Genomic DNA, 65,352 nt, shown 5'->3' with positions numbered 1-65,352 from the left:
AGGTCCCAGGGGCGGCGCTGCAAGGGGTATTGCGGTCGGGGTCGGTCCCGAGTCCCAGGGTCGGGAATTACAGTACCTGGAGTACGCCTCGAGGTCCCGATGGGCCACTTCTAGGGAGCGAGCGAGGGCTGCAGCTGTGTTCAGGTCGAGGTCCTTTGCTTCAAGCAGTCTTTGCCGTGAGTAGTCGGACCGCAGGCCTTTCACGAAGGCATCGCGGATATTATCTTCAGTATTTTCTGCCGCCGTTACCGCTTTAAAGTCACAGTCCCTGCCGAGTGTTTGTAGCGCCCATAAAAATTCATCTACAGACTCTCCTGGCTGTTGCGGGCGGGATCTTAGGAGATGTCTGGCATACATGGAATTTACCGGGCTCTGGTACTGTTGTTTCAGCAGGTTGATGGCGGCCTCGTATGTAGTAAGGTCCCGGATGAGTGCAAATACTTTAGGGCTCACTTGGGTGGTCAGAACTCTTAGCTTGGATCTCTGAGGCACGCCGGATTCTCCCAGGTAGGATTCGAAACAGCTCAGCCAGTGTTCGAAGTCGAGGGCTGAGTTTGCTGCCTGTGGGTTTAGATCCAGGTACGGTGGTCGGAGGGCTCGCAGCCAGGCCGGCTGCTGTGGCTGTTGTAGCTGGGCGTCTGGCTGGTCGTTTGGCTGGTCATTTGGCTGCTCAAGTAACGACATTTTAAAATTTAGCCAATAAAATTGATATACATATCAATTCATCCAATGAAAAGCGACGAGTTAAGAAAGTAACTATAGGTTTTTATTGGCTAAATAACAGAGCCCACCCTCGTGGGTGATCGGATCCAACAAGGAGGAATGCCAGCCAGTCGACCACCTTTATACCTGGGCAGGTAGGTGGAGCCATGGGCGGAGTCAGCAGTGGTCAGCCCAGGTATAACAGCGTGACAAGAGGCGACCTCGTATAGTGATACAACAGTGGGAACAGTGATAACCATAGAGTAATGATATAACAGTGATAACTATAGTGTAACGATAGTGAACGATAAAAGTGGTTTACCACATGTAGTTTAAAAAAAAATGTTTTATTCATTGATGGGATGTGGGAGTCGCTGGCTAGGCCTGCATTTAGTGCCCATCCCTAATTGCCCTTGAGAAGATGGTGGTGAGCCGCCTTCTTGAACCGCTGCAGTCCATATGGTGTAGGTACACCCACAATGCTGTTAGGAAGGGAATTCCAGGATTTTGGCCCGGTGACAGTGAAGGAACGGCGATACAGGTCCAAGTCAGGATGGTGTGTGGCTTGGAGGGGAACTTGTAGGTGGTGATGTTCCCATGCGTCTGCTGCCCTTGTCCTTCTAAGTGGTAGAGGTCATGGGTTTGGAAGGTGCTGTTGAAGGAGCTTTGGCGAGTTGCTGCAGTGCATCTTGTAGATGGTACACACTGCAGCCACAGTGCGCCGGTGGTGGAGGGAGTGAATGTTGAAGGTGGTGGATGGAGTGCCAATCAAGCGGGCTGCTTTATCCTGAATGGTGTCGAGCTTCTTGAGTGTTGTTGGAGCTGCACTCATCCAGGCAAGTGGAGAGTATTCCATCACACTCCTGACTTGTGCCTTGTAGATGGTGGAAAGGCTTTGGGGAGTCAGGAGGTGAGACACTCGCCACAGAATTCCCAGCCTCTGGCCTGCTCTTGTAGCCACAGTATTTATATGGCTGGTCCAGTTCAGTTTCTGATCAATGGTAACCCCCAGGATGTTAATAGTGGGGGATTCAGCGATGGTAATGCCATTGAATGTCAAGGGGAGATGGTTAGAGTCTCGCTTGTTGGAGATGGTCATTGCCTGGCACTTATGTGGTGCGAATGTTACTTGCCACTTGTCAGCCCAAGTCTGAATGTTGTCCAGGTCTTGCTGCATATGGACACGGACTGCGTCAGTATCTGACGAGTCTCGAATGGTGCTGAACAGTGTGCAATCATCAGCGAACATCCCCACTTCTGACCTTATGGTGGAGGGAAGGTCATTGATGAAACAGCTGAAGATGGTTGGACCTAGGACACTGCCCTGAGGAACTCCTGCAGTGATGTCACGCGATTGAGATGAATGAGCTCCAACAACCACAGCCAACTTCCTTTGTGCTAGGTATGATTCCAACCAATGGAGAGTTTTCCCCTTGATTCCCATTGAGTTGTTTTGCTAGGGCTCCTTGATGCCACACTCGATCAAATGCTGCCTTGATGTCAAGGGCAGTCACTCTCACCTCACCTCTTGAGTTCAGCTCTTTTGTCCATCTATGGACCAAGGCTGTAATGAGGTCAGGAGCTGAGTGGCCCTGGCGGAACCCAAACTGGGTGTCAGTTAGCAGGTTATTGCTGAGTAAGTGCCGCTTGATAGCACTGTCGACGACACCTTCCATCACTTTGCTGATGATTGAGAGTAGACTGATGGGACGGTAATTGGCCGGGTCGGATTTGTCCTGCTTTTTTATGACAGGACATACTTGGGCAATTTTCCACATTGCCGGGTAGATGCCAGTGTTGTAGCTGTACTGGAACAGCTTGGCTAGGGGCGCAGCTAGTTCTGGAGCACAAGTCTTCAGCACTATTGCCGGAATGTTGTCAGGGCCCATAGCCTTTGCAGTATCCAGTGTCTTCAGCTGTTTCTTGACATCACGTGGAGTGAATTGAATGGGCTGAAGACTGGCATCTGTGATGCTGGGGACCTCAGGAGGAGGCCGAGATGGATCATCCACTCGGCACTTCTGGCTGTAGTTGCAAATGCTTCAGCCTTGTCTTTTGCACTCACGTGCTGGGCTCCACCATCATTGAGGATGGGGATATTTTTGGAGCCTCCTCCTCCTGTCCACCACCACTCACGCCTGGATGTGGCAGGACTGCAGAGCTTTGATTTGATCCGATGGTTATGAGATCGCTTAGCTCTGTCTATTGCATGTTGCTTCCGTTGTTTGGCATGTAAGTAGTCCTGTGTTGTAGCCTCACCAGGTTGACACCTCATTTTTCGGTATGCCTGGTGCTGTTCCCGGCATGCTCTCCTGCACTCTTCGTTAAACCAGGGTTGATCTCCCAGCTTGATGGTAATGGTAGAGTGAGGGATATGCCGGGCCATGAGGTTACAGATTGTGGTTGAATACAATTCTGCTGCTGCTGATGGCCCACAGCGCCTCATGGATGCCCAGTTTTGAGTTGCCAGATCTGTTCGAAATCTGTCCCATTTAGCACAGTGGTAGTGCCACACAACACGGTGGAGGGTATCCTCAACATGAAGACGGGACTTCGTCTCCACAAGGACTGTGCGGTGGTCACTTCCACCAATGCTGTCATGGACAGATGCATCTGCAACAGGTAGATTGGTGAGGACGAGATCAAGTAGGTTTTTCCCTCTTGTTGGTTCCCTCACCACCTGTCGCAGACCCAGTCTGGCAGCTATGTCCTTTAGGACTCGGCCAGCTCTTGGTGATGGACATTGAAGTCCCCCACCCAGAGGACATTTTGTGCCCTTGCTACGCTCAGTGCTTCTTCCAATTGGTATTCAACATGAAGGAGTACTGATTCATCAGCTGAGGGAGGGCAGTAGGTGGTAATTAGCAGGTTTCCTTGCCCATGTTTGACTTGATGCCATGAGACCTCATGGGGTCCTGAGTCAATGTTGAGGACTCCCAGGGCTACTCCCTCCCGACTGTATACCACGGTGCCACCACCTCTGGTGGGTCTGTCATGCCCGTGGGACACGACATACCCAGGGATGGCGATGTCTGGGACATTGGTTGTAAGGTATGATTCAGTAATTATGACTGTCAGGCTGTTGCTTGACTAGTCTGTGGGACAGCTCTCCCAATTTTGGCACAAGCCCCCAGATGTTGGTAAGGAGGACTTTGCAGGGTCGACAGGGCTGGGTTTGCCGTTTCCGGTGCAGAGGTCGATGCTGGGTGGTCCGTCCGCTTTTATTCTTATTGTTTTTCGTAGCGGTCGTTTACAACTGAGTGGCTTGCTAGGCCATTTCAGAGGGCATTAAGAGTCAACCACATTGCTGTGGGTCTGGAGTCACATGTAGGCTTGATTTAGTGCTCAAATCACCACCAGGGGCAAAGTTTGTAGTCGGAGACAATAATTAGCATTGGGCGCTAAACTTCGCGCCCGGCCGATATTGGTGTCCTAAAATGGGCGCTACCCAATTCACCCCCCCCCCCCAAAAGTCTATTAAAGACTGCATAAGCCAGCAAACTCAATTTGCAGTAGTTTTCACTATTGCATTCCTGGCTATATAGTTTTGTCAGCTGGGAATAAAGCAACGTTAAATTAACATTTAGGGTCCTTTATAATAGTCAAATAGCTATAAGCACATAAGCAGTGATTGGAAGCAGAGATAGGCTATTGCAATTCTCTGCTCCTGCTTCAATATGCAAGTGATGTAAATTAAGATTTATAGATCTTTAAAATAGTGAAGCGGAGTGACAAACGTTGTACTGAGCCAGGGTGAGAGATGTATGCTAAAGCTGAAACCGGGGCTGGAAAGTGGAAGCGGGCTGAAATGTGTATTTAGGTGGAACAGGATTAACTTTGCTCTCACTCTCACATTTTGGGTATTGCAATCATAGGTGTAGTTGATGAATGGGCTTAAATCCATGGGAACAGGCTAGAAGCAAACTAGGGATTGAGCAGTTGGTACAAGGGTTAGATCAGTTGAACCAGGAACCTGCAAACTACAAATTATATACTACAGCACTGAGACCGAATGATCAGGAGCGATCCCTTGTCCTCATCTAGCCCAAAGACACACAGGCCATTTGTTGTTTAATCATAGAAATCCTGGCTTAACATCTGCTAACTGAACACAGACCAGGAATTGAACTCGAGAATTCCTAGTATGCATGGCTAGCCACTACAAAGTGGTCTACCCACTGAGCTATTGGAATTGTGGATTTTTTCATATTTTACGTGTTGGCCACAACCAAAGGAGCTTGAGGGAAATGCATAAGCAATCAAAAGTTCTGCCCGAGGTAGATGCGATGTATAGGGTTCGTATGCTCTGACTGAATTCCTGCATTCAATCTCCTGCTGCTGCTGATACAGCAGTAGTGTATAGCACTTGCCTTTAACCTGGTAATAAAGCCACCAAAGTTTGAAATCATATTTTTGGGGGTCCAAACCCTCAGTTAGGTATGTGGAACAAATCAGGTATTTTTGTTGGGGTAAATTCAGTTGTCAAAGGATAGTTTACCCTCATTAATTTTTCCTATGGGGAAGGTGGAAGAGAGGAAAGTACAATTTTCAGACTGAGGTAAAGTCCAACAGTGTAGCATACTCAAGTTTCTTCCCCCTCCGTATTGCTAACAGGAATAATGATTCAAAGAAAAGACAGGACACGAACTTAAATGCAAGATGCTGCACCATTTTAATTCCAACACTACAGGTTAATACTCAGAATTTTAAATACACCCCAAATCAAAGTACTGTGTCTACATAGTAACTATACATCCTGTTCTCAATTTTATTTGTACATTAAATACAACCGTGTATTGAGACATGATTCTCATTTTATTAGCAGACAAAGATAAACAGGTTCAAATAATTTCTTTTAAAGTCACAATATTTTATCATACAACACATATGTCATTGTATTCACTATGAAACAAGATTAGTTACATGCATGACAGGCCCTCCCTAGTTAAGTGGCTTGATACTTGTGTGAATACATATCCCCTTCAGGAGATAGCAGAAAATCAAGTATAAAAGTATAAAAGAAAATGACTGCCATCCCTCAATATATCTGAGGAAATCAGGTAGGAAAAACCTCGAGGCACAGGAAGGCTGGCGCAGTTTGGTTTAAAAAACACCTTCAGTAATGTTCCTATTACCACTTCTTCATTAAGCTGGCAGAAACATTGCCCCCCAAATTCTTACCCACATAAAATGGCCAAGCCCTTTCCTTGCCACATTCATTCTTTTTTTTTTTTGGGGGGGGGGGGGGGGGGGGAGGGGGGGAGAGAAGAGAAGGTGTAAGAAAGGTGAAGAGAGTTGTGTGTGGAGATTTACACCATTCCTTTTTATAAACTGATTTTGGGATGTGTAATGATAAGACAAATCTACATCCCTAACAACATTTAAGTAACCTCATACAAGGCCAGTAATATTTAAATTAGAAATACTGGAACAAATGTTTTTGGAGTTTGGCAGTTCATCGTGAAATCAAATCAGACTGCTATTGTTTGTTTTATCAGCACATAGCTTACACTGAGCTGTACTGCTCTTAAGGGTAACGATGTTAAAATGACATTCAAATCAATTGAAAAAGAGAGAAAAAACACAGTTTAGTATTATAATGTGGCTTTCTATCGCAACATATAACTGGCTAATCTGTATTCGAACAGGAGATTCTGTGTCTTCATTTAAGTTTGGTTTAGGAGAACACTTGCATTGCCACAAATTAATTACAGCATGCCAAAGCCCTTTGAGTATGTGATTGCCTTAAGGAGCCTTTCCTTGAGCTTGTCCTTGCTGGAGTAGTCTGGAAGCAGGAGTACATTGAAGCAAGTATGTGTTGTTGGTAGCCTGTCAGGAAAAGAAACATACCATGAACATTGAAAATGATTAATTCCAAGTTATTATACATGTACAATTTCAGTATTTTTGCAATGGGGTTTTTTGTAATGAGTCAAAATGTTGTAAGTGGAAAATATAAACCCAAAGTGAAACATTACTTGTTACCTTACTCACTCTCCTCTCCTTATCAATACTCTAATCCAGTAGTTCACACAAAAGAACTTGCATCTATATAAGCACCTTTCACAACCTCACAATGTCTCAAAGCGCTTACAGCCAATGAATTACTTTTCAAGTGCAGTCATTGATGTTATATAGGGAAATATGGCAGCCAATTTGTACACATCTAGGTCCCACAAACACCAATGAGATAAATGAACAAATAATCTGTTTTAGTGTTGGTTGAGGGATAAATGTTGGCCAGAATACACTGTGAAGCACACTCCATTGGTGTGACACAAGGCCTGTCCAGGAAGGCACAATGAGGGTTGAGAAGATAAAAACAAAATCACTTGAAGAAATCCACCATCCAGTAGTAAATACAAGACTGCACATTTCTTGAAAAAAGCTAGACAAAAATCAAATGCTGCATTGAAATAGAAAAATGTAGTCATCTTTGTTATATTACCACATAAGTCATTAAATATGCGGTCATAAGTTCAGACTGCAAGCAAGACAAGACAAGCCTGAGTGGAGGAAACCAATTCAGTTTTTCAGTCCTATTTGATGTGTGCATTGCTTTCTTGTTACAAATTTAAAATAAATATACCTTTTTTGGCAGTAGCATTTGAGGAACAGGGACCTTGGAGGCATGTCCACAGATCCTTGAAGGTAGGACAGGTAGATATAAGGTGATTAAGAACGCATACGGGATACTTTCCTTTATTAGCTGAGGCATAGCATACAAGAGCAGGGAGGTTATGCTTCAACTGTATAAGACACAAGTTAGGCCACAGCTAGAGTACTGCATACAGTTCTGGCCACCCCATTACAAGAGGTGATTGCACTAGAGGGTACAGAGGAGATTTGAGGACGTTGCCAGGATTGGAGAATTTTAGCTATGAGTAAAGATTGGATAGGCTGGGGTTGTTTTCTTTGGAACAGAGGTGGCTCAGGAGAGACTTAATTAAAGGTGTATAAAATTATGAGGGGCCTAGATAGAGTGGATAGGAAGGACCTATTTCCCTTAGCAGAGAAGTCAATATCCACAGAACATAGATTTAAAGTAATTGGTAGAAGGATAAGAGGGGAGTTGAGGAGAACTTTTTTCACCCAGAAGGTGGTTGGGGGTCTGGAACTCTGCCTGAAAGAGTGGTAGAGGCAGAAACAATCGCATTTAAAAAGCACTTGAATATGCACTTGAAGTGCTGTAACCTACAGGACTATGGACTGTAACCTACAGGACTATGGACTGTAACCTACAGGACTATGGACTGTAACCTACAGGACTATGGACTGTAACCTACAGGACTATGGACTGTAACCTACAGGACTATGGACTGTAACCTACAGGACTATGGACTGTAACCTACAGGACTATGGACTGTAACCTACAGGACTATGGACTGTAACCTACAGGACTATGGACTGTAACCTACAGGACTATGGACTGTAACCTACAGGACTATGGACTGTAACCTACAGGACTATGGACTGTAACCTACAGGACTATGGACTAAGAGCTGGAAAGTGGGATTAGGCTGGATAGCTCTTTTCAGGCCGGCACAACGGCCTCCTTCTGTGCTGTAAATTTCTATGATTCTGAGTCCAATATGACTTTTGCAGAATATAAAGCAGCATCCTAGAGCATTAAGCAGCAGCACCACCAATCATTAGATTGTGCATGGCATCATCAATTGGCATATGCTCCATGGCTGGTTAGAAAATGTGGGAGGATTGGCTTTATTAAATCTTATTTTTGTTCAGTGAATTTAGGTCAATAGTGAAGCTAAGAATGTCAATAAGTGGAGAACCAGGGCAAGAACTGGTAGCTGGCTAGATTTACAATACACAAAAGAAACAGTCTTTGAAAATTTAAATGAAACAAGACTTTCGATAAGGTATGGAGGAGATTAAGATTTAATCATTGCACTGGAAGATAAATGACCTGAGGAGAGCTAATGAATATACCGTGGAATGGGATTGTGAACTTGTCCCTGCATTATGCTGTCCACTACACTCATTCCACCTTCATTTTCTGTCCATTGGGTTTCCTAGTTCATTGCCATCCCAGGGTCCTTTTCCATTGAGACATAGATGCCCTGATCCTGGGATCTGCTGCATTGTCAGTCTGCACAGGGCGAGGCAGCTGCTGTGGGGGGAAATTAATGTCCCGCAGACCCCTGTCCGGGACCCCCTCCCTCCGTGTACTGTAGCTGCTACTGTTTGAAGTGCTGGGGGAGGTGTAGGGGGCTGTTACCAGCTCATTGGTACCTGATGTATACTGGTGCAGTAGGGTTGCCAACTCCGGTTGGAGGCATTCCTGGAGGTTTGATCACGTGATGTTCTGACCTCATCTAACCATGTGATGTTGGATCATGTGACATCAGGTCACATGACTTCTACAAATGTTATTGAATTTACCTTGAAGGTTGGGTCCCCCGTAGTTGAGAATCTTTATTTGTGGTTTGCGCCAGCAGCTGTTGTGCGAGAAGCTGCACAAACCAGGAGGCCACCTGAGAACAGGTGAAGTGGGAAAACAGAGGGCGGGGCAAAATGGAAACCATTCTCTCCCCCCCACCCCCGAGCCCTACCTCACCCATTCCCCAGTCTCACTCTGCCCCAAACTCTTGACCCTCACCCCCGCGATATCAGGGCCCCCAATTCCAACTCACCGCCTGACCGGCAGGTCCCGACACTTGTGTGATGGAGATCTTTTTACCCAGCATCCACAGTGGCAGTGAAACCCCTCTATCCCTGTGATCGAGCCATGCAAGCATTCAATCCCAGAGATAGAACGGTTTCTCTGCCACTGTATATGCTGGGTAGAGAGATCTCCATTACACAAAACCGTATTTTTCACCCACTGCTGCCTAACACTGCATGACTGGTGTTTTAAATTGTAAATGGACTTGGTGCCACAAAGGCTGTCTGTAGTTCGTAATTTGCGAGTGTCCGTGGTTTCAAGATGCAGTTTGTATCTATTACAACGCAAGTTATTTGGGACTGTCAATAACTGTCCATTTTTTGGGGGTGTCCATTTGTACAGTTTCACTGTACTAAGTGTCGATACTTGATAGGTCCAGTCAGTATGGAGCAGGAATCAGTCAACAGTGCACCAAACTATACTGCCAAATCAGTGGAGTAAAAGTCTGGGGCTGCATTTACACGCGATCTTCAGTGATGCAGCAAAGTGCTTTGTTCCCCTTTGCTGCAACGCTAAAGATGGTGTGTAAAGAGGGTCAAGAGTCAATGTTGGATCGAATCGCTCTGCAGGTCAGACTCTGGTGGTTTGAGACCCAAACTGCAGATCTTAGACCACATTGTAAACATAGTCTTCTGCGGCTCAGATTCCAAAGGGCAGAGTACAGCAGGGCAAGATTAGAACTTTACCAGGAAGAGAGGAAGAAATTGAAACACTATGAAAAACCCTTGCCAAATTGGTTGTCCCTTCTGGGGATAATGGTAAAAAGCATTTTAATCTTCTGAATTTACCAAACTGTCCAATGCACAGTAATGTCATGATGCAACAACAGCAATAGCCAGTCAAACTCAAAGTACAACCTGGTTCTGGGGGTGCCAGTTTGAACTTGGCTCTGTAAACCCAAAACAAACTTGGGAGTTATTTGCTCGCATTTCACTTGCTGGAGTGTGAATGCATTATGAGGCCATCATGATGAAACATTATTGTGCTCTGGTAAGGCTCGATCTTGAGTACAGAGTTCAGTTCTGGTCATAGAAATATGCACATTGCAAAATTTTCATAGAAACATAGAAGATAGGAGCAGGAGTAGGCCATTCGAGCCTGCTCCGCCATTCAATGAGATCATGGCTGATCATCCAAATTCAGTACCCTGTCCCTGCCTTCTCCCCATATCCCTTGATCCCTTTAGCCTTTAGAAATATATCCAACTCCTTCTTGAATATATTTAATGAACTGGCCTCCACCGCCCTCTGTGGCAGAGAATTCCACAGGTTCACCACTCTCTGGGTGAAGAAATTCCTCCTCATTTCAGTCTTAAATGGCTTACCCCTTATCCTTAGACTATGACCCCTGGTTCTGGACTCCCAGCCATCAGAAACATCCTTCCTGCATCCAGTCTGTCCAGGCCTGACAGAATTTTATATGTTTCGATGAGATCCCCTCTCAATCTTCTAAACTCCAGTGAGTATAAGCCCAATCGACACACTCTCTCCTCATACATCATTCCTGCCATCCCAGGTATCAGCCTGGTGAATCTTTGCTGCACTCCTTCCATGGCAAGAACGTCCTTCCTCAGATAAGGCGACCAAAACTGCACACAATACTCAAGGTGCGGTCTCACCAAGGCCCTGTACAACTGCAGCAAGACATCCTTGTTCCTGTACTCGAACCCTCTTGCTACGAAGGCCAACATACCATTTGCCTTCTTAACCACCTGCTGCACCTGCATGCTTACCTTCAGCGACTGGTGCACAAGAACACCCAGGTCTCTTTGCACTTCCCCTTCTCCCAATCTATTGCCATTCAAAAAATAATCTGCCTTCCTGTTTTTGCCACCAAAGTGGATAACCTCACATTTATCCACATTATAGTGCATTTGCCATGTTTCTGCCCAATCACCCAACCTGTCCAAGTCGTACTGGAGTTTCACGACATCCTCCTCACAGCATACCCTCCCACCCAGCTTTGTGTCGTCTGCAAATTTGGAGATATTACATCCAATTCCCTCGTCCAGATCATTAATATATATTGTGAACAGTTGGGGTCCTAGGACCGATCCTTGCGGTACCCCACTAGTCACTGCCTGCCACTCGGAAAATGACCCGTTTATTCCAACTCTGCTTTCTATCCGCCAACCAGTTCTCTATCCAAGTCAATACCTTGCCCCCAATCCCATGTGCCTTAATTTTGCACGCTAATCTCTTATGCGGGACCTTATCGAAAACCTTCTGAAAGTCCAAATACACCACATCCACTGGTTCTCCCTTATCTATTTTACCAGTTACATCCTCAAAAAATTCCAATAGATTAGTCAAGCATGATTTACCTTTTGTAAATCCATGTTGACTTTGTCCGATCCTGTCACTGCTTTCCAAGTGTTCTGCTATCACATCTTTTATAATGGACTCTAGCATTTTCCCCACTACCGATTTCAGGCTTACCGGTTCCCCACTTTTTCTCTACCACCTTTTTTGAATAGTGGGGTAACATTAGCTACCCTCCAATCCATGGGTACTGTTCCAGAGTCTATCGAGTTCTGGAAGATGACCAGCAATGCATCTACTATTTCTAGGGCCACTTCCTTAGGTACCCTGGGATGTAGATTATCAGGCCCTGGGGATTTATCGGCCTTCAGTCCCATCAATTTTCCTAACACCATTTCCCTACAAATACTGATTTATTTCAGTTCCACCCTTTCATCAGACCTTATGTTCCCCAGCATCTCTGGGAGGTTATTTGTGTCCTCCTTTGTGAAGACAGAACCAAAATATGTATTTAGTTGGTCTGCCATTTCTTTGTTCCCCATTATAAATTCCCGATTCTGACTGCAAGGGACCTATGCTTGACTTCACCAATCTTTTTCTCTTCACATATCTATAAAAGTTTTTACAGTCAGTTTTTATGTTCCCTGCAAGCTTACTCTCAATCTATTTTCCCTTTCTTAATTAATCCCTTTGTCCTCTTACTGCAGAGGGTCATTTCAAATGGCCACACCTACTCTGTTCCCCAGATACAAGCACTGACTAAGAACCTTACTTGCAAGGTATGAGAATGTCCTTACCAATTTTTACCCAAATATAAACAATTCAGCGACATCACTACGTAGAAACTGCAATAGACCTCAGTCCTCAGATCAAATGGTCCATGACCTGGTTTTGACTTATCCTAGTTGTGATGTATGTGCCTTTAAGAGCAATTGTGGTGTATGTGCCTTTAAGAGCCCCAGGTGTGCGTAATGCCGGTAATTGCCACTTGGGCTATATAAGCCTGTGTATTGTGTATATCCTTTAGAACCCCCCCCCAGACTTGCTTAGTAAATACCTATGAACCAACTCCTGTCTTCAGTGTCTTTATCTACACACGGACACTACAGTGGCGACGAAGTGGAAACGGACTTACCTGCAATTCGGCAGCACCTCAAGGACATCGATTCCTCCAGCGTCCAGAAGACTCAAGGAAGTAATAGAAACTGTGGTTTCACCAGCTGGCCAAGCTGGTGGCAGGTACTGCGCTAATCCTTCCTGGGCGTCAGGCTGGGGCTCCAGCGGCGGGCTCTACAGCTGAGACAGGCAGCGAAATCGGAGGCAAGCAATAACGGACTGGGAGGGTGCACTCGGGAGACGGCCGGCGCGGCAAGCAGGTCAGCGTTTAGACCTCCGTCGGGAACGAGTCTCCAACAGTGAATAAACGGAAACCACAGTAAAACAGCGTTGTTATCGGTAGCAGCGGTGGGAAAGCGCAGGAAGCGCCATATCGTTGCTACAGAGAGAAAAAAAAAGCGCGGGAAGCGCCATATCTTTTTTTTGAAATGCCTAAGTCTGGCAATATTGATGCTTTTGATAACAAAACAGAGCCTAACTTTGGCAATATTGATGTTTTTGATAAGATAGAAGATTGGACCACATATGTAGAAAGAGTGGAGGTGTTTTGCACCGCAAATGGAATAGAAGATGAAAAAAAAGCTTCAGTGCTTCTGGATCTAATGGGCGCAGAAACATACAAGCTGTTACACAACTTAATCACTCCAGCCGAACCGATGGACAAGAATTTTGAGGAGATTGTTGATACCCTACACTGCCAATTCGAGGCAGGACTGGCAGATTCTCTGCAAGACAAATTCATCTGCAATCCCCTAAGTGTAGAAACACAAAAAAAGGTATCTTCTGGAAAAGATTTAACACTGGACAAGGCTTTCAGTGCAATAAGAGCGGCAAAGATACAGCAAAGGCCACAGGACTTCGGCACCCATGAAATGACACAGGGTTTCGAGAGATGTTATCGCTGCGGCAGATCCAACCATGACCAGAGGGATTGCTGGTTCAAAGAAAAAGCATGCAGGCGATGCGGAAAGATGGGACACATTCCACGTGAATGCCGATCTGAAAATAAAAAATCCACTAACAGGAAAAGAATCAATAAGGAAAAGCACAGAAAGGTACAAATGATGACGGACAGTAGCTCCAAAGACCAGAAGAGCGATAGCGACTCCGGGAACAAGAGACTAAGCTCTCTCAAATTACATAATGTAATTGCCAATGAAGATTACCAGACCATTTGGGTTACCCTCATAATAGCAGGGTCCCCAGTTAAAATGGAGCTAGATACAGGATCAGCTCTAACCGTAATAAATCGACGAGATTACGAGAGGCTATTTTCGCATATACCTCTAAAAGACACATCCATTATCTTAAAAACATATACGGGGCAGAAAGTATACCCCAAAGGAAAAATAAAGGTGCCTGTGGTATACAACGGCAAAGAAATACAAAAGTTGTATTTATACATTCTACAAGATGGTGGTCCACCGTTGTTGGGACGTGAATGGATAAGGAAGATACGTTTAGACTGGCACTCCATTCAGGCACTGACGGTGACCAGTAAGGAAAAAAACAATGATGACATCATACCTGAACGATTAAAAGACATCTTGGCCAACGCCAAAGAAGTGTTTCAAGAGAAACTAGGAACCTTGAAAGGCATCACCGCCTCAATAAAAGTGGAAGATGCAGCAATTCCAAAATGTTTTAAGGCAAGACCGGTGCCATACGCAATACGTCCAGCAGTCGAGGCAGAGCTGGAGAATTTGGAAAAGGCAGGCGTATTATCCAAAATAGATTGGAGCGAATGGGCAACACCCATCGTTCCAGTCATGAAAAAAGCATTGAAAAATAACTCTGAGGAACAGAGAAAAATTCGCATCTGTGGGGACTTTAAGGTGACTGTAAACCCGGTCCTTCACACGGTACAGTATCCTCTTCCGAGGATAGAAGATATTTTTGCCTCACTATCCGGAGGAAAACGTTTCACAAAAATTGACTTGGCACAGGCATATCTACAGATGGAGGTTGAGGAGACCTCTAAAAAGTATCTCACAATAAACACACACAAAGGCCTGTACCAGTACAATCGACTGGTTTTTGGAGTAGCATCAGCTCCAGCTATCTGGCAAAGAGCTATGGAGCAAGTCCTGCAAGGGATTCCGGGGACTCAGTGTTACCTAGACGACATCCTTATAACAGGAGAAAACGACAACGAGCACCTTGCCAATTTGGAGCAGGTGCTCACTAGGCTGAAAGAACGGGGCCTACGAGCAAATCGCCCCAAGTGCGAATTTTTCCAAAATCAGATATCATATTGTGGCCACATAATTAATAAGGAAGGGTTGCATAAGTCACCTGAAAAAATTGAAGCAGTTATAAAAGCCCCAGCACCTGAAAATGTTTCACAATTGAGGTCATTCCTGGGATTAATAAATTACTATCATAAATTTTTACCGAACTTATCAACTATTCTACACCCTCTTAATGATCTTCTACACACAGGAGTGATTTGGAAATGGAACGAAGACTGTAAACGTGCCTTCCATAAATGTAAAGACTTAATCACATCCAAGAAAGTTTTGGCTCATTACAACCCATCACTACCAATCAGACTGGCGTGCGATGCATCCCCTTACGCCATAGGAGCGGTATTGTCCCATAGATTCCCTGATGGCTCGGAACGGCCGATAGCTTTTGCGTCATGCTCATTGAACTCAGCTGAGCGTAACTATTCCCAGATAGACAGGGAAGCACTCAGCCTGGTATGGGGAGTGAAGAAATTCAACCATTACCTACACGGACAAAAATTTACCTTGCTGACTGACCATCAACCCCTCATCTCCATATTCAACCCTAAGAAAGGTGTCCCCATTATGACGGCACAAAGACTACAGAGGTGGTCCCTTTTTCTAGGGGCACACCAATTCAACATTGAATACAAAGGGTCAAAACAGCATGGGAATGCTGACGGTTTATCGCGCCTGCCGTTGCCAACGATAGAAGAGGCACCTACAGTAGACCCAGTAGAGATATTCCACTCTACCATAGTGGAATGTCTACCGGTGACAAATTCTGCCATTGAAAGGGAGAGCAGAAATGACCCTACTCTCTCACGGGTCTACGATTTAACAATGAAGGGATGGCCAGCACATGGCGAACCACTGTTGCCAGCATTCTCGCAAAGAAGAGAACAGCTGTCAGTGTGCTGAGGAACCTTGATGTGTGGATCCAGAGTGGTGATTCCACCCAAACTCCAGGATAAAGTGCTAAAGAAGCTTCACGAGGGGCATCTGGGTGGAGTGAAAATGAAGAACCTAGCTAGGGCGTTTGTATGGTGGCCAGGTATCGATGGAGACATCGAAGACATGACCAAGAGCTGCCTAGGATGCCAGAAGGTCCAAAATGCTCCGCCACAGGCCCCTCTACATCCATGGGAGTGGCCCTCATCTCCCTGGCAAAGGGTGCACATCAACTTTGCTGGTCCATTTATGGACTCAATGTTCTTAATCGCAGTTGATGCACACTCCAAGTGGCCGGAGGTAATAAAGATGTCCTCCACCACCACGGAAAAAACCATCACAGTATTAAAGGACCATATTTGCCAGGAATGGGCTGCCGGAACAGATATGTTCTGATAATGGACCGCAATTTGTGTCCGAAGAATTCAGAAAGTTCTTAAAGAACAATGGGGTAAAGCACTACACGTCCGCCCCATACCATCCCGCCACCAATGGATTGGCTGAAAGGTTTGTCCAGACCTTTAAGAAGGCCATAAAGGCCATGGGTAATGAAGACATAGAACTTCAGCACAAGGTGGATAACTTCTTATTTGCATATAGGAATGCAACACATATGGTTACAAACCAAACTCCCGCCATGATGTTCTACAATAGAAACCTAAGATGCCGGCTGGATTTGGTCAAGCCCAACATCCGAAGGGACGTGGAGAACCGGCAGTTTCAGGGCATGAATGAAAGGCCAACTAGGGCCTTCCAGATAGGCCAACCGGTTTTGGCCCGGGACTACCGTACCGAGAAATGGCAGCCTGGAACTATCTGCACACGACTAGGACCACTGATGTATACCGTGGACATCGGAGAAAGCATAATAAGGCGCCATGCTGACCAAATCATCAAGTCATCCGAAAAGGGACAACCTACACCACCACGCTATACATCTAACGATGAAGTAGAGATACCCATATCTACCTCCGATCCGGTGATACTGGAACCCGATACTGGCCTTCAAGCCGAATCAGCCTTACCAGAAGAACCTACTACACCCCCGAGGCGTTATCCGGACCGAGTCAGGAAGCCTCCTGAGAGACTAACTTATAATTAATTAATACAGCAATATATATTATTTTGCATATAACATGTAATTAATAATTACTTAAAATATGATGTACTAGTTAGCTAGAAGGGGAGGAATTGTGATGTATGTGCCTTTAAGAGCAATTGTGGTGTATGTGCCTTTAAGAGCCCCAGGTGTGCGTAATGCCGGTAATTGCCACTTGGGCTATATAAGCCTGTGTATTGTGTATATCCTTTAGAACCCCCCCCAGACTTGCTTAGTAAATATCTATGAACCAACTCCTGTCTTCAGTGTCTTTATCTACACACGGACACTACACTAGTCAGTCTTGAGCTCCACCCGCCCAATGTTCTCCTCTCCTGAAAGTGATGATACATGCTGGCACATGGCTCATTGGGCACTAGCAGCTCGTCACTGTCTTGCCAAAGGCAACAATCTTTATGCATGGGGCTAGACTGTGAATGTGTTTCCATGGGGGACATCACAGCTCATCATCTTCTAACTGGCACAGGTATTCAACTTGTAGCAGGCATCATGAGCGTGCTTTTGGAAGTGGTAAACATGGAGGGCAATGTTAATGCTCCCAGTCAATCCAGCAAAGAACAAGCCAGGACTTTACTGTACTATGTGGTTCACCACCATACCAACTTAGCCATATGTATATATTGATATTTACATCTTGGCTTGTATAATCTTACCAAGTTTTTTTTTTAAATAGTCAACATTTTTTTTAAAAGGATGTCAGGACAAGCTGCAATTTAGTGAGAGTCTTGGGTATAACTGATGACAGGAAAAATATTTCCTGCTACTGATAGTAAAGCAGAAAAAAAATTGTAGAAATTACTTTATTTCTAGCACTGGAGTTCCATTCTCTGCCACTGAATGTAGCAGTTCAAAGAAAGAAAACTGAAGATTGCAGCCTCAGTGCACATAGATGATCACAAGTAAACAGCTGTTGAAAGCACCGGCAGCAGTGTCAGGAATGCACAAATAACAAGCTCATTAAAAACTAAGTTACAGTACTTCAGCATGTTAGTAAGATGTTCTTGATGTTTTAAATGCATTCCATCAAATCTGATCTGCAATGACAGTGAGATGATGGATGGTGCTTGTTCAGATTAATAGAGCCCCCTGCCAGCTCCGATCAGCACCAATGGCACTGCATAATATTTAAGGATTGCAACTAGATATAGGTAAATGTCTCCTCGATTGCAAGCAATTAAAACCCATCAGTGCAAAATATGCTCTATGAATAGTGTTACTGAATGTCCTGGGGCTGCTTATTGATTTCCAACTAGTTTCTGACAAGTAACTACTGTATCTGAAATAGCATTCAATTGTGCCATTTGGTTGAGAATTTTACTAACCAAAGTTAGTTACAAGGAATCTGCTTTGCTTTCTAACGTTTAAAAAAAAAAAATTAAAATATTGAGCTCCTGTGCTAATCAGAGGGGTTAGAATTGTAATTTTAACCGGCTTTCAAGCTTAAGTGTCCCTAGTAACCAAAGTTTTTCCAGTCAGGCCACTAGATGGTAGCAGAGCACTCAACCTTTGGATGGACAGCCATCTTACAAAGTACATGTCCAGCCAGTCAATACAAGACGTTCTTAATTGATGTATAAGAGGAGGCTTGGAGTCTAGAGAAGAGCATTGTGCCTATCAGAATGCAGAGCCTGGTGTGTGTGCAGAGTAAAGGACGTGAGACATTTTTATTTAGGATATCTCAGCTACGTTTGTGTTCACAGGAGAAACTTCTTTACCCAAAGTGTGGTAAAAATGTGGAACTCACTACAACGTGGAACAGTTGAGGTGAATAGCATAGATGCATTTAAGGGGAAGCTAGATAAGCATGAGGGAGAAAGGAATATATATATGCTGATAGGGTTAGACAAAGAGGGGTGGGAGGAGGCTCGTGTGGAGCATAAATGCTGGCATAGACCAGTTAGGCTGATGGCCTGTTTCGGTCTGTAGATTCTATGTAAATCTATACAAGTATCCCAGTTGAAAAGACGAAATGGCAGAGAAATTAAATAAATACTTGTTTCTGTCTTCACGGAGGAAGACACAAAAAACCTCCCAGAAATACGAGAAAACCAAGGGTGTGGCGAGAATGAGGAACTTAAAGAAATTATTAGTAAAAAAACAGTACTAGCAAAATTAATGGGACTAAAAGTTGATAAACCCCAAGGACCGGATGACCTACATCCTAGGGTTTTGAAAGAGGTGGCCATTGGGATAATGGACGCATTGGTTGTCATCTTCCAAAATACTATAGATTCTAGAATGGTCCCTGCAGATTGGAGGATAGCAAATGTAACCCTGCTATTTAAGAAAGGAGGGAGAGAGAAAATGGGGAACTGCAGACCTGTTAGCCTCACATCAGTAGTTGGGAAAATGCTGGAACCTGTTATAAAGGATGCAATAACTGGGCACTTAGAAACTAATAGTAAGATTGGGCAGAGTCAACATGGATTTATGAAAGGGAAATCCTGTTTGACAAAGCTATTGGAGTTCTTTGAGGATGTAACTAGTGGAGTAGACAAAGGGGAACAAGTAGATAGATGTGGTGTATCTGGATTTTCAGAAGGCCTTCGATAAGGTCCCACACAAAAGAGGTTGGTGAACAAAATTAGGGCACATGGAATTGGGGGCAATATACTAGCATGGATTGAGAATTGGTTAACAGACAGAAAACAGAGTAGGGATAAACGAGTCTTTTTCAGGATGGCAGGCTGTGACTAGTGGGGTACCGCAAGGATTGGTGCTTGGGCCCCAGCTATTCACAATCTATATCAATGATTTGGATGAGGGGAGTAAATGTAACATTTCCAAATTTGCTGATGATACAAAGCTAGGTGGCAGTGTCAGTTGTGAAGAGGATGTGAAGAGGCTTCAAGGGGATCTCGACAGGCTCAGTGAGTGGGCGAGAACATGGCAGATGGAATATAATGTGGATAAATGTGAAGTTATCCACTTTGGTAGAAAAAACAGAAAGGCAGAGTATTTCCTAAATGGTGAAAGATTGGGGAATGCAGATGCTCAAAAGGGACCTGGGTGTCCTTGTACATGAGTCACTGAAAGTGAATGTGCAGGTGCAGCACGCCATTAGGAAGGCAAATGGTATGCTGCCCTTCATTACAAGAGGATTTGAGTACAGGAGTAAAGAAGTCTTACTCCAATTATATAGGGCCTTGGCGAGACCACACCTGGTGTACTGTGTACAATTTTGGTCTCCTTACCTAAGGAAGGATATACTTGCCATAGAGGGAGTGCAACGAAGGTTCACGAGATTGATTCCTGGGATGGCGGGACTGTCGTATGAGAAGAGATTGAGTAAACTAGGCCTCTATTCTCTTGAATTCAGAAGAATGAGGGGGGATCTCATTGAAGCATACAAAATTATTACAGGGCTTGATAGGGTGGATGCTGGGAGAATGTTTCCCTTGGCTGGAAAGTTTATAACCAGGGGCCACAGCCTCAGGATAAAGGGTAAGCCATTCAGGACCAAGATGAGAAGAAATTTCTTCACACAGAGGGTGGTGCATCTTTGGAATTCTCTACCCCAGAGGGCTGTGGAGGCTCAGTCATTGGGTATATTCAAAAAAGTCAATAGATTTCTGACTAGTAAGGACATCAAGGGATATGGCGATTGGGCCGGTGAATGGAGTTGAGGCAGATCAGCCACGATCTCATTGAATGGCGGAGCAGGCTCGAAGGGCCGAATGGCCTACTCCTGCTCCTATTTCTTATGTTCTTAAAATGAAATTTGCATCCCTCCAACTAGCTTATTTGCATAGCTTATCATATAGCAAGTTCAATAAGTTATTAGATGAACAAAATATTCGCCTAAAGCAATACCTGTCTGAATCTGGTCCGTTCTTGGTTATGATCAACTTAATTTTGCCAAGACCGCCTACAGGAGCCCGGTCAGAGCCTGTGGTGAACTGCAGAAACTGTCGCTTCTGTTCTTCTGGGAGACTGTGGGTTATGCCCCAGAAATCTCTAGAACAGTGTTCAGGAGGGAAGGAGATCAGAGAGAAAAAGAACATTTGTAATATTAAGTTGAAATCAGGTAATTTTAATCAAACTTCTGTGCTGTCCTAGTTCTGGGATATTTTGTGTGCTAATTGCCAGGATTCATTATACTCATGGCACACTTTCTATATGAAGTTGCGGTCAGTCATTCACTATTCCGAGACAGGCTGTGCTGTACAGCTCTCCCCCCCACCACCACCACGACACATGAAAACTTTGGCTCTTCCACGGTACAGGTAGACTATCCTTTATCCGAACTTCCGAAAACCTCTAAAAACCGAAAGTTTTTTCGTTCAGCGTAAGTCGTGCGCACGACGCCGCCCCCGACCCCCCGCCGACCCTCACCCCCGACCGACCCCCCCGCCGACGCCGACCCCCACCCCCGACAAATTTCCCAGTCTTATAAAATACCTTCTGAAATCCGAAATTTTCCGAAAACCGAAACACGGCTGGTCCCGAGGTTTTCGGATAAAGGATAGTCTACCTGTAATACTGCTGTTAAATACCCCATTAAAAGTTAGACCATTTTGGATTAGGTGTAACTGGGGTTTGAACAGTGTATTGACTGCTAAACAAAGGTAATGACCCTGCAAAAATAATTTAAATTTTGTGGAGTGTCAAACTTATACATTTTAATAAAAATAATGAAATTTTAAAATTAAAAAAATTAAACATTTGCTCATCTTTACATCAGGTTTGCCTTTTCCTCATGAGAACCCCAACCTTTGTTTTGCTCTCTAACATTTAAAAAAAGTTAGAATCAAAGGAGCTTACCCACTTCCTGGTTCGCGGAGACAGCTTGTTGACATTACAGCAGCTCTTTGCTGGAAATCCCTATTAACTTACGTTGATTAACCCCAAATTCTCGCCACAGAGATCGCAAGATCTTTGTGCTAAGCTTACTTCAGGGCCAGCGGCGAAGGCCTTTGCTTCGCTGCTCATCGCAAATTACGGGCCATTAAAGTGCTGATTCTATCTTACTCCGTAATTTTAATATTGAAAAGAACTTTAAAAGAAAAACAAGCAAAATAAAATGCTGTTGGTTCACTTCAATTCAAAATAAAAGTAGATATTTCAGAAACTGATGATTTCTCTAGGGAGCGCGTTACATGGTCTCCCTGCTGTTCTGGTAATGCAAGACAAAGTAATCTGCCTAATGGAAGTCTGTGGCTACCACAACAGATTACTTCTGACTGAGCACCATCTTTCCTTTCAAAACAGTCCTGCTGAGAATGCAACAAACACCAGGGTCTAGTCTAAAAATGCATTACTGCTCCAGGTTATGTCAACTATGTGTATAGACTCGTATTTGAGATCAGCAAAGAGCATGCATTTCCATTAAATATTAGCTTGCTGCATTTCTTCAGAGGATGGGTTTAAAAGGCAATGTAGAAAGAGCCTTAGATATTGGATATAGGAGGTGCAGAGAGTGTCCAGTGAGTACAAAGACAAAACAAATACCTTACTATCCTAGATTCCTTTGTGAATCCTCCATCATACTCTGTGGCCTCTTCAAGTGCATGGAAATCCAGATTCTGGAAAGTAATGAAGCTGTAGATTATAAGCAGCAACTAAACTGCCATGTAAATCTGCTGCAGGAAATAGAAGCAGAATGTCTGACAGTGCTTTACAAGGAAGAAAGGACAATTAACAGGTGATAGGAAGGATTAAGAAGGGAAGAAACTAAAGGCACCAAGAGATAGATTTTTGAAAGGGTTTTGAAGGTAGGGACAGAAGTAGCAAGGGAATGTGTTTTGGAGTGAAACATCTACCGAGCATGCTGAACAGATTCTGACGGTAGAAGGAAAATGAGCAGTAATCCAGAGTTGGAGAACAGAGGGTGGGGGCTAGGACATATGGCTGGAGAAGATTGCTGAGATAAAACAGAATGAAAGAGTGGAAGAATTTGAAAACGAGGATAAGGACCGTAGAATATGTTGAGGCACAGTGAACCAGTGCAGCTTGGCAACAATGAGGTAATGGATGTGTGACACTTTGAGAGAGGGGCATGGCTCAGAGTTCCAGATTAACTGAAGTTTATGAATAGGATGATTAGTAATTGTAACATAACTGCCAGTTAAGCATTTTGTATGCAAGGACTCTGTTAGTACCAATACAATCTCACTTCTACATTAAATAATCAGATTTTAGAGTTGAGGATGGCAGGAATCAGCAAATTTTATATAATAAAAATTAATGTTCCTTGGCACAGTTCCCACTAAGGCAGAGGATGTGCTTTTTAAAAAATATATAAAAGATAGGAACATTATACTACGTAAAATAGAACGTAGGTCCATATCCCTTGAAGGTTAGGTGTAATTGCTCTGCATTCTTGGTGAATGGTAGGCTCACTTAGAAGTCAGGTTGCAGACGAGTCTGCTGGCTTTGTCTGATTGACCAAACAATTAAAAAGTTTTAGACTTTGTGGAACTGTTATGTTCTTGGAGAGAAGATGCTAAAAACACAGTACTTTAAGATTGTTTGCATTTGTGAGAAAGTAGGCTGCTTGCAGGAGGTAAAACGTGCAAGTTATCCCAATTCTAAATAGCATTTTTTTAAGTTTTAACTTTTCTATATTTATATCTGGCTAGGAGCTGTTCAATTGTTTTTATTTCAGTTACATCTCTGTGGTTTGTTAAAAAGTGCTTGGGAGGATCAGGGCTGGGAGTCAATCACATGGGAAGAATGAAGCAGATGAATAAATTTGTCTATTAAATCCAGCTAGGTTAGAATAAAATTTGCCTATGATTAAGTGCGATTATTTTTTTATTAATTAAATCTCTTCATAAGTTGCACACAGACTGTCTTTAAAGACTCCAAATAAAACTCACTGATTTGAAAAGAGGCAGACATTTAAACCCTTCTGAAACAGTAACTGGAGCTTTGTGTATTTAAATAACTCAATTCAAAAAGCCCATCAGACACATATCTGAACAAATCACACAGCATGCTTATAGTTGAACTGAGTCGCTTTGTTTTCCCTCAAGTAAACTGCTCAGAAACCAACCAAACATCCTCGTCACAGGTAGTTTCCACCCCCACCCACCCACAAGCAATTTGGGTGTCAGAAATTTTAAGTTACTAGATATATTCAGCCAGAGCTTCCCATCTTATCCAAGGACAAATATAAATACCAGACCCATTTCTATATTAAGATACTCAAATTGGGATAAGCTTGATTCTTAAACTATCACTTAGTCTTTTCTGTTAAAGTTCTTGGGAAGATCAGGGCTGGGAGTCAAGCACATGGGAAGAATGATGCAGATGAATAGTCTTACTAAGGTTTTAGTACCATAGCACTATACCACCAACAGATAGATAATAGTAAAATAAAATATCCTCCCATTAGTGAATCTGGGTTTGTAACTAACTAAACAATACTTACCCTGCTGCCACAGATTAGCTGTTCAATTTCTTCTGGTCTGAAAAGGTATTTTAAGGGAGACTCATTTGTGACCATATGGAAACCTCGATTGAATGCCCGGAATTGTTTTTCCACCGATTGGTTCAAAATATAGTTGGTATATAGTTGAACAAATTCCTGCATCAGAAGAGACATGTTAGAAGCCTAAATGAGACAGTTAACTTAAAAATGTTCAAAATAGGATAACACTTTCTGCCATTACAGAACCATTTGTCATATTAAAATAATAATGTTTATGTAGCAAGCAAATAATCCCCGTGTCTTGGCTTAACACGTTTCTAGGTTTACAGGGGGAAAGAAATCCCCTTCCATTCTATAGTTAGATAAAGTATAGCAAGCCTTTGCAATATGCAATAAACACTCAAATTAGACAATAATAATTGCTCTTACTCGCAAAATAATTTAATATGACAATTCATTGCACTACTGAGGCATTGTTGCAGGTGCCATCTTTTAGAGAAGACTCTGTTCAGGTGGATGTAAAAGATCCAGTGCCACCTTTTTAATGCACAGCAGGGAGTTCTCAGAGTATTTTGGCCAAAATTCATTCCTCAACCAATATAACTTTAAAAATATATATCTAATCATCATCTCACTGCTGCTTGTGGGACCTTGCCATATACAAATTGACTGCTGTGTTTGCCCACAAAAGCAATGACTACACTGCAAAAATAATTCATTGAAGCATTTTGGGATGCTTTTGGGTCTTTTTAAAAATTATATCTCTGCTACAGATTGTTTGGAGCAAACAGTTTCACACAATGCCAAGTGAAGGTTTGGAGAGCTAAAACAAAAGAGGAAATCTAGGCTGTATCTCTCCACCTGCACTATTTTTTTTTTTTTTTTTTAAACTCAGTAATGTGGCACCACAATGATACAGCAGGTTAGTGCTGTAAAAACACACAGAACTACAAGTAGTTAAGATACAAAATAACTTAGAGATTTCCAATATACTGTCAGGAAACTACTAAGCCAAAGAGTTTCTTCAGTACACAAAAGACAGGAAGAATCAACCTATGTATCTTGAAAAATTACATTATGGATAGCTCGAGTTGTACACACATAGGTCTAAAAACAGATAGTTTGTAAAACTTCTCAGCTAAGTAATATAAATGATATAACTGAAGGGTGAGGGAAGGTTAATAAATTAACAGGTTTAATAAATTAGACAAAAAAAAAATCTAAAAAAACTTTTTAAACTGCGCCTTTTTCTTTTGGCACGAGAGACATCATCAAGCATATGGGAAGCAAACAACTCTCAACAACTTTCAACTGTCTATAAAGCCCAAATCTGTCCAACAGTACAGTGTTTCGCCAGTACATAGTAAGGCTCTAACACATATCTATGCCTGTCCTAAATAGGATTTACTTTGTGAAAATAACGATAGAAAAAGTTTGAATTTGGAATGCCTATATCAGAACATATCAGGACGGAAGATTACAAAGGGTTTCAGAGAAGGCAGATGACTTAAATAATTTTGTAAAGGAAATATTTGAAGAATGATCTCCAAACTAAGGAACTGGTAAGACTGAAAGGTAGAAAGTTAAGAGTTTAATCTGACAGTAGAATTGAAAAGGATATCACAACTATATTTAGTGTGAAGGAGTAAACTGGCAATATAATACAGGGAATCACTTAGCGCAAGGTTAGTTAAGTGAGAAGACAGCTGAAGAAAGATGATGAGTTGCTGCAGGTGTCCCCAGGGGTGAAGATGCACATTCAAGGGAAATCAAACAGCCAGTGTCACAAAGATAATCTACCAGAAGGTCAAGGTAATATGTTTGCCCTCATAGCAAAGGGGATTAGCCTGTGTATTCAAATCTGTTATGTATTAGCGATATGATGAACTCTTTGCTAAGGCATACGAGAATCTCAAAACATTAAACGTAACTTTGTTGCACTGTAATTAAGAGAATTCAGCTACTTCTGAGATACTGTGATACACTCAAGTTACATTTGTGCCTGTAATGGTTTAAACTTGGTCAGTTTTAATAACATCTACTCAAGTAACTTCCGTAATTCTCAAGGCTTAACTATGTGACTGTATTAATTTTATTAACTTAGATGTTGTGAATAAAAGACTTGCATTTATATAGCACCTTTCACGACCACCGGACGTCTCAAAGTGCTTTATAGCCAATGAAGTACTTTTGGAGTGTAGTCACTGTTGTAATGTGGGAAATGCGGCAGCCAATTTGCGCACAGCAAGCTCCCACAAACAGCAATGTGATAATGACCAGATAATCTGTGTTATGTTGAGGGATAAATATTGGTCAGGACACCGGGGATAACGCCCCTGCTCTTCTTCAAAATAGTGCCATGGGATCTCTTACATCCACCTGAGAGCGCAGATGGGGCCTCGGTTTAACATCTCATCTGAAAGACGGCACCTCAGACAGTACAGCACTCCCTCAGCACTGCACTGGAGTGTCGGCCTACATTTATGTGCTCAAGAATAAAATAGTAATATACATCTCTGACTTTGTCTTTGATGACTCGGGCAAGTTAACTTTGGGTTGTATTATAATTCCACGATCAATGGATTGATGCACAGCTATTAAGATACTTTAAACTTGGTATGCAAGATGGTTCAGAGGTGAGCTAAATTAGGCATCTTATAAATCTTTAGCATGTGTGGTAGAAATCCAGCCCAGTTGCTATGTTTTTTCTCTCTTAAGACATATACAAAGATTGATCTGACAGCTACAACGTACATTGAAAATTGGGATGATATATTCCTTACATGCTTGATGTGATGTAGCATCTCCGACTTCTAAGCCCCAATTATACTGTCCCAATATTTATCCCACAACCAACATAACAAAAACAGATATACAATAGCAAAATACTGCGGATGCTGGAAATCTGAAACAGAAAACGCTGGAAAAACTCAGGTCAGGCAGCATCCGTGGAGAGAGAAACAGAGTTAACGTTTCAGGTCGAAGACCTTTCGTCAGAACTGGAAAAAAGCAGGAAATGGAACAGATTTTAAAGCAAGTTTAGGGGCTGGGAAATGGGGGAGGGGATGAAAGAACAAAAGGGATGTTCTGTGATAGGATGGAAGGCAGGAGAAGTAAAGAGGCATTAAGAGATATTCAAGGCAAGAGGAGATGGTAATGGGACAAGTTAAGAAACAAAGGATGGCTCTAGATGAAGTGTGAATTGCGCTGGCAGAATGAAAGACAGCTACCATGTGGGAGAGAAGGAAAAAAGGCCAAACATAAGTGTGGATAAAAAATATATATGATAGGGGCTGAGGTTATGATCTGAAATCCTACAATTTTAATGCTCGTTAACCCCAAGCTTGGTGTGATATAATTATAACTTCTTGATTTACTTAGTCTTTTCTTGCCAACCTTACAGGTCCTGCACCATGGCTTCATACGTGAAAAGTCATAAAATCTTGTGTTTTTATGCTTAGTTGCAGTTTCAAATAAAACCATCAACTTTGAAGTAGAGTTTTCAAAAATAAGAGCAACATAGCCAAATTACATTTAAAGGTACTGCAATATTAATTAGAAGGGGACAAAAACAAAATTTTCTGCTATTTTACTCCTCACAGTCTGTTCCATACCAATAAATAATTGCAGTCTACAAACAGATAATGGCCCAGATTTTTGCACAGAGAATAATGATGAGGCTAACAGCACTCAACATTATTGTGGAGTAAATCGGACAGAATCTTCCGGAGTACGCACGTGCAGTTAAACGCGGAGATTCGGAAGTTGCGGTCCGAGTTACCCTGGTCCTCCACAGGCTGTGCTATAACAGTACCTCACCGACAGACTCTGCACTGAAATCAATGCAAGGACGTTAAGTTGCTGAAGTACTTACTCACTAGTTATCCACTAAACACACCAGAAAAAGTTAGGGCTGGTGCATTTTTTTCCTTTATCTGTCTGTCTCTTATCTGTTTATCCCATTTTTCTTTCCCAATTTTGCTTTCTGTACATGACTTAAATCTAATTTATACTGCCTGGTTTAGACGCTGCGTGTCTCAGTGAGGATTCTTCAATCTGGTTGGTTGAAGAGCCACGCTGTTGCTTTCCCTGCTCACAGACCCCCTGTAGGGGCACTGCCACACTGGATCAGTTGACCGATGACAGCAAATCTACGCTCAAAAGCCCGCAAAAACTCTGGGCAGCTGTCAGTGTAGTCAACGGCGAGCGCTGTTCCTTTGCCACTGACTGCAAAATCCAGGCCAATAAATTAATACACATCAATCCTCTTAATATTTTTAATTCAATGAAATCCTTTGCAAAAAGTCACAATATGTTAGGGCTCTGAATTTACAACCATGTACATTAAAATTTAATTCTGCATACTCGATAACTGATCTGTATTCAGAATCCAACAATTTTACTCCAGAAGTATAATTACTTGCAGCTATTTCACCGCGATGGGAGGAATCACATAACATATTGAATGATTGACGTGTTATCTCCTGTCCTAACTACACTGAGTAAAAGGTAGAAATCAAATTATTAAAAGAAAAAGTGGGTTTCACTACAGAAATCAGCAAATTATTTCTTGCTGCGCTGTGCCCCCCTGCACTATTCACTCTTTCCAAGTCAACCTACTTCCAGAGCTCTACCAATACCTCGTGATCAGGCTGCGAGATAACGTGCAAGAACATCCTGGGATAAATTACTCAGCGTCTGTCTCGCCACTTACTCACAGCAGATAATTTTTTTTCTCTTTAAATTACAAGAAACCACAGGAATTGAACCTCTTCCCATCATTCCAAGACATACTGCTAGAACATATTACATCAGCTTAATTCTGTCCATTTTAAAATGATTATAGGCCTACTCACTAAATATAGGCAAGGCCAATGTAATGCTAACCTTTTTATTTTGGTTTGTTACTGGAATCTCATCACTGTTTTCTTTCAGATTATGGATAATTGGCACCCCAAACAGGTCGCTATATGATACTTGAAAGGTGATCATCATGTCTTCTTCTATATTCCCTTCATATTCCAGAACTTCTTTCAAACTTCGATATAGTATCTGCAAAGAATTGGTTTCAAATAGTCAATATGTACAGCATTTCAAAGATTGACCCTTAAATGCAGACACGAAGGGTGTTGCCTAACTCTATCCAGAGTCCCATAAATGGTAACAATTGGTGATGTTAAATTGTTTCATTACACCACTTCTGAAATTTAATTCAGTTCTCTACTGAATAGGTGTCTATTTTTTTCTAATTATCACACACGAGAGATCATATGTATGTCTTATCTACATTTTAAAAGGTTAATTACATCTAGGTTAACTTATAAAGCTTCTTTCAATTTGTAAATACAGATATTCCATAATAAAACTTTCTGTGCAAGTTCTCTCTCCACCTCCTTCTGAAGTTGCAGACCTTTTGTCAGAGCAGTCTGAACAGTTGACATTGGCTGCCTATTAGGCCATGGGAGGGGGGGTGGGCGCAGCATCATTATATCAAGCCTGATCCTGTCTTCACCTATAATTCCAGTAGGGATTACAGGATTGTGATCAGGAGCCCTGGCCTGTTTTCCCCATCCTACCTGAAGCGAACTGCAGTGCCTCAATCCGCCTAACTCAGTATAGACCAAGCCACTGCAAGAAATGAGTGGTATTGTTCAGCAGTTCAAACTCCGCACAATACATTTCACAACAAAACTGTACTGAAAACTTCCATGGTCGACAGGCCCTTTGAATAATAAAGCCATTTTTTGGTAGTTTATGAACACAGAAATTGACTGGAGATGGTCATAATTTTTTCTCCTTTTTTTCCAGTTATACAGGGCCCTAGTGCTATAATCCAAATACTGCATAAACAGAATGCTGTACATATGATTAGTGCTGGGTTTGAAATTACAACTACAGAACCAGCAGCTGACAAGGGACTAACTTGTGGATACCATAATTCGGTGAGATTTAAGGTGGTCATGGAAAAAGACAAAGACGGCCCGAAAATAAGGGTTCTAAATTGGGGGAAGGCCGATTTTAATATGATAAGGCAGGATCTGGCAAAAGTGGACTGGGAGCAGATACTTATAGGAAAATCCACATCAAAGCAGTGGGAGACTTTCAGAAGGGAAATAGAGAGAGTACAACGCCAACATGTTCCCATAAAGGTCAAGGGTGGGACCAACAAGCAAAGGGAACCTTGGATGACAAGGGATATACAAAAATGCATTAGGAAAAAAAGGGAGGCTTTTGGCAGTTACAAAAGACTAAAGACGGAGGAAGCCCTAGAGGAGTATAAAAAGTGCAGGGGCATACTTAAAAAAGAAATTAGGAGAGCGAGGAGGGGCCATGAAATAACACTGGCAAGCAAAATAAAGGAAAATCCTAAGATGTTTTATAAGTATATTAAGGGCAAGAGGCTTACCAGGGAAAGGGTAGGGCCCATTAGGGACCAAAGTGGCAATCTGTGTGTAGAGCCAGATAATGTAGGCGGGGTTTTAAATGAATTTTTTGCATCTGTGTTCACTATGAAGAAAAACGATGTAGACATAGAAATCGGGCAAGGGGACTGTGATATACTTGAACATATTAGCATCGAGAGGGAAGAGGTACTCGAGGTTTTAGCAGGCCAAAAAGTGGATAAATCCCCAGGCCCGGACGAGATGTATCCCAGGCTGTTGTGTGAGGCAAAGGAGGAGATTGCAGGGGCTCTGACACAAATTTTCAGAACCTCTCTGGCCACAGGGGATGTACCAGAGGACTGGAGAACAGCTAACATAGTACCATTATTCAAGAAGGGTAGCAGGGATAAACCAGGAAATTACAGGCCAGTGAGCCTAACATCTGTGGTAGGGAAATTATTGGAAAAGATTCTGAGGGACAAAATTAGTCTCCACTTGGAGAGGCAAGGATTAATCGGGGATAGTCAGCATGGCTTTGTCAAGGGTAAATCATGTCTGACCAATCTGATTGAATTTTTCAAGGGGGTGACTAGGTGTGTGGATGAAGGAAATGCTGTGGATGTGGTATACATGGACTTCAGTAAGGCTTTTGACAAAGTCCCGCATAGGAGACTGGTCAAGAAGGTAAGAGCCCATGCGATCCAGGGTGCCTTGGCACGTTGGATCCTAAACTGGCTGAGTGGCAGGAGGCAGAGGGTGATGGTCGAAGGTTGCTTTTGTGACTGGAAGCCTGTGTCCAGTGGGGTACCTCAGGGATCGGTGCTGGGTCCCTTGTTGTTTGTGATCTACATAAATGATTTGGGTGAGAATGTAAAAGGAATGATCAGTAAGTTCGCAGATGACACGAAAATTGGTGGGGTGGTAAATTGCGAGGAGGAAAGCCTCAGGCTACAGGACGATATAAACGGGTTGGTCAGATGGGCGGAAAAGTGGCAAATGGAATTTAACCCTGAAAAGTGCGAGGTGATGCATTTTGGACAGACAAATAAGGCAAGGGAATACACAATGAGTGGTAGGACCCTAGGAAGTACAGAGGGTCAGAGGGACCTTGGTGTACATGTACATAGATCCCTGAAGGCAGCGGGACAGGTAGATAAGGTGGTTAAAAAGGCATATGGGATACTTGCCTTCATTAGCCGAGGCATAGAGTATAAGAGCAGGGAGGTTATGATGGAGCTGTACAAAATGCTGGTAAGGCCACAGCTGGAGTACTGTGTTCAGTTCTGGTCGCCTCACTATAGGAAGGATGTGATTGCATTGGAGAGGGTGCAGAGGAGATTTACCAGGATGTTACCTGGGCTGGAGCACCTCAGCTATGAAGAAAGACTGAACAGGCTGGGGTTGTTTTCCTTGGAGCAAAGAAGGCTGAGGGGGGACCTGATTGAGGTGTACAAAATGATGAGGGGCATAGATAGGGTAGATAAAGAGGAACTTTTCCCCTTAGTAGAGGGGTCAATAACAAGGGGGCATAGATTCAAGGTAAGGGGCAGGAGGTTTAGAGGGGATTTGAGGAGGAACTTTTTCACCCAGAGGGTGGTTGGAGTCTGGAACTCACTGCCTGAAAGGGTGGTAGAGGCAGGAACCCTCAACATTCAAGAAGCATTTGGATGAGCACTTGAAATGCCATTGCATACAAGGCTATGGACCAAATGCTGGAAAATGGGATTAGATTGGACAGGGCTTGATGGACGGCACAGACACGATGGGCCTCTTTCTGTGCTGTATAATTCTATGACTCTAGTACCAAGTTTCTTACGTATATTTATATTTAAATATGCTAGTTTATAAAGCATTATAAACAGCATCTAGTGTCCAGTCAGCATATTGGAGTCAGAATCATTAACCATCAAAACTCCCAGTCAGATATTTTTAAAAATGCACTGGCTTGTGTTTAGATTGAAGGAATCAGTCTACATCCTCATCTTGGAGAACAGCCTGCCAACCCTCAACATTCTGGTTGATCATCTATTATGTGGCTCCCTGCTATGACATTTATTGCCCATCCCTAGTTGCCCTCGAGAACATGGTGGAGAGCTTTCAATACAATCGAGTGGCTTGCTAGACCACTTCAAAGGGCAGTTAAGAGTTAACCACATTGATGTGGGCTTGGAGTCAAGTATAGGGCAGATGGGGTAAAGATGGCAAGTTTCCTTCCCTAAAAAGGACATTGGTGAACTAGTAGAATTTTATGACAATCTGACAACTTCATGGTCACTTTTACGGATATCAGTTTTTCATCTCCAGATTTTTAAAACCGAATTCAAATTCCTTTGATCTTATAAAAGATAAATGCCTTATTCCAAAACACACTTAAATTTAGCTGCTGTCCCCTCAATTTTAATCACCGTATCTGTAAATCCTCCTGAAAGAATAACTGATCTGTTTCTTGCCCTTCTCCACTTGATCCTCCCTCCCAAAGGTTCCATGCCGGATGATTCCCCTCCTCCAGCAAAAGAGAACTAGGTGAACTGTCGCAAGGTGGAGTAATTCAGTCCAATAATGAAGAGGGAGTAGTTGCAGCATAGATTGGAGGGAGAGAAATTAAGTGGGTAGGAAAGAGAAATATCATGGAGCAGGCAGGAGATTTTATCCTGTTAAAATGGCAAACCAAAGAAGTGGACAAAGGATCTAGTAATTACAATGTGCAGCTGGTCTCCTTCAAAAACTGTGAACCAGCAGTAATTTCAATTTTAAAAAAACTGGTAAATCCACATGAATAAGACACTGATTTAAAATGTAGCAGGGACGTACTTGACAGCAAGCATGACAGAAACTGCAGTTTCTGAGTCCGACAACTCCAGAGCAGCTCTCAGCAGAGTCCAAAGTCACAGCCCCACTGGTTGCAACTTCACTGGATTCAGAGCACCAAACATGGGCTGGGACTTAGGGCTGAGATTGGATGGAGTGAGACCCTTGAAGGAATTGTAAATGAGGACAAGGATACTGAATTCAATGTGATGGGGAATAGGGAGCCATTGGAGGCCAGTGAGGACAAGCGGGAGTTGGTATAGGGCAGGATGTGAGTGGCCAAGTTTTAAACAAGTTAGAGTTTGAATAGGGTGGCGATTGGGAGGCCAGCAAGGTGAAGTCATGTGTAGAGGCAACAAAAGAGTCTTTAACAGTTTTAGCAGTGGTGTGGTGAGGCAAGGGCGACTGTAAGTGAGGTTTCTGAGGTGGAATTAAGCTATCTTAGTGATGGACAGGATGTGGGTTTGAAGCTCAGCTCACTGTTAAATAGGACATTAAGGATGTACATCATTTTTCCAGCCTCAAGCAGGGGCAAGGGTAGAAAGATTTTGGTAGTTGCTGAGTAAGATGACTTTGGTTTTTAAAATGTTCAATGGATAATTTTAAAATTAAGAACGCTGACAAGCAGTTTTCTCCTCTATAAAACAAGGAGTACTTTGAATAAAAAGGGTCTCTCCTAAACTGGTTTTCCTTTTAATCCAGACAGAGGTGTCAGAGGACTGGAGAACAGCTAACATCGTACCATTATTCAAGAAGGGTAGTAAGGATAAACCAGGGAATTACAGGCCAGTGAGCCTAACATCAGTGGTAGGGAAATTATTGGAAAAAATTCTGAGGGACAGAATTAGTCTCCACTTGGAGAGGCAAGGATTAATCAGGGATAGTCAGCATGGCTTTGTCAGGGGGAGATCATGTCTAACCAATTTGATTGAATTTTTCAAGGGGGTGACTAAGTGTGTGGATGAGGGTAGTGCAGTTGATGTAGTCTACATGGACTTCAGTAAGGCTTTTGACAAAGTCTCGCATGGGAGACTGGTCAAGAAGGTAAGAGCCCAAGGGATCCAGGGCAATTTGGCACGTTGGATCCAAAATTGGCTTAGTGGCAGGAGGCAGAGGGTGATGGTCGAAGGTTGTTTTTGTGACTGGAAGCCTGTGTCCATGGTGTACCGCAGGGATCGGTGCTGGGGCCGTTGCTGTTTGTAGTGTACATTAATGATTTAGATATGAATGTAGGAGGTATGATCAGTAAGTTCGCAGATGACACGAAAATTGGTGGAGTGGTAAATAGCGAGGAGAGAAGCCTCAGGCTACAGGACGATATAGATGGGTTGGTTAGATGGGCAGAACAGTGGCAAATGGAATTTAACCCTGAAAAGTGTGAGGTGATGCATTTTGGGAGGACTAACAAGGCAAGGGAATACACAATGAATGGTAGGACCCTAGGAAGGACAGAGGAACCTTGGTGTGCATGTACATAGATCCCTGAAGGCAGCAGGACAGGTAGATAAGGTGGTTAAAAAGGCATACGAGATACTTATATTCTATGCCTTGGCTAATGAAGGCAAGAGCAGGGAGGTTATGATGGAGCTGTACAAAACGCTAGTTAGGCCACAGCTGGAATACTATGTGCAGTTCTGGTCGCCACACTATAGGAAGGATGTGATTGCATTGGAGCGGGTGCAGAGGAGATTCACCAGGATGTTACCTGGGCTGGAGCGCTTCAGCTATGAAGAGAGACTGGACAGGCTGGGGTTGTTTTCCTTAGAGCAGAGAAGGCTGAGGGGGGACCTGATTGAGGTGTACAAAATTATGAGGGGCATAGATAGGGTCGATAGAAAGGAACTTTTCCCTTTAGTAGAGGGGTCAATAACCAGGGGGCATAGTTTCAAGGTAAGGGGTAGGAGGTTTAGAGTGGATTTGAGGAAAAACTTTTTCACCCAGAGGGTGGTTGGAATCTGGAGCTCACTGCCTGAAAGGGTGGTTGAGGCAGGAACCCTCAACATTCAAGAAGCATTTAGATGAGCACTTGAAACATCATAGCATACAAGGCTACGGACCAAGTGCTGGAAAATGGGATTAGAATAGACAGGGCTTGATGGCCGGCGTGGACACGATGGGCCAAAGGGCCTATTTCTGTGCTGTATAACTTTATGACTCTATGAAGGTGTGCAAACTGACGATTGATAATCCACATATTACACAACTGTACACGACAGATACAATAGGATCCCTACACATACAACGAATCTGTTTGTTTGGCATTATCAGAGGTGACTGACAGCTCTGTTGAAAACAGTAATCTGAATAAACTTCAGTTCATTCAGCATAACATAAAACTGTGCAAATTACTGAACATACAATAAAGACATATTTAACAATGCTTGAGATGATTTGAAAAATGTGTTAAGATGGTGAAAATAGCCTTTTCTCTTTCCTAAAGGTTTGAATGGAAGAGTGATAACAGCCTAGAGGCGCTGGTAGAGGACAAAGCTCAATGGCAAGGTCCTATGGTGAACATGCCCAGTCTGGTTATGATAAATGACTTCCAAACCCATCCGAGCCCCCACCCCAATATGTAATTTGAGTGCACGTACAAGAATATTTCATCTACTGTCTTTGCACCAAATGTTCACCCTCCACATTTGTTGCTTCAGAAATGTTCCCATTTCTTTCAGACTGCTCCATGGAGCTCATATTTACTGTATAAAGTGGTTGTTCCTTACAATCAACAACTTGGAGAACTCACTGCATTTAATTAACTTCAGGTGCTATACACATAATCTACCCAATCTGCTGAATGGGCATTGTTTATTGAAATCCATTAGCTGCCACAGTACTACTTGATTCACTGATAATCTGTAGTTAATTTCATCATTTTGTAATAGCTATATTTTGTTTATTTAAATAGATCTGATAAAAATTTACCTCAAGACAGTAGTTACAGTATTAACTTACTGGATGTGAGTCAGCAAGATCTTCTGAAGTTCCTTTCTTGCCCATCAACTTCCTGTAAACCACCATAGGGAAGTGGACATCAAGGATGCAGTGATTGTAGATTGCCAGACCCAGCACTATTCCAATTAGTGTGAATTGTCCATCATTCTCAAAAGAGGTAGGATTGAACCAAAATTGTTTTGTGTGACTATCGTAAGCAAACATTCCTACAAGAAGAACATAAGAACATAAGAAATAGGAGCAGGAGTAGGCCAATCGGCCCCTCGAGCCTGCTCCGCCATTCAATAAGATCATGGCTGATCTGATCCTAACTGCCAATCCACTATCACAGAACCATCTCCTGCATCTAACAGAATTAGACACACGAAATAGGAGCAGGATCAGGCTACACGGCCCCTGGGCCCGCTCCGCTACCCACAGGGCCATGACCGATCCGAACCTAGACTCATGTCCAAATTCCTGCCCGCTCCCCGTAACCCTCAATTCCCTTTACTTCTAGGAAACTGTCTATTTCTGTTTTAAATTTATGTAATGATGTAGCTTCTACAGCTTTTTGGGGCAGCATATTCCATGGACCTACCACCCTCTGAGTGAAGTAGTTCCTCCTCATCTCAGTTTTGAAAGAGCAGCCCCTTATTCTAAGACTATGCCCTCTAGTTCTAGTTTCACCCATCATCAGGAACATCCTCCCCGCATCCACCCGATCCAACCCCTTCACAATCTTATATGTTTCAATAAGATCGCCTCTCATTCTTCTGAACTCCAATGAGTAGAGTCCCAATCTACTCAACCTCTCCTCATATGTCCATCCCCGGGATTAACCGAGTGAACCTTCTTTGTACTGACTCGAGAGCAAGTATGTCCTTTCTTAAGTATGGACACCAAAACTGTATGCAGTATTCCAGGTGCGGTCTCACCAATACCTTGTACAACTGAAGCAATACCTCCCTACTTTTATATTCTATCCCCCTAGCAATGAAAGCCAACATTCCATTGGCCTTCTTAATCACTTGCTGCACCTGCATACTAACCTTTTGAGTTTCGTGCACCAGGACCCCCAGATCCCTTTGTACTTCAGTACTTTCCAGTTTCTTGCCATTAAGATAATAACTTGCTCTACGATTTTTCCTGCCAAAGTGCATAACCTCACACTTTCCAGTATTGTATTCCATCTGCCAAATCTCTGCCCACTTACTTAGCCTGTCTATGTCCCCTTGAAGGTTTTTTATGTCCTCCTCACTCACTACTTTCCCTCCCATCTTAGTATCATCTGCAAACTTTGATGTTACACTCGGTCCCCTCCTCCAAATCGTTAATATAGATTGTAAAGAGTTGGGGACCCAGCACTGACCCCTGCGGAACACCACTAGTTACTGATTGCCAGTCTGAGAATGAACCATTTATCCCAACTCTCTGCCTTCTGTTAGATAGCCAATCCTCTATCCATGCCAGAATATTACCCCCAATCCCGTGATTTTTTATCTTAAGCAATAATCTTTTGTGTGGCACCTTGTCAAATGCCTTTTGGAAGTCTAAATACACTACGTCCACTGGTTCCCCTTTATCCACCCTATATGTTACTTCCTCAAAGAACTCCAGCAAATTTGTCAAACATGACTTCCCCTTCATAAAACCATGCTGACTTTGTCCTATTAAATTATGATTATCCAAATGTCCTGTTACTGTCTCCTTAATAATGGACTCCAAAATTTTACCTACCACAGATGTTAGGCTAACCGGTCTATAGTTTCCAGCCTTCTGTCTACTGCCCTTTTTAAATAAGGGTGTTACATTAGCAGTTTTCCAGTCTGCCGGGACAATTGCCGAGTCCAGGGAGTTTTGGAAAATTACCAATGCATCCACAATCCCTACCACCACTTCCCTCAAGACACTAGGATGTAAGCCATCAGGTCCAGGTGATTTATCCACCTTGAGTCCCATTATTTTACCGAGTACCACTTCCTTAGTGATTTTGATCGTGTTTAGCTCCTCCCCCCCCTTTAGCCCCCTGTTTGTCCAGTGTTGGGATATTCTTAGTGTCTTCTACTGTAAAGACTGATAAAATATTCAGTGTTTTTGCCATCTCCATATTTCCCACCATTAATTTCCCGGTCTCATCCTCTAAGGGACCAACATTTACTTTAGCCACCCTTTTTCTTTTTATGTAACTATAAAAACTCTTACTATCTGTTTTTATATTTTTTGCTAATTTACTTTCACAATCTATCTTCCCTTTCTTAATCAATCTTTTTGTTATTTTTTGCTGTCTTTTAAAGTTTTCCCAATCCTCTATCCTCCCACTAGATTTGGCTACCTTATATGCCCTTGTTTTTAGTCGAATACTATCCTTAATTTCTTTACTTAGCCACGGATGGCTGTCTTTTCTTTTACAACCTTTTCTTCTCAGTGGAATATATATTTTTTGGAAGTTGTAAAATAACTCCTTAAATGTACACCACTGATCATGTATCGTCTTACCCTTTAATCTATTTTCCCAATCCACTCTACTCAATTCCGCTCTCATACCTTCATAGTCTCCTTTATTCAAGCTTAGCACGCTTGTTTGAGATCCAACCTTCTCACCCTCTAATTGAATATGGAATTCAACCATGTTATGGTCACTCATTCCAAGGGGATCCTTTACTAGGACATTTTAAATTAATCCTGTCTCGTTACACAGGACCAGATCTAAGGTTGCCTGCCCCCTGGTCGGTTCAGTTACATACTGCTCAAGAAACCCATCCCTAATACACTCAATGGACTCATCCTCAAGGCAGCCCTGCCCAATTTGATTTGTCCAATTAATATGATAGTTAAAATCCCCCATAATTATAGATGTTCCCTTATTACAAGCCTCAACTATTTCCTGATTGATACTCCGTCCAACAGAGTTGCCACAGTTCGGAGGCCTATAGACTACGCCCACTAGTGTTTTTTTCCCCTTATTATTCCTTACCTCCACCCAAACTGTTTCATTGTCCTGACCTTTTGACCCAATATCATTTCTCTGTATTACAGTGATTCCTTCCTTTATTAACATAGCCACCCCACCTCCCCTTCCTTCCTGCCTGTCCTTCCTGATCGTTAAATAACCTGGTATGTTTAATTCCCAGGCATTGTCACCCTGCAGCCATGTTTCTGTAATGGCCACAAGATCATACCCATATGTAGTTATTTGTGCCATTAACTCATCTATTTTGTTACGAATGCTACGTGCATTCAGATAGAGAACTTTCAAATATGTTTTGTGACACTTAGTTCCTGCTTTTGCCCTTATTACTTTACCTTTTACTCCATACCTTCTGCCCCTTCCTGACATGCTCTGGTTTTTAATTTCCCCACTGCTACCTAAGTCTATGACCTTCTCTGTTGTCATTTGTATTATTTGCTCTCTAGGAACCTCCCCCCCACTAGTTAGTTTAAAGCCCTCTCTACAACTTCAAGTATTTTCCTGCGGAGAACAGGGAAATTTAAGTTCACTAACCACTTATCTGAACTCTTGGGCAACAGAATCTTTAACTCAAACACCTTCCTTTACTCACCCTTTACAGTTTGATAATATTTAATGTTCAATTAATTTATGTCCAGTGATCCTCTTCTCAATCATGACTCAAACTCTTTTCCTCCTTCACTAGAACATCCCCCCACCCCCAACCCATCTAAATTTACCTGGAAGCACCATCAGAACGGTATGATTAATAGCCATAGGCAAGCACAATCTCAAGCAAATGGTAAATGTTTGAACAGGGCTTTTCAGCACACAATCGCAAATATCATCTTTTCACCTTTTGGACCCATCTGAATCCAGCCTGGAAACAGATAATTGATCTGCCAGGCTCTTAAGTGAAGTGAAAATAGTTTGGGAGTGTCAAATCAATAATTCATAGGTATAAGCATAAGAGGGCCGAAAACCAGCACTAATCAATCATCACATTCAGAAAAGCCACCAGGGCAGCTGTATGAGAAATGGAAGTGAAGTGCCACACTGATGCTGTAAGCAAGACTGGAAAATTGGAGTTCAGGCATTTTTAGGGGAAATGTATAGTGCTTCATTACTTAGCCTATGTTATCCTTGATGACACTATGCAAAAGAGGCAGAGATGGGGAATTCCATTTTCTGGCACCAGCATCCTCACCTTGATAATCAGTACACAGGATACATGACCCCTTGTAGAAAACATTTTAGTTGATAATATTTCAAAACAATGTCTGAGAGTTAACCATTTTTCCCCATCTTAAGTTTATTATTTACACTGTAGATCAATGATGATGGCAAGTTTGGTAAAGCTCAAACAACGAAACCGCCAACTCTTTCTACAGGACCACCACTTGAGTTTCAAATGGCATTTCCTTACTTCACATGTTTAACCAAGCAGCCAACACCATATCTGCTCTTTTGGGTTATGTTTACTAAGAATGAAGCAAATATCACAGACTAGGGAAACTTCTCAGTCTTTGTTACCACTAAAAAGGGCAGGAAATTTCTTTAAACATTTCAACTGACTGAGGGGGCAGGGAGAATCTGCAGTCACAGATTAACTATTTCAATGATGTACTGAGGTTGAAGAAATACCTATATCTGGATTAAAAATCTCCTCGACAACCAGCTGAAAGAACTCCTTGGAAACTCCGCCTTCATCCACTCCTTGTTCCCCCTCGAACTCCACATAAAGCTGCTTTTTCAAATCTGAAGGATTTTCCGTGGCAATCATTTCCAACTGAAAAACACAAACAAAGGTATTCTAAACAAGAAACTTGGTCAATGCACTCAAAGGCAACATGTCAAAAGACCATGCTCAAGGTACTGCAAGAATCTTAGGGACAAAAGTCCCAACTATGCCCTAGCATTCTGTTCCAGTCTGCAGTTACCATTTAAAAAAAGGATGGAAGTCACTTCCTTTACAGTGGGTACAACACCAGCGGCTTGCGATAAGCACAACGTTATGGTAACATTCAGGCTTAAAATGAAGCTCATATGGTTACTATATGGGAAACAGCAAATGTCATATAGTTCACAGCTAATAATGGATGGTCCATTGTTCAATAAACTAAAGATCAGTGTGAAGACTATAGACAATCCTTTGAAACTGTTATCCTCAATTGCCTTGTACAATACAGATACATTCTTTTAGCATTTAATCTTTTATTTTTGGTTCTTTGGATCACTGGCCATGCGTAAACAGTCAGCAAATCATAAGAAGAGGTAGAAGTCATGATGGGCCATATATACATTTAAGGTTCTGAAATCCTTTGCGTTAACTGATGGATCCATGGTGGAGAAAGCAAAATGGAAGAAACTATGAATACTTATGAAACTGAAAAGGCAACATTTTTACTTTTATGCCCGTCACTGCCCACCATGGAAGCAAACAACAGCAAATAAAGGACCGAAAAATTCAAAGCTTCCAATTGAAAAGTTTCTGTATAAGTTAGAATCTAGTTTGTGTATAAATTAGAATCCTATTTAAAAGATAATTCAGTTCAATACAGAGAATTACATCACACATGCCTAAAGATATCAAAGTTGTAACATGCAGTGACCTCCCCAATCCAATCCCTTTTCCAATATTAACACATTGACCGGGGGTTCTGTCTGTGCAAGCACCAGCCTGCAATTTTTCCCCACTCATTTTGATGTGGAGGAAAAGCATGGCCAGCAGAAAACCCTGGTCACATAACTATTTTAGTTGGCAAGGCCAATCTCAGTGTAAGGTTTCAGAATCTGCAGCACTCATATCTGCAGTTGTCACGGATCTCCATATCCACTGATTCCCCAAGTCCAAAAATCTATATCTCAACCTTAAATATACTCAAAGGCTCATAGAAACATAGAAGATAGGAGCAGGAGTAGGCCATTCGGCCCCTCGAGCCTGCTCCGCCATTCAATGAGATCATGGCTGATCATCCAAACTCAGTACCCTGTCCCCGCCTTCTCCCCATATCCCTTTAGCCTTAAGAAATATCTCCAACTCTTTCTTGAATATATTTAATGAACTGGCCTCCACCGCCCTCTGTGGCAGAGAATTCCACAGGTTCACCACTCTCTGGGTGAAGAAATTCCTCCTCATTTCAGTCCTAAATGGCTTACCCCTTATCCTTAGACTATGACCCCTGGTTCTGGACTCCCCGGCCATCATAAACATCCTTCCTGCATCTTGTCTGTCCAGGCCTGACAGAATTTTATATGTTTCGATGAGATCCCCTCTCAATCTTCTAAACTCCAGTGAGTATAAGCCCAATCGACACAATCTCTCCTCATAAGTCATTCCTGCCATCCCAGGTATCAGCCTGGTGAATCTTCGCTGTACTCCTTCCATGGCAAGAACGTCCTTCCTCAGGTAAGGCGACCAAAACTGCACACAATATTCAAGGTGCGGTCTCACCAAGGCCCTGTACAACTGTAGCAAGACATCCTTGTTCCTGTACTCGAACCCTCTTGCTACGAAGGCCAACATACCATTTGCCTTCTTAACCGCCTGCTGTACCTGCATGCTTACCTTCAGCGACTGGTGCACAAGAACACCCAGGTCTCTCTGCACTTCCCCTTCTCCCAATCTATTGCCATTCAAATAATAATCTGCCTTCCTGTTTTTGCCACCAAAGTGGATAACCTCACATTTATCCACATTATAGTGCGTTTGCCATGTTTCTGCCCAATCACCCAAACTGTCCAAATCGTACTGGAGTTTCACGACATCCTCCTCACAGCATACCCTCCCACCCAGCTTTGTGTCGTCTGCAAATTTGGAGATATTACATCCAATTCCCTCGTCCAGATCATTAATATATATTGTGAACAGCTGGGGTCCTGGGACCGGTCCTTGCGGTACCCCACTAGTCACTGCCTGCCACTCTGAAAACGACCCGTTTATTCCAACTCTTTGCTTTCTGTCCGCCAACCAGTTCTCTATCCAAGTCAATACCGTGCCCCCAATCCCATGTGCCTTAATTTTGCACGCTAATCTCTTGTGCAGGACCTTATCGAAAGCCTTCTGAAAATCCAAATACACCACATCCACTGGTTCTCCCTTATCTATTTTACCAGTTACATCCTCAAAAAATTCCAGTAGATTAGTAAAGCATGATTTACCTTTTGTAAATCCATGTTGACTTTGTCTGATCCTGTCACTGCTTTCCAAGTGCTCTGCTATTACATCTTTTATAATGGACTCTAGCATTTTCCCCACTACCGATGTCAGGCTTACCGGTCTATAATTCCCCGCTTTTTCTCTACCACCTTTTTTTTTTTTTGGAGTAGTGGGGTAACATTAGCTACCCTCCAATCCATGGGTACTGTTCCAGAGTCTATCGAGTTCTGGAAGATGACCAGCAATGCATCGACTATTTCTAGGGCCACTTCCTTAAGTACCCTGGGATGTAGATTATCAGGCCCTGGGGATTTATCGGCCTTCAGTCCCATCAATTTTCCTAACACCATTTCCCTACAAATACTGATTTCTTTCAGTTCCACCCTTTCATCAGACCCTATGTTCCCCGGTATTTCTGGGAGGTTATTTGTGTCCTCCTTTGTGAAGAGAGAACCAAAATATATGTATTTAGTTGGTCAGCCATTTCTTTGTTCCCCATTATAAATTCCCCTGGTTCTGACTGCAAGGGACCTACGCTTGACTTCACCAACCTTTTTCTCTTCACATATCTATAAAAGCTTTTACAGTCAGTTTTTATGTTCCCTGCAAGCTTACTCTCATTCTATTTTCCCTTTCTTAATTAATCCCTTTGTCCTCCTTTGTTGAATCCTAAACTGCTCCCAATCCTCAGGATTATTGCTTTTTCTGGCCAATTTATATGTCCTCTCCTTGGATCTTATGCTATCCCTAATTTACCTTGTTAGCCACGGTTGAGTCACCTTTTTTGTTTTATTTTTATGCCAAACTGGGATGAACAAATTCTGTAGTTCATCCACGAGGTCTTTGAATGTTTGCCATTGCCTATCCACCGTCAACCCTTTGAGTGCCATTCCCCAATCAATCCTACCCAACTCGCTCCTCAGACCATCGTAGTTTCCTTTATTTAAATTGAGAACCCTAGTCTCTGAGTCAACTACTTCATTCTCCATCTTAATGAAGAAGTCGATCATATTATGATCGCTCCGACCCAAGGGGCCTCGTACAACAAGATTGCTAATTAATCCTTTCTCGTTACATAATACCCAGTCTAAGATGGCCTGATCTCTGGTTGGTTCCTCGACATATTGGTCCAGGAAACCATCCCGTAAACACTCCAGGAATTCCTCCTCCACAATATTGTTGCTAATTTGGTTGGCCCAATCTATATGTAGATTAAAGTCACCCATGATGACTGCTGTGCCCTTATTGCACGCTTCTTTAATTTCCCTTTTAATGCCATCCCCAACCTCCGCCTTACTGTTTGGAGGTCTATATACCATCCCCACTAATGTTTTTTTCCCCCCCATAGTATTTCTCAATTCTACCCATACAGATTCCACATCATCAGAGCTAATATCCACAGCCCTCTGGGGCAGAGAATTCCAAAGATTCACATCCCCGAGTGCAGAAATTCCTCCTCATCTCGGTCGTTAAATGGCCGACCCCTTATCCTGAGACTATGCCCCCTAGCTCTAGACACTCCAGCCAGGGGAAACAACCTCTCAGCTTCTACCCTGTCAATCCCCTTCAGAATCTTGTATGTTTCAATGAGATCACCTCTCCTTCTAAATTCCAGAGCGTATAAGCCCATTCTACACAATCTCTCATAGGACAGCCCTCGCATCCCAGGAATCAATCTAGTGAAACTTTGTTGCACCACCTCCGAGGCAAATATATCCTTCCTTAGTTAAGGAGACCAAAACTGTGCACAGTACTCCAGGTGTGGTCTCACCAAGGTCCAGTACAATTATAGCAAGACTTCCTTACTCTTATACTCCAACCCCCTTGCAATAAAGGCCAACATGCCATTTGCCTTCCTTACTGCTAGCTATACCTGCATGCTAGCTTTGTGTTTCTTGCACGAGGACACCCAAATCTCTCTGAACATCAACATTTGAAAGTTTCTCACCATTTAAAAAATGGTTTTTCTATTCTTCCTACCAAAGTGAATAACCTCACATTTCCCCTACATTATACTGCATCTGCCACCTTACTGCCCACTCACTTAGTCTATCTATATTCATTTGCAGACTTTGTGTTCTCCTCACAGCTTAGTGTCTCACCATATTTGAATCGTCAGCAATCTTGGATAAATTACACTTGGTCCCTTCATCTAGGTCATTAATATAGATTATAAATAGCTGAAGCCCCAACACTGATCCTTGCAGCACACCACTAGTTACAGCCTGCCCACCTCAAATAGATCAGTTTATCCCTACTCTCTGTTTACCAATCCTCTATCCATGCTACTATATTACCCCAACCCCATGAGCCCTAATTTTGTGTAATAACCTTTTATTATGTGGCACCTTATCAAATGCCTTTTGGAAATCCAAATATACTCGATCCACTGGTTCCCGTTTATCTACCTCCTTTCTTGAATAGCAGCGTCACATTTACGACCTTCCAATCCGCTGGGACCGTATTTCCCCCTTCACCTCTCCATCCCTCCCCAAAGCTGGTAATTAAATAACTGATAAATGCAGGTTTAAACATTAGGCAGATGCCAGGAACACCTCAGGAATGGCATGGTAAAAAAAACTATTTTTTAAAAATCGAAGAGTAGAAGGGTTTTGACCCGAAACATTGACTTTATTTCTCTCTCCGCGGATTTTGCCTGGCCTGTTGAGTTTTTCCAGAGTTTTCTGTTATTTTGGATTTCCAGCATCCGCAGTATTTTGCTATCCTCTTAACCTTTTGTGTTAAATATGGCCTTAGTTTTTCAGACTAGGTATATCTTTATCTCTGGCAACACCGCAGTAAAAGCAGACTTTCTTTGTTTCAATATCCTAAAATCCCGATGTCTTGTATAGATTCAGTATCATCTTGCTTTTGTACTCAATGTCCCTACATATAAAACCAGAATCCCATCTGCCTTTTTTAACCTGCAATCCTGTTTTAAAGATTTGTGTATAAGCAGCCCTAACTCATTCAGTCCTCTGCTCCATTGAGAATTTTACTTTTGATAAGGTCCCACATAAGAGATTAGCGTGCAAAATTAAGGCACATGGGATTGGGGCATGGTATTGACTTGGATAGAGAACTGGTTGGTGGACAGAAAGCAAAGAGTTGGAATAAACGGGTCATTTTCTGAGTGGCAGGCAGTGACTAGTGGGGTACCGCAAGGACCGGTCCTAGGACCCCAGCTGTTCACAATATATATTAATGATCTGGACGAGGGAATTGGATGTAATGTCTCCAAATTTGCAGATGGCACAAAGCTGGGTGGGAGGATATGCTCTGAGGAGGATGTTGTGAAACTCCAGTACGATTTGGACAGGTTGGGTGATTGGGCAGAAACATGGCAAACGCACTATAATGTGGATAAATGTGAGGTTATCCACTTTGGTGGCAAAAACAGGAAGGCAGATTATTATTTGAATGGCAATAGATTGGGAGAAGGGGAAGTGCAGAGACCTGGGTGTTCTTGTGCACCAGTCGCTGAAGGTAAGCATGCAGGTGCAGCAGGCGGTTAAGAAGGCAAATGGTATGTTGGCCTTCGTAGCAAGAGGGTTCGAGAACAGGAACAAGGATGTCTTGCTACAGTTGTACAAGGCCTTGGTGAGACCGTACCTTGAGTATTGTGTGCAGTTTTGGTCGCCTTACCTGAGGAAGGACGTTCTTGCCATGGAAGGAGTGCAGCGAAGATTCACCAGGCTGATACCTGGGATGGCAGGAATGACCTATGAGGAGAGATTGTGTCGATTGGGCTTATACTCACTGGAGTTTAGAAGATTGAGGTGTGATCTCATCGAAACCTATAAAATTCTGTCAGGCCTGGACAGACTAGATGCAGGAAGGATCTTTCTAATGGCTAGGGAGTCCAGAACCAGGGGTCATAGTCTAAGGATAAGGGGTAGGACATTTAGGACTGAAATGAGGAGGAATTTCTTCACCCAGAGAGTGGTGAACCTGTGGAATTCTCTGCCACAGAGGGCGGTGGAGGCCAGTTCATGAAATATATTCAAGAAAGAGTTGGATATATTTCTTAAGGCTAAAGGGATCAAGGGATATGGGGAGAAGGCAGGGACAGGGTACTGAATTTGGATGATCAGCCATGATCTCATTGAATGGCGGAGCAGGCTCGAGGGGCCGAATGGCCTACTCCTGCTCCTATCTTCTGTGTTTCTATGTTTACCATTCAGGGTATATTTCCAATCTGATTTTTTTCTCCAAATGTGATACTTCACTTTTACCAATGTTGAACTGCATTTGTACATACCTGTCCACTTCTTCTGCAGTCTCCCATATCTTTCTCACTGTTTGCTGGGTTCTAATTCAGAATTACCAGCAAATTTTGAGATTACCTATATCCATGTCTAAATTGTTTGTTTATGTATATGGGGAAGAGTGGTCTGTGCCCAGATCCCTGGGGCACAGCACCAACAACATCTCATCAATCTGAGAAACAGCCATCCACTTCTATTTTCTATCTTTCAGCCACCCCTCTACCATTAAAATCATGGGCCTTAATCTTGACAAGTTTATGTAATACTCATCAAAGGCTTTTTCAAAGCTCATATCTACCACAGTCACTGCATTCCCTTTGTCTATCTATACACTCTAATTTCCACAGAAAATTGCATGAAATTAGCCAGACAGGACCTGTCCTTGAAAAATCCATGTTGATATCCCTGATTAGTAAATACTTTTCTAAGTGCTCACTGTTGCCCCTTATGATTTCTTAGCAATTTTCCTACTACTGGCATAAAGCTAACGAGGCTATCGTTATCTGGCTTATGCCTGTCCTCTATGAACAAGAATATAACTTGCACCATCCTTTAGCTCTCTGGAGAAACTGCTATAGATAATTTTTGAAAATTATGGTTAGGAACTCTGCTTTTTCATCACTAACCAAAATTATAATTGATGATACTGGCCCGAAGAATAGAAGGAATAACAATAAAAGCACGAGTTTCATTGAAAAAAACCCGCACGAGTTTCATTGAAAAAAACCCGACTGTGTAACAGTTTAACACCTGTTGAGCATTCTAAGCTAAACCTATTATCCATTGCACCTAAAAGAATGATTCACAGAATAATACAGAAGATCTCAACAAGAAAAATATTGGTACATACCCGTACAAGAGCATCATCAATGATATGATCACGTCTTACTTTCAGTCGTAGATAAGGTTGAACTTGCTGTCCTTGTACCAAGTTGTACAGCACAGTTATACGTCGTTCACTGAACATTCGAATTCTGTTGTCATAATAGAGGCCTTGGCTTTTAGTATAGGGGGTAAGAAGGAATGGACAGGTCAAGAAAGAAAACTTCTTCTCACTGTCTACTTTAAAAAATATGTAGTCTTTATCCATTGCAAGAACATTATTTAATGATTCGTTAACAAATTCCTCATAAGTTATCACTGGTCGACAGCAGTCAATAGCCCTAAAATTAAGCTCTTTCTCCAAGGGGTCCACCCGGGGACCCTTCTTGTAACGGGTGTCCTCGAGCAAAAGGTTCTGATGCAAATTCCCTTCACTGGCTTCTTGTGAGGAATCTTCATCGTCATTCTCTATGGTCAACATGCCGCCCAGCAAATTTGCATAGTACACCAATTTTAGACATTTGGCTGCTGCAACTACAATATCATCTTCATTTACCAAATTTCGACAACTATAATCATTGCTTATAACTTTGTATGTGATAAGCTGCTGAAAGACCTCAAGCATTCTGCGGATATCACTGGAGCTGTATGTTGACCACAGATGGATCAATTTGGCTTGTGCTGACAAAGGAAGCTTGCACATTGCTTTGCAGAACATTGGTAAGGCTCCTTCCAGATACTCAGGACTGTGTAGGTTGTGATTTTCCATGACGATTATGAACAGGTTTAGGTAGTTTGAATCTCTGGTGTATGCATTGTGATAACTTAATTCACATTCCATATCAGGTGATAGATACATCAACGCATTAATCAGTGCAGTTTCTATCCGGTTATGTTCCAGTAGTTTTTTGTAGACCTCCCGAACAGATTTGACATCAACAGTTAATCCTTCGGGCTTAAATGATTGCCCAGGGCAATCACAAGGTTTCTGTTGAGAGCAGCAAGGTGCTGAATGATCACATCCAGCTACTGCTAGCATTTCAGCACCTTTTTCCAAATTACCCAGAGTAGTTTCTGGTAGACAGTTCAAGCAATTTCTCTGCATCTCAGGTTTCCTAAAGCTCTTAACCAGCGTTTCCGCACTGGAGAATATCCGGCCGATAACACGCACCAGTGGTGAGAAGTCTCCGGTTTCATTGCATACACTTAGAATTTCATCCACTTTTTCTTCTGTAAGGTAGTTTATGTCTAGCAATAGAAAGTCAGTTATTCAGACAATAAGGCACATAATTGAAACAACTTTCTCTTCCCCACCCATCAAGATAAATAACATTACAAATTTGCACCAAAACGAACAAGTTGTTCTACTTTGTAATCAAGCTAATTCAATTTCTAGACATATCCCACTATTACCAAAAGCTGTTGTCAGACTAGGCCAGTCAGTAAGTAAGAGTTACCATTGGCCATACGATGGAGCAAAAAACACTTAGCGTCTCAGTTCACTGAGCTCCAAACCTAAAAAAAATGACAAATGAAAATTTGCAAACATAGCTTTATAAAGAATGCCCTTTTGGTTAATCTTGGTGCTGTGAAATTTGAAATAGACTCATAGTACCTTTTACAATATTTTTTTTTTTTAATTCATTTTTTTTCCTAATAATGCCAGGCAATTAAATCAAATCAAGGTCATCAGGAGCGCTACTTTGGAAGCTAACTTAAAAACTGGGGATACAGCAATAGGCATAAGCACAAAACCTGGGCGAGCTACAAAACATATGAAGCATTACACAATGCAACTACCACCTGTAAATTTAAATTTAAAGCCAGTAAATCATGCAAAAGAATCCATTGCTTCAACCCCTCTCCAGGGAGCACATGAACAGATGAAGTGACAAGTTCAGTTTGAAAGAAAAGACACTCCGGGTGCAGGAACTTCCAAGTGTACTTACTTCCAGAAATGCTCCATGTGGTAGAATGTAAAAAAGAAACCAACCTGTTTGGAAAAGTTTATTTCAAGGACTTCTCCAGAGTTCAGAACATCTACTGCATAAACATTTCAACAGCACTCAGGAATGGAGGTCAAAAATGTATTTTCAGCAATATTATAGAATTAGTTAATCATATGAATTTTTTTTAGAAAATGTCTTATGAAAATGTGCTTTTAAGTTTACAATTAAGAGTTCTGACTAACCATTCCTCAATTACAATGCCTCTACTGTGCTCTTGCACTTAATTCCTGCCAAAGTTAAAAGATGAAAGTTTTTGCCCCGAAATTTGATTAGTTTCTTACAAAAACATTTTTGAAGGAAACATTACCACATATGAAATTCTACAATAACCTAACCATGGGAAAAACAAGTAGATTTGGTATTTTGTCATCTCATGGAGTAACAATGCTGCAGACAAATACTACCAAAACAACACAATGATGTTGGTTACCCAGCAGCTGTAGCAATAGCATTACACTTTGAAAAAATCTTTTTAAATGCAAAGGAGCTAGAATTATCCCTGGATACTAACTATGAACCAGCTCTTGGCCAAAATAATAGTGATGGAGTATCAACGTCTTAGATAATTAAACTCATACCTGTCTTATAACAAAATGACAACAACAACTTGCATGTATATAGTGTCTGTAACATAGAAAAACATCCCAAGATGCTTCACAAAGGCATAGTCTGGCAAAATTGCACGCTGGGACAAAGAAGTGGTGGCCTAAAGCTTAGTCAAAGAACTGGATTTTAAGAAAGCAATAGAGAGGTGGAGGGGGTTTGAGGGGGAAGGTGTGGGCTCTAATTGGCTGAATATTGCAGCTAGGCTTAATGATTAGCCATGATCTTATTGAATGGTGGAGCAGGCTCAAGGGGCCATATGGCCTACTCCTGGCTCCGATTTCTTATGAATACACAGCTTCCAATAGTGGAGTGACGGAAAGGAGAATGCACAAAAGGCCAGAGTCTGAGGAATGGAGAAGGGGGTTGTTAAGGTTGGAGCAGATTACAGAGATAGGGACAGGCAAGGGCATGAAGGGATTTAAACATGAGGATGGGAATTTTAAATTTAAGATGTTGGGGGAACCAGGAGCCAATGCAAGTCAGCAAGGTCAGGGGGAGGAGAATAGCGACGTTAGCACCCAGCAGGCACGGTGGGTGGTAATGTCAGAAAGAGAGGAGGATGGTGCAGTTGGAGTTGCTGCTCATAAAGAAGCAGCAACGGTTGCCTCAATGAGTTCTTCGGAGAGACAAACAAGAGTACATTTAAAACTAATTTTGATTTAGTATTTGATTATCTCATTGAATAGCAATGCTTTAAAATAAGCAATACAGTAACTAAAGTTAAAAACCCACAACTTTGTCAATTAATATTTACCCTACAAGTAAAAACAGGGCCTTACTTTGAAAGTTGTCCTGTTGCTGTTTCTTACTACAGATCACATCAAAGTCACCCTCAACAGCCTTGTAGTTTTTATGCTTGTACTCGTCATGTGAAACATTTTGGGAAAGCAAAGATCTTGGCTTCTTAGTGGGCCAAGCTGCGCATAGCTCTGCCCTGGTCCGATACAACTCCAGAGCTCTGGCTGCAGCTCGATTATTGTCCAACTGCTTGAAACCTGGGCAGGAAGCACAGTTCTCATTGGCACAGACCTCATTTCCACAGCCTTTTGTTAACTGACAGTAGTAACTTTCAATCAATTGCTTGGCAGCTTCTCGCTTCCTACAAGAAATAAAAAAAGTGATGTAGATCAATGTTAAAGTCTCAACTTCAGTGGAAATATATTAAGGTTTCCGAACATCTACTTGTGGGCTAACTTTTCATGTAAACAAGTATTCTCTGACTTCAGTACACAGACAACGGTTCACTACTAATTAATATTAGGTTTATATATTATAATTAAAATCAAATTTCTCAAGTTGCATTAAGCCTAGCTGCAATTATGCAAGTTAGAGCCTAGGTTTCACACTGGGATCCAAGAGGCCATCAGATTTCTATATATTTTGTATTGGTTCAATTATTAAGATTGTTATTTCTGTTGCCATATACTAATTAAAAATAATAGCACTGTTTACTTTGCAGAAGTTGGGACAAATGGACCACAAGTGTGTCAATATTTGCAGAAGAGTACCCCACATAAGGAAATAAGAAAATAAGAGTTACAGGCATTTACCTGAAAATTGATTGCAAAATATCAAACTTTAATAATCAATGCAAATGCTCTATCTAGAAAACTCTGAAGCTGAATAGCACAGGCAATAATTACCACCATTTTGATCAGCACAATATAAAGGAAGGTAAATCCTGTTGCACAGCAATGTGGAACACTGGTGTCTACCCATGAGTTAGATGCCGAACTCAGCTGTGCAGAGAGGTTTCAAATAAAGACCTTAGATTATTTCTCAAAGCGAGAAAGAGGGAAAAAAGTTGTCATCCTCAACCACCTGCGCACATCATCTAGTTTCTGGTGTTGCAGCATCAATAGTAAGGGTCTAGAAAATTGTGCCTAAAAGGAAATCTAAAGTTTTTTTTTTGCATTTGTGTACTGCTGAATTAGACTTCCTATTGAAACTGGATTATTGTTCCATAGATTTCATATTGTATATAAAAGGTGAAGAATCTAACATACAAGACTCAAAACATTTCTATAAAGGGTGGAGGGAAGTACTCTACACCTTTAAATTTATCTGATTCTGGCTTCTGGTCTATTAGCTTTTCAATTAACAGAAATACCTAGAAATGACAACAACCCCCGAACCAGATTTTAATTTGATTTGTTCAGTTTACATTAAAAGTTTTGGTTTAAGTTACAGTTTTGGGGGCACTTGCTTCCTTGTTAATGGTGATGACACCCGTCATTGGTTAAAGTAATCAACCAATAAGAAACAGAAATGACAACACGGAAACAGGCCCTTCAGGCCAACCAGTCCATGTTGGCATTTACCCTCCACACTAGTAAAATAGTTCTAATCATATTTCTCATATCCCTTCAACCCTTTCCCCTCATCCACAAGAAGACATTTTACAAATTCTAACCAGTATTTTAAGAAAAACATGTTTTATAAATCAACTAAAAAGGTCATAAGCTGTTAAATAAACTTCAATGGCAGGTACAACTGAAATCTCCTGCAAATCAGATAACCAACTAACAAATTTATTGGAAACAAATTGTTCATCCCACAAGACAATTTTACATAATTTCTTTCCTGAACATTTCTGTTCCTTGTAATTGTGGGCTAGACAAGTGTTCTGCTCACAAATCCTCTTCAAATGAACAGCTGACTCACCTCACCAATTAAAACATTTAGTTTTGACAACTGCAGAACTACTAATTCTGTGCTTTAGAAAAGATAGCCATCACTAGAGGTTACAGCACCTTAATTCATGGTGGACCAATAACAGTAAGCGAGACCATGCTTTTTTTGTCTGTACTTATGATAACATATACTCACTGGAGTTTAGAAGATTGAGAGGGGATCGCATCGAAACCTATAAAATTCTGTCAGGCCTGGACAGACTAGGTGCAGGAAGGATGTTTCTGATGGCCGGGGAGTCCAGAACCAGGGGTCATAGTCTAAGGAGTAAGCCATTTAGGGCTGAAATGAGGAGGAATTTCTTCACCCAGAGAGTGGTGAACCTGTGGAATTCTCTGCCAGAGGGTGGTGGAGGCCAGTTCATTGAATATATTCAAGAAAGAGTTGGATATATTTCTTAAGGCTAAAGGAATCAAGGGATATGGGGAGAAGGCAGGGACAGGGTACTGAATTTGGATGATCCGCCATGATCTCATTGAATGGCGGAGCAGGCTCGAAGGGCCTACTCCTGCTCCTATCTTCTATGTTTCTATGACATCAGAACACAGCTTTGCAATGAATTCAACTTCAAAGATTCCCAAAACAAGCAGGAAAAAGTAAACAATAAGAGCATCAGAAAGGATAAGAGAACCAGTGAAGGGGCAGGGAAACGAGGAGAGTGTTTGTTTAAAACCTCTCATTTCTCACAACCATGTTATGTTTTAAATTTTATTTTTTCAGCAGTCCTTCATTCCTTCCCACGCTTACCGGTGGGAATTAAATGTGAGAGCCTAATAATGACTATAAATATGAAAGAAATTTGTTTGCAGGAATCTTCAGTGCAAGTTTTGCCAAGACCACTGCCTTCATCAAAAAGCGTTTGGAAGAAAAACATACCAAAATCTCAATGACCCACTGACTTGAAATCAAATTATTTTTGTAAAGTGGACACAGACCAAAGCTTTCAGTCAACATTGTTTAAAACTCATGCAACACACATTGTTTGCATCCTACTAATTGAAACATCGCTGTTTAGGACTATTTGGATGTGTTTTGGACAAATACTACTATTCTAGCCATCCCAGTATAAACAATAATGATTAGGTGAAGGGGGAATATTCACTTGCTTAGGTACTTAAATTTTAATTCGGCATTATTTTAGAGGTAGCGCACTTGCATCGGAGTTAGAAGGTCCCACTCCAGGGTCTTGAATACATAATCTAGGCTGGCACTTCAGTGCAGCATCGAGGGAGAGCTGTGCTGTTGGAGGTGCCAGCTTTCAGATGAGACAATGGCCTGGAAATTACGGTTGGAGGCTTGCTGCCCGCGTATGCCTCTGAACAGCAAGAAAACTCCGTACTTACCTGATGACTCCGCAGCTTCGGACTCTTGCGGTCCTGGGCCTGCAGGCATACACCTGTGTAAAAGCCCATGGATCCCAGCAGCTCATGCGGTTCGCAAGCGTCCCTGGGATCACGTGGGCCAGGCCAACCATTGACAAAGGGGGATTCCTATTATGCTTATCCCCATAAGCATAATAGAAATCACCTAATAAATACAATTTCACATCACTGAAATAAAAATAAATGATCACAGGTTCAAAATTAATTAAAATACCATTTAATTAAACATTTAAAATAAAAATTTATTTTGAAAAATAAATTTAAACATTAACTGGACAAACTTGACCCTAACTAATTTTAAATGGAAGTGAATATTTAAGTCACTAAAAAAAATACTTTAACATTTATTTAAACCATTACGCTTGTAAAAGGCGGCCACCTGCATTTACCAGGCGTAAGGGTTTGGTGGGTATTTGCTGGGCAGTAGTTGGACAAATGGCCCAGCTCTGCGCCAGCAAAAAAGTGCATTTCCAGCGGATGGGTACGACCTGTCAAGGAGAAACTTGACAGATTGCAAGTTCCAGGAATTCGCACAAGCGCATAAAATGCGGTAACCAGGAACCTGCAGGGCACTTACGACGGTCACAGGCCCCGTAAAATCCAGGCCATTAAACCAAGGCCCCCATCTTCCCCCTCAGGTGGGCGTAAAAGATCCCATGGCACTATTTGAAGAGCCGTTTTTACCTCTGGCCAATATTTATACCTCAACCAACTTTTTGCACTGCAGTGATAAAAGTGCTGTATAAAATACAAGCTTTTTCTTTCTGGTAACGAAGGTCTTTTAAGAGTGCTCTTTGGGATGTTTGTGATTAGACAAGATCTGTTGTGCATAACCACAAGCTTGCGCACATTGAAAAGGGGAATACTGAACTCATTATTTCTTAATTAATTTGACTCCTTTTCACATCTCGTTACGTGTCGAGAAAGCAAAGACGCCGCCACGTCTTCCGGGTTTACTAATTTTCACTGAACAGGCGCCGCAATAACGCGGACATGACTGCGCCTAGTTGCCAGCAGCCTGGAAACTCCTAGGTTTCCGCAACAAGAAAGTAAAACAATCTTGCGCTTCAGACGCTCAGACCTCGTCCGTTTTAAACCAAAGCCTGCCCACCCAGGCCGCAACAAACGCGGCTGTGTTTGAAGCCCCGCCTGGGCCGGACGGGCTCTGCGTGCTCGATTTCAGGCACTGTCCCCGGTCGGTTAAAGCCCGGCCCGGCTACAGACTCACCGCTTGAGACTCGCCGGGAAAGGCGCGAGCAGCGTGACGGGGGCGTTGGTGTCAGGGGAAGTCATGCGAGGCCGGGGAGCGACACGGCAAGCAACAATGCCAAGAGCCGACAACGGCCGTGTTCACCGTAAACATCCGACACCTTCCCAGCCCCGCGGCCGCACAGCCCCACCCCTCTCCGCAACTTCCGGCCGCACAGCCCCGCCTCCTCTCCGCAACTTCCGGCGGGACAACCCCGCCTGCAACTTCCGGGCGCTCTGAGGTGCTGTTCCTGGAGCTTCATTGGAACAGTGTAAGAGATGGAGTGGTCCGAGTGGGAGTGGAGCGGAGAATTAAAGTGACAGGCGACTGGAAGCTTGGGGTCACCCTTGCGGACTGAACGGAGGCGTTCCGCAAAGCGATCACCCAATCTGCGTTTGGTCTCCCCAATGTAGAGGAGCCCGCATTGTGAGCAGCGAAGACAGTATATTAAATTGTAAGAAGTATAAGTAAATTGCTGTTTCACCTGGCAGGAGTATTTGGGGCCCTGGACAGTGGGAAGGGAGGAGGTAAAAGGGCAGGTGTTGCATCTCCTGCGCTTGCACGTGAAGGTGCCAGGCGAAGGGGAAGGGCGAGGGGTGTTGGGGGTGATAGAGGAGTGGACCTGGGTGTCACGGAGGGAGTGGTCCCTTCGGAATGCTGAAAGGGGAAGATTTGTTTGGTGGTGGGATCATGCTGGAGGTGGTGGAAATGGCGGAGAATGATTTGTTGAATGTGGAGGCTGGTGGGATGAAAGGTGAGGACAAGGGGAGCCCTATCGTGGTTCCGGGAGGGAGGGGAAGGGGTGAGAGCAGAAGTGCGGGAAATAGAACGGACACGGTCAAGGGCCGTGTCAACCACATTAGAGGGGAATCCTCGGTTGAGGAAAAAGGAAGACACGTCGGAAGCACTGGTATGGAAGGTGGTATCATCATAGCAGGTATGGCGGATATGGAAAGTGGCATCATTAGCAATGAGATAAGTGCATTTAAAATAAAAAAAGGGGATATATTAAATAAATTAATCAAACTCAAAAAGGATAAAGCCCCTGGTCCGGATGGATTGCATCCATGCATTTTAAAAGAATCTAGGGAAGAGATAGCAAAGGCATTACTATGCATATTAAACATAGAAACATAGAAGATAGGAGCAGGAGTAGGCCATTCAGCCCCTCGAGCCTACGCCGCCATTCAATGAGATCATGGCTGATCATCCAAACTCAGTACCCTGTCCCTACCTTCTCCCCATATCCCTTGATCCCTTTAGCCTTAAGAAATATATCTAACTCCTTCTTGAATATATTTAATGAATTGGCCTCAACTGCCTTCTGTGGTAGAGAATTCCACAGGTTCACCACTCTCTGGGTGAAGAAATTCCTCCTCATCTCTGTCCTAAATGACTTACCCCTTATCCTTAGACTGTGACCCCCTGGTTCTGGACTCCCCCACCATCAGGAACATCCTTCCTGCATCTAGTCTGTCTAGTCCTGTTAGAATTTTATAAGTTTCAATGAGATCCCCTCTCATTCTTCTAAACTCCAGCGAGTATAAGCCCAATCGGCCCAATCTTTCCTCATACGTCATTCCTGCCATCCCAGGTATCAGTCTGGTGAATCTTCGCTGCACTCCCTTCATGTCAAGAACATCCTTCCTCAGATAAGGCGACCAAAACTGCACACAATACTCAAGGTGTGGTCTCACCAAGGCCCTGTACAACTGCAGCAACACATCCTTGTTCCTGTACTCGAACCCTCTCGCTACGAAGGCCAACATACTATTTGCCTTCTTAACCGCCTGCTGCACCTGCATGCTTACCTTCAGCGACTGGTGCACAAGGACACCCAGGTCTCGATGCACTTCCCCTTCTCCCAATCTATTGCCATTCAGATAATAATCTGCCTTCCGGTTTTTGCCACCAAAGTGGATAACCTCGTATTTATCCACATTATACTGCATCTGCCATGCATCTGCCCAATCACCCAAGCTGTCCAAATCATACTGGAGTTTCTCTGCATCCTCCTCACAGCACACACGCCCACCCAGCTTTGTGTCGTCTGCAAACTTGGAGATATTACATCTAGTTCCCTCGTCCAGATCATTAATATATATTGTGAATAGCTGGGGTCCTAGGACCGATCCCTGCGGTACCCCACTAGTCACTGCCTGACACTCAGAAAAAGACCCATTTATTCCAACTCTTTGCTTCCTGTCTGCCAACCAGTTCTCTATCCAAGTCAATACCTTGCCCCCAATCCCATGTGCCTTAACTTTACACGCTAATCTCTTATGCGGGTCCAAATACACCACATCCACTGGTTCTCCCTTATCTATTCTACCAGTTACATCCTCAAAAAATTCCAGTAGATTAGTCAAGCATGATTTACCTTTTGTAAATCTATGTTGACTTTGTCCAATCCTGTCACTGTTTTCCAAGTTTCCAATATTTAATAATTTGTTAGAAAAAGGTGTAGTGCCAGAGGACTGGTGGACAGCTAATGTAATACCGATATTTAAGAAGGGGGATAGAACATGTCCAGGGAACTATAGAGCAGTCAGCTTAACATCAGTGTTAGGAAAAATAATGGAATCCCTACTAAAGGAGAAAATAGAAGAACATCTAGAAACCAAAAATATAATAATGAATAGTCAACATGGATTTCAAAAGGGAAAGTCTTGCTTGACCAACCGTATTGAATTTTTTGAAGAGGTAACAGAGAGAGTAGACAATGGTAATGCAGTAGATGTAATTTATCAAGATTTTCAAAAGGCCTTTGATAAGGTACCCCATAATAGACTGATGAACAAGGTCAGAGAATGTGGAGTCAGGGGACAAGTAGCAGAATGGATTGCTGGCTGGCTTCAGGACAGAAAGCGGAGAGTGGGAGTAAAGGGTAGCTATTCACAGTGGCAGAAGGTGGGTAGTGGTGTTCCACAAGGATCAGTGCTGGGACCACTGCTGTTCACAATTTACATTAACGATTTAGACTTAGGAATCAAAAACACAATTTCTAAATTTGCAGATGACTCCAGATTAGGGGGGATAGTCAATACTGAGGAGGACTGCAACAAGTTACAGGAGGACATTAATAAACTTGCAAAATGGCCATATAATTGGCAAATTAAGTTCAACACAGATAAATGTGAGGTATTACATTTTGGTAGGAAGAATAGGGAGGTCACTTATCACTTGGAGGGTGCGAGTCTAGTTGGGGTAGAGGAACAAGCGGATCTAGGAGTACAAATACACAAATCATTAAAAGTTATGACACAGGTTAGCAAGGCCATAAAAAAAGCAAACCAAGCACTAGGGTTTATTTCTAGAGGGATAGAATTGAAAAGTAGGGAAGTTATGCTAAACCTGTATCGAATCTTGGCTAGACCACACTTAAGAGTACTGCGTACAGTTCTGGTCGCCATATTATAAAAAGGATATAGAGGTACTGGAGAGGTTGCAGGGAAGATTTACAAGGATGATACCAGAAATGCGAGGGTATATATATCAGGAAAGGATGAACAGGCTGGGTCTCTTTTCCCTTGAATAAAGGCTGAGGGGTGACCTAATAGAGGTCTTTAAAATTATGAAAAATTTTGATAGAGTGGATACAGAGAGAATGTTTCCACTTGTGGGGAAGAGCTTAACCAGAGGCCATCAATATTAGATAGTTACCAAGAAATCCAATCGGGAATTCAAAAGAAACTTCTTGTGTTGAGAATGTGGAACTCGCTACCACAGGGAGTGGTTGAAGCTAATAGTATAGATGTATTTAAGGGGAGACTAGACAAGCATATGAGGGAGAAGGGAATAGAGGATGATGCTGATAGATTTAGATGAGGAAAGATGGGAGGAGGCTCATGTAGAGCATAAATGCCGGCGTGGACTGGTTGGGCCGAATGGCCTGTTTCTGTGACATATATCCTATGTAATGTAATCCTATGTAAACCCGTTATTCCAGGGTGAGATTTGAAGTGTGCGGGTTACATTTACCACATGCACCGTCTCAACATCGTCTGAAACCCTTGGGCTCCCCGTCTGACTGTCTACATCGCAACTCCACCCTGCCTCAGCTCATCTGCTGCTGAAACCCTCATCCCTGCCTTTGTTACCTCTAGCTTTGACTATTCCAATACACTCCTGGCCGGCCTCCCATCTTCCACCGTCCATAAACTGGAGCACATCCCAAACTCTGCTGCTCGTATGCTAACTTGAACTAAGTCCCGTTCACCCATCACCCCCTAGCCCGCTGACCTACATAGGCTCTGTGTCCGCCAATGCCTCAATTTAAAAATTCTCATCATTGTTTTCAAATCCCTCCATGGCTTCAACCCTCCCGATCTCCGTAACCTCCTCCAGCCACACAACCCTCCGAGATCTCAGCGCTCCTCCAATTCTGTTCTGTTGCGCATCCCCTATTTTAATCACTTTGCTATTGGCGGCCGTACTTTCAGCTGCCAAGGCCCTAAGCTGTGGAATTCCATCCCTAAACCGCTCCGCCTCTCTACCTCTCCTCCTTTAAACCTACCTCTTTGACCAAGCTTTTGGTCATCTGTCCTAATATCTCATGTGGCTCGGTGTCAAATGTTGTTTGATTAAGCACCTGTGAAGCACCTTAGGACGTTTTACTACAATTAAAGGCACTATATAAATGCAAGATGTTGTTGTCTCCGCCATCAGGCTGACCATCCAAATATCAACAGACCCTCGTCCCCCAACTGCCACCCCGTCCACAGACTCAGTCCCCCATTCTCAGGACTCCACTAATTAGACCTCCTCCACCTCTTTCCCAAACCTTGCATCTTCCTCTCACCATGAAGCCTACTGAACTGCTTCAACAACAGTCGTCCTGACCTCTTGTACCTGAAATCCTAGTAATGTTGTAATCTTGTTCCTGTCCATTACGTGTGTAATGGCTGCTGCTCTGGACCCAAATACCTCCACCTCTATTCACTTCTTGCCCCTATCTTCACCTCTCTTACTGCTCTGATCCTTTCCAACAAAGTACTGCACTACTGTCTTGTTCCCCAGTCCCCACCATCTTCAGCCAGAAGTGCTGAGTGGATGATCCATATCGGCCTACTTCTGAGGTCCCCACCATCACAGAAGCCAGTCTTCAGCCAATCCGATTCACTCCATGTGCTATCAAGAAATGGCTGACCACACTGAATACAGCAAAGGCTGTGGGCCCCGACAACATCCCCGCTATCGTGCTGAAGACTTGTGCTGCAGAACTAGCCGCGCCTCTAGCCAAGGTGTTCCAGTACAGCTATAACACTGGCATCTATCCGACAATGTGGAAAACTGCCTAGGTATGTCCTATCAAAAAAAAGCAGGTCAAATCCAATCCGGCCAATTACCGCCCCGTCAGTCTACTCTCAATCATCAGCAAAGTGATGGAAGGTGTCATCGACAGTGCTATCAAACGGCACTTACTCACCAATAACCTGCTCACTGAGGCCCAGTTTGGGTCCACCAAGACCACTTGGCTCCTGACCTCATTACAGCCTTGGTCCAAACATGGACAAAGGAGCTGAATTCCAGAGGTGAGGTGAGAGTGACTGCCCTTGACATCAAGGCAGCATTTGACCGAGTGTGGCATCAAGGAGCCCGAGTAAAACAGAAGTCGATGGGAATCAGGGGGAAAACTCGCCACTGGCTGGAGTCATACCTAGCACAAAGGAAGAGGTTGTGGTGGTTGAAGGTCAATCATCACAGCCCCAGGACATCGCTGCAGGAGTTCCTCAGGGCAGTGTCCTAGGCCCAACCATCTTTGGCTGCTTCATCAATGACCTTCCCTCCAACATAAGGTCAGAAATGGGGATGTTCGCTGATGACTGCACAGTGTTCAGTGCCATTCACAACTCCTCATAATGAAGCAGTCCATGCCTGCATATCACAAGACCTGGACGACGTTCAGGCTTGGGCTGATAAGTGGCAGGTAACATTTGCGTCACAGAAGTGCCAGGCAATGACTATCTCCAACAAGCGAGAGTCTAACCTCCTCCCCTTGATATTCAACAGCACTACTATTGCCGAATCCCCCACCATCAACATCCTGGGGGTCACCATTGACCAGAAACTTAACTGGACTAGCCACATAAATACTGTGGCAACAAGAGCAAGTCAGAGGCTGGGTATTCTGCAGCGAGTGTCTCACCTCCTGACTCCCCAAAGTCTTTCCACCATCTACTAGGCACAAGTAAGGAGGGTGATGAAATACCCTCCACTTGCCTGGATGAGTGCAGCTCCAACAACACTCAAGAAGCTCGACACCATCCAGGACAAAGCAGCCTGCTTGACTGGCACCCCATCCACCACCTTAAATATTCACTCCCTCCATCACTGATGTACCATGGCTGCAGTGTGTACCATCTACAAGATGCACTGCAGCAACTTGCCAAGGCTTCTTTGGCAGCATCTCCCAAACCCGCGACCTCTTCCACCAAGAAGGACAAGGGCAGCAGGCGCATGGGAACACCACCACATCCAAGTTCCCCTCCAAGGCACAGACCATCCTGACTTAGAAATATATCGCCGATCCTTCATCGTTGCTGGGTCAAAATCCCAGAACTCCCTACCTAACACTACTGTGGGAGTACCTTCACCACAGGGACTGCAGCGGTTCAAGAAGGCGGCTCACCATCACCTTCTCAAGGCCAATTAGGGATGGGCAATAAATGCTGGCCTATCCAACGATGCACACATCCCATAAACAAATTTTTTTTTAAATTAAATGCCACTGCTATTCCTCCACTGAACTCTTTTTTTCCCCTCTACCACACTATGCTGTTGTCCTTATTGGGCAGGTTCACAATCTTCCTGTGCCTGAATTGGGGAAACTTTGTTGCGTTCATTGCAACACACATCTTTGGCTCTACTCCAGCAGTTAACCTAACACCCCATTCTTCTCTCCTGACACCATTCTCACCCACCTCTGTCAGCCAGACTTCTCCCAAACCCACTTTTCTCCCTTGCAACCTATTCATACCCTCTGCCCTGCAAGTCTCTTCTAACCTCCTCTCCCGAACTACCAGATCTATGCAATGAACCTCCCACTATCCTGATTCTTCACATTACCCTACAATATGTTCGCTCATTCATGAACAAGACCCATTACACTCATAGCCTGTTCTTAGAAGCAGCGCATTGACATCCTGGGGCTGACTGAAGTCTGATTCATTGCTCCTCCCTCCAACTGAAGCTGCCGTGCATGGCTTCACGTTCCGTCATGTCGCTGATCAAACTGCAGCATGATGGAATGTGAAGCATTAGCCAAAGCAATCTTTAGCGGATTATAAACTATAACGCCATCATCCTTTTCTCTCTCAACCGATTTCATTTCTGTTCCATGTAAAGTGTAAGTATACTTGGTATTGGTCTTACCCACATGCATACCCCTACACTTAACTAGGTTAACTACCATTTGCCAGAGTTTTCCCCATTCTGCAAGTGCATTTAAATCTATAGCGCCCTTCACATCCTCAGGACATCCTAAAGCGCTTCAGTCAATGAAGTACTTTTAACATGTATTCATGGTTTGTAATGTGGGAAAACGCAACAGTCAATTTGTGGGCATCAATGAGTAAAATTACCAGATAATTTGTTTTGGTGGTGTTGGTTGAGGGAGCTTTTACATTGAGGATTTATGGGGTTTTCATGTCTCATCTGTGTGGTAAACCACTTTTGTCGTTCACTATCGTTACACTATAGTTATCACTGTGATATCGTTACTCTATGGTTATCACTGTTCACACTGTTGTATCACTATACGAGGTCGCCTCTTGTCACGCTGTTATACCTGGGCTGAACACTGCTGACTCCGCCCATGGCTCCACCTACCTGCCCAGGTATAAAGGTGGTCGACTGGCTGGTATTCCTCCTTGTTGGATCCGATCACCCACGAGGGTGGGCTCTGTTATTTAGCCAATAAAAACCTATAGTTACTTTCTTAACTCGTCGCTTTTCATTGGATGAATTGATAGGTGATGTAAGAAAAAGGAGACTTACCATCAAGTAACTTTAAAGTAAGCTTTAAGTAACTTATAAACACACTATATACACGAGAGGTCTTTACCATGCCTCTGGTAGAAGCCTCTTACAATACTGAACAGACCAGTATTTATACCAGTCCAACAGGAAGTGACATATGACAGGAAGTGAGGTATGTACACAGTTCATAGTTCATAGTTCACAGGAAGTGATGACATAACTTCCCGGAAGTTATCATTTTTATCACATTCTTCCCTCCTGCAGGATTAGGAGGCTGTGGTCTACCTTTTGGTCCGCAGCCGCCGAACAAGGAAGAGTCGCACCCGTTTGGATTCCCGTCGTAGAGGGTCGCTGGTCCGCTTACATGCGGTTGGCCATTGGTCAGAGTCTGTGGCCTGGATTGCCCTGTGAAGGGTCGGGGAGATCATGACTTCGAGTACGAGCCCCAATAGGTTCAAAGTCGGACTGCCTCTGTTCAGAGGGAGGTGCAGAGCTGGTCTGTGGCGGATCAGTACTTTCATGCGCGGTACTGGGAGGGTCGCAACCTTGAGCACGGGGTTCTACCGGCACCAAGCTAGTTGGTGTCCGATCAGGATCCTGGAGAGGGGTACCCGATAGGTCCCAAGAGTTTCCTGGTGAAATGCCATCACCCGATGTCCCACTAGGTCCTGG

At 43.0% G+C, this 65,352-nt stretch overlaps 1 protein-coding gene across 2 annotated transcripts; it reads right to left on the bottom strand.

Moving 5' to 3' along the window:
- Positions 1-5,350: 5,350 nt before the first annotated feature.
- LOC147123248 (ubiquitin-protein ligase E3A-like) lies at positions 5,351-56,881 on the bottom strand. Of its 2 annotated transcripts, XM_085969778.1 has the most exons (10): positions 56,680-56,880; positions 52,158-52,477; positions 48,792-50,011; positions 41,159-41,303; positions 36,586-36,791; positions 29,327-29,491; positions 24,440-24,595; positions 22,516-22,589; positions 20,878-21,021; positions 5,351-6,531 (listed from the first exon to the last, which is right to left on the bottom strand). In XM_085969778.1, exons 1-10 carry the CDS (start codon positions 56,742-56,744, stop codon positions 6,411-6,413), a joined length of 2,616 nt encoding a protein of 871 aa, XP_085825904.1. In that variant the 5' UTR covers positions 56,745-56,880; the 3' UTR covers positions 5,351-6,410. The 2 variants fall into 2 exon arrangements, with proteins under 2 accessions (XP_085825904.1, XP_085825914.1); XM_085969788.1 differs by lacking the exon at positions 20,878-21,021 and having other exon boundaries at positions 56,680-56,881.
- Between the last annotated feature and the right edge of the window lie 8,471 nt (positions 56,882-65,352).

The sequence above is a fragment of the Somniosus microcephalus genome, chromosome 2, assembly GCF_052327205.1.
Source record: "Somniosus microcephalus isolate GS21.2 chromosome 2, FLI_Smic_1.0, whole genome shotgun sequence".
Taxonomy (NCBI): Eukaryota; Metazoa; Chordata; class Chondrichthyes; order Squaliformes; family Somniosidae; genus Somniosus; species Somniosus microcephalus.
Note: the sequence above shows the minus strand (reverse complement) of the source record. Positions and strands in the feature narration are given on the sequence as shown.

What these genes read in the sequence shown, in the direction of transcription:
- LOC147123248 (XM_085969778.1), bottom strand. Translation starts at nt 56,744, where the DNA reads ATGACTTCCCCTGACACCAACGCCCCCGTCACGCTGCTCGCGCCTTTC. An exon ending in TTCCCGGCGAGTCTCAAGCG is followed by an intron (nt 52,478 to 56,679) that starts GTGAGTCTGTAG and finishes TATTTCTTGTAG; the next exon opens with GAAGCGAGAAGCTGCCAAGC. An exon ending in AGCTAATCTGTGGCAGCAGG is followed by an intron (nt 22,590 to 24,439) that starts GTAAGTATTGTT and finishes ATTACTTTCCAG; the next exon opens with AATCTGGATTTCCATGCACT.